Raw genomic sequence first — 72089 nt, forward strand, 5'->3', positions numbered from 1 at the left:
ATGGGAAATACGACTCGTTTGGATGTGGGCAGTGTGTCATGGACCACAGAGACCACTGTCCTTCACTGTCCCGTGACCGCTAAACAAGCTCATGTATGTATGTATGTATGTATGTATGTATGTATGTATGTATGTATGTATGTATGTATGTATGTATGTATGTATGTATGTATGTATGTATGTATGTATGGATGTATGTATGTATGTATGTATGTATGTATGGATGGATGGATGGATGGATGGATGCATGCACGCATGTTTGTGTGTGGGGGCGAGCGTGCGTGCGTTTGTTATGTTCATTCCTCAGAGGAAATATCACCCTTGGAAACTAGCTCGCCACTAAGATTTCGGAACCAAGCCCTAACTCCCCAACTTGCAACACCGGAACGTTGTTTGTGGTCCATACAACTCCCCTGTGCAGAGAAGAAACTATCTTTGGGGCTAATACTCATGTCTGGCACCAGTATTGATAATAAATGGACACCTTATAGCTGCACTCGGGTGCAGAAACAGGGTTGGATATGTATCGTACTGTGTCAGATGAGTGTAGTTCGTAGATCAATGCTCATGCTCTTGATCACCGGATTGTCTTGTCCAGATTGGATCATTTACAGACCACCGCCACATAACTGGGGTATTGCTGGGTACAGCGTAAAGCTTTGCTCCCTCCCTCACTCAAACTAGTTTCATACTGGATATGGGGGGCATGGAAAGGTCAGTGTAAGAACTGCAGAGACAACACGCGCGCTTAATCTATCAAGCATAAAGTGCAGTAACATATTGCAGCCAAACATAACCAAAGTTAAATGGCTATAAATGGATCTTGACCTTTCCCTTACAAATGAGGCATGGGACATGCTAGAAACAAGTATACACCATCGCCACTACGTCCATACCCAATTCAGTCCACACACACCGTCGTCCAAACTTGGTCATGCGCTGCACGAAGAGTGAAAGACTCCACGGTATTGTCATGGGGACATTGATTAGGGTTTTGCACACCACTGACATGATCTTGTCATTTCAAACGTCCCCCTTTTTAAATTACATACCCGTGCCGTATTTGGGGCTGTTTCCTCCATACAGTAATTAGCATCTAGGCCGCCGACTGTTCTGTGGACTGTGTGAATACTTGTCGTCCTGTGAATTCACATCAACCTGTTTTGGTTTCATGGAGTTACTGTTTAATCAGGTGTGGCAGAAATATACAGTGTATGCGCAGTGATAGTTACGTTCGCACCTTCGCAAAGGGGAAGCATGTTGAAGTCAGTTCTTAACATTAACAGGTAAATAATTTTATAAAAATTAGTTTTAAGTAACTGTTTGTCGACTTATCTAGATCTGGGTATAAGTCAGGTACAAATGCACCAGTTAAGTAGGCTTTGTCGTCAATGCAGGCTCGCGGCAACGCCGTTTTGAAAAACATATCATAATAATGTTATCATACTAAGACGCGACGAAATCTTGGAACTGAACGGGGGTCAGTCGGTCAGGCTCGCTGACTTGGTTGACACATGTCATCGGTTCCCTATTGTTCAGATGCATGCTCAAGCTGTTGATCACAGGATTGTCTGGTCCAGACTCGATTATTTACAGACCACCATCATATAGCTGGAATATTGCTGAGTGCGGCGTAAAACTAAAGTCACTCATTCACTAACTTGAAGCTGAACCTGAGTCAATGGCCTGACACATGGGCTTAGTTGGACCTCAGCGTATCAGCGCCCAATCAGCTAGAAATGAAATATACATATATGTTTTTCTTATTTTGTACACAATGATTTACAATTTACCATATTATTTAAGAGGGTAACGAGTGAGTGAGATAGTAAGTGAGTGGGATGTGAACATTATTTCAGTTTTTATGTGGTAGGAAACCCAAAGCTATGTAACTCTCAAATGTTTACCACTTCGTAGTAAAAAATGAGCTCTGGAATATATCTTTTTCAGACACAAGATTATTGTAATCGAGGCAAAAGAACATAGAACCAAATTTTGCAATAGCTGCTGTTCCAAAATGGCATTCCAAGACCAATTTAATCGGCATGTGCAGATACAAACGAAATGGATACTGCCTTGCGGGTCGAGTATAAGGTGATAAATACGGTTTGCCGGTCGGTTCTTGCAGATGAAGAGACGCCACTCAAGCTAATGTCAGGTGACTAAAGCGGATGAGGAAGCACAGTCACAACACACTTAGCAGATTGAGCAAACCGCGGGAAATCAAGACATGCTAGTAAATCAACTGGCAGTGAAACACGACGTTCAATGAGGAAGCACATCAGAACATCTCAAACCAAGCTCCTTACCACCGCCAAAGTTAGAACTCTACACTCTGTGTAATTACGAGTCGCTCTCATAATAGGCTTGAACACGGAAGTGAGACATTCGCGGGAGCTCCACATCCATTGCTCTTCAAAATAGGAGTAATAAAACTTCAGCTTCGCGCCCCTAACATTGTGTTAATGTTATCGCACGTGTTGATATGTCTGACACTGCGTACCAACCATTCCATTAAGTTACATCGCATTCAGCGAGGAGCTCTTTATAACTGTACGGCCTCGACAACTCAGGCGCATGGGGCTATAATGAATGTGCAATAATCTCGCAGCTGCCGAGATCCTGCGTATTTCTACCAACTCTTATCTCGTCCTCTCGTCTTAATCTGAAATTGATGAGTACAGATCCTTGTGGGAATCTCGTGACTGTCAACTTGACATATAAAGGGCCGTATGTCGTCCCTGGGATCCAGATTACAAGGGCCATTGTGGCCACAAACAGACAAGTCCATCGTCACTTGTTCTTGAGAGTGACAGGAACATTTTCTTTGCCTAATCAGTGGTCTGTCGCAAGGCCGACTCCGAATGAGTCCATTTTTAACCACATGAGACCTGTGCAGGAAGACAATGGTGCATGTTTAAGTCGCCTCAATCATGCCCAGAACTACAGCATGTTGTTTGTACTGATTAATATCTGAACGTACTGCGTACAGATAGCGAGTAGTGAGTTCGTTGTTTCAGAGGTTAGTGTACGAGTAGCGAACTACCCAGTGAGCGAAGAGCGAGGTCTTTGTAAATGAGTTGCAAGTTGTATACAGTGTGTAGTGAGTAGTGACTGCATGAGTAGTGAGCGAGAAGCGAGTACGTTGTTAATTAATAGAGACTGCGTAGCGGGAAAGTATACGTAGCGAGTGGGCAGTGACGGAATAGTGCGTACCGGACAGCTAGTGATTGAGTAGCGAGTGCTTTGGGACTGAGAAACGAGTGCACAGTGGCGAGTGACAGGATAGTGCGTTGTGAGCGTCCGGTACGTAGTGATTGAGTAGCGAGTGCGCAGTGATGGAGTAGTGAGTAGCAAAGGAGGTAATAAAATGAGAAGCGAAGTACATAGTGAGTAACGAGAGGCTGGGGAACGAATGCATACTGGGTAAGTAGCAGTGAAGCGTAGAGTAGTGTTTGAGTAGTGTTTTGTGATTGAGTATCAACAGCATAGACTGTCTCCAGCCAAAAGACCGAGTAGCGAATGCGCAATGACATTGGTGACAGGCATGTATGTAGAAAGTGAATAGTGGGGATAGTGAAAATATACTTGCGCTTTGAACGAATACGGTGTTTATTGTACATGTACATCGGATGCACTGTCAGCAAGTACGTAGTGATTAGCAACTACATAGTGCGTATTAACCACGGCTTGCAAAGCAAGTGTATGGTAGTAATTAAAGGTCGAGTGCGTAGTATATAAGTGCAGACTGAGACAACGGGGAGTGGTCATTTAATGCATCACGTGAGCATTCGTTGTTTCTTGCAAGCGAGACAGACCATACACCAGAGACCATATAGATTCTGCTACATGGTCTCTGCTTACACAGAGCGAATGGTAGCATTTAAACTGCATTTACGGACAACAGTCGACAGTTCGTGACCAAGTATTTGTGTGTTAGTACTATGTCATAGCTCATAAGCCTATACGACCTTCATAAAGTCATTTAACAAGCATTAAATGTGAATGATCGCGTTTCTTGAGATTATTACCCTAATAACACCTTGAAAACTGATGCTTGATTGTCTGATACTGATATGAAGCTTGATATAGCCAGATATCCAGTTTCATCAAAAGTGAATGGCGATATAGATTTGGTCTGGTGCAGTCGCCGACAGCAGGCGGGAAGTTATTATATATCAGTGTAGCCTCAGACGCAGAGATTCAAAAGATCAATGAAATAGTTTTATCAACATCAGGTACAGGGAAGAGAAGCAGATGTTGGAGTAATGAACACGCCTGTTCTTCTATTGCGTCTTGAAAATGATATATACGTGCATATATTCGTCTAGGGGGTGGAGCAGCCTTACACAACTAAAGCATTCACGCAATACGCTGATGACAGGGTGCGGTTTCTGAAGGCCCTGTTCATTGTCACTGTTGGATTGATACATGTCCAATGTTTTTTTTTACGTTTTTTAAACTTAAACACCGAATAAATTACCACACGATCACGAATATACAGTATCATTCAAAAGTTAATACTAATCTGTATATTATCCGTGATGAAGGTGATATTACAATTTGTTTTGTGTATATTAATAGTCTCCATGTGGATCGGTAAAGGAAGGGAGGTAACCGAGGTTTGAATTTCCCTGAAAGCCCACTATCTAATGGTACTCTTTTGTTATGAAACATGATATTGTGAGATGGCGTTATAATAATAACCTAGAGTACTGTCTGAAATTGGAAAAAACTAGGTTTTTTCACGTTTATCTCTACAATTTATGTAGTTGATATGCGAAGGTGTGAAATATCTGTTAAAATAGGCTCGACCTAACTACAGTTCCAGTGGTAGGGGGGTAGGAAACGTGAAAAAAGACTTTACGTAGGGGGAATTAGTGAAGAAGTAAGCAGTGCGATATTTTTTTCAGGTCAAAACGACTTATTTGGAAGAGACTATGGCTTTATGCAAATTAGTGTACCCTGGCATTGTATTATTACGGGCACTTGTTAATTGACCATATTTAAATTACACTTAGCTTCATTATAAACGACAGCTGTAGTAAAAAAATGGAGGCTCACTATAAAAAAAGCAGGTACGAGGGATCGTCTCAAAAGCAATTAGGGTTGATTATGACCAGAGAAAAATATAAACAGACAGACCGAGTTTATGCCGTGTCACAGACGATGGCTGGGGTCGGGGGGGGGGGGGGAGGGGGGGTGATCTCAGATGAGATATGATAATCCTTTAGGGGAGTTAAACTGGGGAGATACACAGCACATGATAAAAAATACAAATATTATCCTGTTATGTCGATCTCCGGGTAGTCATGCCACCTGTATATTTTGAGACATTTAATACGAATGTTTTCGATGGGTATCAGGTATCATAACACATCTTGTAATTAACTTCAAGAGAGAAAGACACGTAAGATGTTAATCAATAGATGAGACAAATTCAAGACATGGAAAACACAAAATATTTTTGAGATGCCCCTTGCGCCAGTCGGCAGTGCATGCCTGGTGAGTCGACGTTTCGTCGTCATACCCGGCTGAGCGACCTAACTGCCTTCTACAGTCTGAACTATTGCTTTCGGCAGCCTTTCGTATTTGAGTTTTGCCCGATTTTACGAGTAAACATACTTACGCGGATATCCTGTCACGCATCCTACTGAATGCCAAGCTAAGGAGTTATTTCGACACATCCTATTTGAGGGATACAGGATAACAGAAGGAAAACAGTTGTTGTTTTCTATTTTAGAAATTACTTTAGTCAATATCATTAAACTATTTCCATGTTTTAGTTATCTTCAGCACTCCTTCGTATACTAAAGACCAGATATATTTAAACAATTACAAGTGCTACTGGTTTCCCTGTCTTGTAAACCAGGAAACGGTTTAAAAGTATGACTTGTGTAATAATTTGAATGTATTTTGGGCGTGCGGCATAAACTCGGTCTGTCTGTCTATAGTTTTCTCTGGTCATAACCAACCCTAACTGGTTTTCGTGTACCTTGCTGTCTTCCTAGAGACTACAATATATATTTTTAAACATTCGTCAAATGGGTCTTATATCAGAGATACTACCACATGTATGGCCACTACCCAGCCGTCTTTGGTAGTTATCATGTCATATTCTTGTATGAAGGCACCATATGACGATCATTTCTGTATATGGATCCAGAGGCTGGCGAGTAAGACGGATAAAGCAGCCAATGCTATCATTGTCTGATAAAGACGCTTGTTCCAAGTCACGTCCACGACGTTGAGCTATCTCTCTGCAGGTTGTTACCCACTTAACGCAGACTGGTATTTTGTTCAAGTGATTGCAGTCTGTTTATACCTCTCGATGCAGGATAAAGCTGGCTGTGACGTCATCAAATTGTACTGTTACAGATATTTCATTCTATATTTCATTCAGCGCAGTGTAAGACACACATGGATGTTAGCCTACATTTGATAATGGAAGATCGCTGTGTGTGTGTGTCTGTGTGTGTGTGAGTACCAACCTTGATAATGATGGAAAAATGTAAATTTGAATACAACGTCAAAGAACTCCTCACAGAGCCTCCGATATAGTCATATTCCCAACCCTTATCATCATATGTCCTATTTGCCTCGTTACTGACACCTATACTATCATATACTAGTATCCAATCTATCTCCTTACAGACACCCATATAAGCACATATTGAATATATCTCCTTACAGAAACCCATATTATCATACGTTCAATCTATCTCCTTGCACACACCCATATTACCATACATTCAATCTATTTCGTTACAGACACTCATATTATCACATATCAAATCTATCTCCTTACAGACAGATACATTATCCAATATCCAATCGATCTCGTTACAGATACCCATATTATCATACATTCAACCTGTCTCCTTACAGACACCCATATTATCATACATTCAACCTATCTCCTTACAGACACTTATATTATCATACATTCAACCTATCTCCTTACAGACACCTATATTACCATACATTCAACCTATCTCCTTACAGACACCTATATTATTATGTATCCAATCCAGTCTCGTTACAGACAGATAATGTCAATTTAACTATCTCGTTATAGACCGTCACTCTCAAATTGCCCACCTGGCTAACTCATTTCAAGCATCATTGTGTCATATTGACGATGTTGCGATTATTCATCTCATATGGCCAATCTAACTATATCCTTACACTCTTAATGTCATCAAGCCATTCGATATATTTTATCCCGTTACAGACGCTCAAAATGTCATTCAAGCAATCTATCTTACAGCATTCGAGGCTCCGATAATATGATATAGTCAATCTATCTAGTTACAATTTAATCGTTTTGACAGTTTGTCATACACACCGTATATAATGCTATATACACTCACTTTCTGTCTGTCTCTCTCCGAATGTTCATTGTCATGCATTGTTATACACGTACAGTTGTCAGAACTGGCTGCATAATATCAGTCTCGTTAACACACTCTTCTACTATGCCATGAATTTGAAGGCCTCATTGCAGATATCATAAAGAAAACTGGATCTAGCTCTCTGGCTACCCTCGTAATTGTGCGTAAGAGGCGAGAAGCAGGATCGGGTGGTCAGACGCGTTGACTTGACACGGCGAGTGGTGACGAATGACACTAAACATGGTCACCATCTTTGTTCGCTATAAGGGTACAGGTGTTCAGGATCGATTGCTCGCTAGCGTTCGCGGGCATTCGCGGTTCTAGGACCCGTAAAGATCCGGGGTAGAAAAGGTCTTCAGCAACCCATGCTTGCCATGAAAGGTGACTCAGCTTGTCGTAAGAGGTATAGCTGTTAACAGGATCGGGTGGTCAGGCTCGCTGGCTTGGTGAACTCATGACATCGGTTCGCAGTTGCGCAGATAGATGCTCATGCTGTTGGTCACTGGAGTGTCTGGTCTAGACTCGATTTTTACAAACCACCGCCATATAGCTGGAATATTGCTGAGTGCGGCGTAAAACTAAACTCAATGATTCACCCTGAACACCTTGCTATACACTTGCCACCTTCGAAAGCACGCACGCGCGCACACACAGACACACACACACACACACACACACACAGACACACAGAAAGACACACTTTTCACCTCCAATAGTAAGTCTAAACTATTCTTCTGATTATCTTTCTTTGGTTTCTGTTTCAGCATTTGCTATAACTGAACAATATATGTTTACGACCATAACGAAAAGACGATTTCTCAGCTGCATATTATAAACAGCCAATGCCCTGCTATACATCTGGTTTCTTCGAGACAAGATATATTTGATCTGAGCTTCAAAATACGCAGTTTTTGTTCTGTGGGTGAACCGAAATATCGTTGCATGTAATGTTCATTTTATTTTCAAAGAGTACAAATGTATGTGTTTCCATTTATGTGTGGAATGATATTTTACAGAAAATAAATTAAGATTATTTTCAAAACTGGACTGGTACTGGATTCCTTGTGAACATGCTATTTGGGTGCCAACAGCTTTAACAATGCAAAACACATAAATGCAAGTGTTTAGTTTTCATCGAGTACTCGTTTCACCTGTGCTTGTATTCAACATGTGTTTGTGATATGCATGTTGTTTGTTGATTCGGTGAAGTAGCAACTGTTTTGGATGTATTTCAGGACACCTTGATAACTGATGTTTCTGTTTCGTCTATACTCTTAAACATTTTCAGGAACATAACAGATGCTAAGTCTATTCTGCACTAATGGAAAGTCGATGCGAAAATTCCATTCCGATATGGTGAATCACCATGTCCAAAATCACCATGGAGAAAATATTGTTTTCAAATTCTATGTAAATTGCAAAGTACCCATTTTTCAATAAGCCTTTATTTGGAAAAATACAAATAAAGAGTGGTTTAAAATATATTCGTTTAAAGCCAACGCGTGTGTACCAGAGCGTTGGCTGCTTATTTCCGTAGAATGTCAGCTTCCGTCTTAAGACAAAGTAAGCACCGGAAGACGAGACAGATAATGACAGTCCCTAAAACCGAAATGGACAAAGGAATGCCACCAGCTTCATCGTATGATTACGAAAGCCAGACACACGTTACGGAAGGTCGCGATTGAGTTGACAATATGCCAATCATTGCCAGAGCAACAAGAAGTGGTACGTGGAACCCAGGCTGTCGATATATTTTTGTTAGTTAAATAAATCAGATCATTTCATGGCAGCTCCCGAGGGAGAAACTTCGACCCCGTCGGAGAGATGGCGGCGTGGCGCGACTGCAGCACATCCTTTCCTCCTTTCCCTCCACTACTGGAAGATATAACTGGATTCCGTCCAGTGACACCAATAATGGTGTTTAATGGATACATTAACCCCCAAGAAGAGTGCCCTCTGCATGAGCCTGTAGCTTCTTGCTGTACCATCGATTTTCAATTTAAGGCCCATTTAAGGCCCAAATCTGATTAGAAGTAAGCACGAGGAGGCTGATGCAACCCAAGGAAGCAGTGATGAGATAGGGACTAGCTTTAGGCGCGGAAGGATATTCGATTAAAGTGGTAGTTATTGCGGGCAAAAACAGACAGAAGGACACCATTTTGGAAGTGGTTTTATGGAAAAGATTGTCACTTTGTAATACGACATGCGTGTATGTGTGATTCAGCTGTTTTTGTACCCGCGTGGGGATAAAATTACGTCTTTGGCTACGTGCTCAGTAGCTAAGTTATTACAAACGACATAGTGAATGTATTCCTTCTGTCCTAGACGAGCCGACGCGCCAGTGTTGCAATTTATGTGTCTCAATCTAATTGGAGAGTAAATATCATATACATTATTGTACGTATGCAACAATACAGACCCCTTTATTTATCAAGTTTCAACTCTCAAACCTGACAGACATACCATTCGCCGCATTTGCTTCTGCTAAAGGAGACTATTTTCGTTAACAATCTCGTCATCAGACACACCAACCAGCAAAGTCAATTAGCTGTAGGTCAAAATGCATACCTCCCTGGAAATGACCTATGTGGGAGAACAGAGACAACTAGGCAAGAATGTGCAACGGATGGTAAAGAGCATATGCCAATTAGCAGCAAATCCCGCAAGTTATTGCTCTAAAAGCTTTCTTTTGTCGAAGAGCTGGACGCACATTAAGACCTGTCACCCACAACGTCTAGCAGCAAGAGAACCTCTTGAGGACCTTCATTGAACGTGGTCATCAACGCCATTACAGAGCGACGTTGTCACGCAGGCTGATACGGCATCGCCAGCCTAAAAGGGGCTGTTTGGTTCGACCGGACATCGACCTGGGTCAGTGAACATCAATCATTGGCAGTGACAGCTTCTTTTATGCAGACGACGTCATGTTCAAATTAGTGACGTTGACGGTTTCGATCTTGGTGCACGACTAATAACACATAATCATTATCATCTTCATCGTTATCCTCATCTTCCACCTCATCCTCATTACCATAATCATAATCATAATCATCATCATCAGCAACAGCAAAAACAACAGCAACAACAACATGGCAAATGTCAAGAATGACAGCGTGATAACACCAGTTACAAAGTGAAGAATCTATTCGGAGAGCAACACCACAACGTGACATCGTCACCACCACCATTGTCATGTGACCATCAACAACTGGCAACAGCATCAACGACATGCCGATAGCACTTAACCACCACAACATCAACATCGTCACAGTACAGCCCTCTCATCAACTGACTTCATCACAAGCATTTGGAAGCACGTCCAGAAGCAACGCCCAACGGCATCAATATTGGCAACACCATCTTACAAAACAGAATCATCATCTGTGGCAATTCTGGATGAAACAGCAACATCGCCAGCATCCTGGACAGCAATGACTGATGGCAGCAGCCTCTGATAAGAACAAACCTTTTAATAGTGAGCATATTAAACTTTATTATAATTGATTTGGTAACTGTTCCTACATTTTCTGGATACGTAAACTGCAGCCAGTCGCAGAAAATATCTAAAACTGAATTATTTTCTGGTCTCCATGAAACCAATGGTTTCTTATATCACAATTAACAAATGCACGTGTATTGTGTCACATGAGATAAACTGGAGTTGTCAAACAAGATTGCTGGAAGGAGAAACGAAAATACCAATTAGGTCACCATCCATTAGATACGACCACGTGGACAACGAACAACGTCACCATCAAAATGAAGATGCTTCCAAAAACGTCCATATCATCAACTACAAGAAGGTTCCAAGTCAAGCTGTGGTGGTTCAAGGTGATCCCTTGTCCACACGTATAAACTGAACACATGCCTACTGCTGTGGTCCTCCAACAACGGAAGCCTGATCACTCAACAAAGCGGTTGAAAGTAAATAGACTAAGGCTAAATCTGTCGAGTGAGAAAGCGAAGCCAGTTGCCGCCAGTAATGTGCTAATTATCTCAAACGGACCAGAAAACTGCTGACCGCGTTAACTCCAGCTGTGAGAAAATATTATGGATCTTGAACACTCGTCTGAAACTGGCATTAAGACGTACCAGCTCATATTTGAGTATGGTGACTAGATCGACAAGGGCACTCTCGATCTTTCTGGTCAATTAAGTGAGCTCCACGGGATGAAGTTATAATTCCATAATGGACGGTAGAGTATTGTCACTTGACGATCTGAAGAAAGCATCTAATCCTGTAAGCTAACTCTCAGCTTCAGGCCTCAGGCGTTCCGATCATTTCATTTATGTCAAAACACATGAACATATACAAATAAATTGCAATGAGTGAGATAGATTTTGCGCTGCTTTGATACAGTCACACTAATTTTATGGCGGTATCAACCATTGGTTCGGGTATGTGGGGTATCGTACTCTCGTTTTGTACATGACAAATCGAACCTTTCGTCAACAACATGTAGTTTCTCCACATGCTGAAAGAAACAGTTCAAGTAACATCATTATACATGTATGAGGGTGAGTGAGTGAGTGAGTTTGATTTAACGTTGTTTGGAACAGTATTTCAGTTATATCATCATGAAGTTCGGGGAAACGGATGATTCAGTCCTGTGCAGGAAGTACTCTTCAGTAAGGTGGTAGGGAAGTACTGATTCGGTGAGGTGGGCAGAAGGTACTGATTCAGTCAGTCTGACAGGAGGTGTTGATTCAGTAGGCAGGTAACGAAGTACTGATTCAGTCTGGGGGAAAGGAGATACTGATTCAGTCAGGTAAGCAGGAGGTGTTGATTCAGTCTGGTAGGCAAGAGATGTTGAATCAGTCAGGTAGGCAAGAGGTATTGATTCAGTCAGGTAGGCAGGAGGTGTTTCTTCAGTCAGGTGGGCAGGAGGTGTTGATTCAGTCAGGTGGGCAGGAGGTGGTGTTTCAGTCGGGTAGGCAGGAGGTGTTGATTCAGTCAGGTGGGCAGGAGGTGTTGATTCAGTCAGGTGGGCAGGAGGTGGTGTTTCAGTCGGGTAGGCAGGAGGTGTTGATTCAGTCAGGTGGGCAGGAGGTGATGATTCAGTCAGGTGGGCTGGTGGTGTTGATTCAAGTCAGGTAGACAATACGTACTGATTCAGTCAGGTGGGAAGGAGATACTGATGCCGTCAGGTACGCAGGAGGTGTTGATTCAGCCAGGTAGGCGGGTGGTGTTGATTCAGTCAGGTAGGCAGGAGGTGTTGATTCATTCAGGTGGGAAGGCGGTACTGATACAGTCAAATGTGCATGTGGTACCGATTTTGTCAGGTATGCAGGAGGTACTGATTCATTCAAATGTGCATGTGGTACTGATTTTGTCAGGTAGGCCGGTAGTACTGATTCACTCAGCCAGGTAGGTAGTACTGATTCTGTCGGGTGGGCAGGAGGTACTGTTTCAGTCAGGTGCGCACGTGGTACTGATTCTCTCAGGTGGATAGGAAGTATTTCATGTCATATGATCATATTAAACTTAAATCATCAAAGGAAAGCAACATGAAACTGCGCATGCAGCCAGCTGATCTTGACACAATACAGAGACACAACAATCCTTGGGGAACTGCATGGCATCGAACCCGCAGGCAAACATGTTTGACCGCTGATTATTGTGACACCAGTTCAAGTCACAAAGCACACTATATTCACTAGCAATAACACTGAAAGGATTGGGCAAACTGTAGTGCCACACTCCCGTCTTTCTCGAGGAAAACGTTTAGATGATGAACAAACCTGTTGTACATCCCCAGTCATACACTATCTACATACAAGAGCCTTCTAGACATAGCCTGACCTCCTGATGCCTGAAGCCGACTGTCACAGACTTCCTTACCCTTTCGTCCTACGGCAATACAAAGCCTTTAGTAGCACACGATATGTTCCTTCAGACGAGCTCTGACAACTACCAGTGCCTTCTGTCTGTCTGGAAATTTGATTTACATGTTTAATCAGACCACGTATGGCCTCCTTTCGCGACATTTGTGACAGTGTGCTTCCGTGATCGTGTTAGGAGCTACAGCTTGTGCCTTCCTGTCACGTGACCGGTCTGGGTCACGTGCCACACATGAGTCATATAGCACGCCCAACGGTCAACAATCTACAATTAATTCGGATAATGACAACATAAATAGAACCAAAGTCACCACTTTGATCAAGTCATCTCTTTGATCAAGTTATCACTTTGATCAGAATTAATTTAAACATGGCCATCTTTTAAAACAGAAATATGAAAGTGCGGACGTAGCTCGTATGTTGATTTGTAAGCATTTCTTTTTACAGGCAACTGTATGGCATACCAATAATAGGTAAACAGTACCTGTCAAACTGATGAAGTCGCAGATCTTGCTAGGTTAAAATAGAAGCCACCCACCCACATTGTGTCGTTGTCTCATTCTATCAGCTGACTTTGTGTATACTATCCCCTCTCAATTAAGTCTATCGGCTTAAATCATGTTGCAGTTTACGTGATCGTAATTGCTTTTGGAAACGTCGATAATGGTGTGCTGTGTGACGTCGTTGACGTTACCCACCACAATGGGGGAATGACAATAGGTATTTGTTCCACTACCAACAAAATGGATTATCAGAAGAGAACTTCGCCGTTTCGGAAAACACTTAAGAAATCAATGTAGCTTTCAACATCCTCTACCCCCGACGGCGCCGTCGTAAAACGACGTCAACATCGCAGTATGTCAGCGCAGATTGCTCATCAGTGCGGTCATGGCGATGACAGTGTTGTGGCAGATGGACGGACGCAAATACTGATTGACACTAAGACAGAGCTGGTATTTCACGGCACGGTCATGTAGCATATTCGTCACAACTAATCATGACGAAACGGCCATGAATACAACTGTCAGTCGGTTTGCCAAATCATTACAATAAGAACGCCCCAATCATCGTTTGTTTCGGACTGGTTTTCGCTAAGGATTAGAAGGAGATTAGGAAGTAAAGGTAACTTGAATTAAAGGTGTTGGTGTGGACGTTTACAACTGTAAAACTCCATTTCGTCCAGGCGTTACTTGAATTAGAATCTCGCTCCCAATATACACCATGGAGCCTCGTCATTCCGTAGTAACGTCATTTATAACTAGACTTGTGGGAGTTAGCATCGACTTTGATTAAGAGGACCACCATCTCTCCTGTCGACTTTCAACATTATCGATCAGCCTACATCACCCAAAGGCGGACATTAGCTAAAATTTCACTTGAATGTGCTGCAATCAACACTTAATAATAGACTGAAATATAAACTATTTCTAAAAAGTATCAATTAATATCACACGATCGAGTTATAACTTCGGTTGCTATGGAAACGAAAGTGCCTTTAATGGCTGGGAACTGTTTAAGGTCATTTTAAGGAGATAGTTTTCAGATTAATGTGGAATTCTCTCAGGTTTCCAACATGCTACATTTCATCTAAACTATATCTAAATTTTATCAAATTAAAATCAACATAACTTCCAATCTTCTATGCCATCATTCTCACGATAAAACTCATTGGAAAAGCATTCCACACTCTCCAAGGTATATGCTTCCAGTTTGTTGAATAAACGTCAATGAAAGTTATATGTTGTTTAAACCGCGCTTCAATACACCATTTGACTATGTAATCTGTATGAATCGTTTGAACAAAATTGGTGTTTTGTTAAGCAAAACGAATCAACTGAACGCATAACGACTTCTGATTTACCGGCGACAGATCAGCAGTAAAAGCGGTGTTATGAAATTGGTAGTGGTGGTAGTGTCATGGTGAGACGGTTGTTAAGGTAGTAGCCGTGTAATATGTCATTGTAGAGAGTCAGTTATGAAGTTCATTGCACTGAAAAGTTGTAGCGTCGCACAGAATAACAACTATATCTCTATATATGGTGGGTGTCATGAGTACCAACCCACGAGTCGTCGTAGGAGAGGACGCTGTCACGTCACCGAGCTTCAACACCACGTCCATTTTGGTCGACTTTCAAGACCAATATGGGATTCTGGGATCAACTTCATATCACAAATGTCCTCGGCGTCTTCGAAAACTACCGGTATATACCTGTAATGTTTTACTTTTACAGTAGCACTGCAGTAGTTGTTATTGCTGCAGCAGCAGCAGTGGTTGTAGAATCGCCAGAAAATGTAACCAGTCTCCATTATTCGACTACTAATCAGCCAGCTACTCAAATATTGCCTTTTTGAACTGACGCTATCTTCCTAGTAAGTAATTTCAAAACTTTAACGAATATTGTCTTCACCTACATTGTCGTGCCAACGATCCTGACCACCCGGTCCCGTTAGTCTCCTCTTATGACAAGCATAGTCGCAGTTGTAGTAGTGGTAGTAACACCAGTAGCAGTAGCAGTAGCAGTTGCAGTGACATCAGTAGTAGTATCAATATTAGTAGTAACAGCCGTAGCAGTAAATTACTGCAGCAATAAAATCAGTAATAGTAGAGGTCACATATGTCACAGCAACAGTAGTAGTAGTGGTGGTGGTGGTGTTAGTAGTAGTAGTAGCAGTAGTAGTAGTAGTAATGGTGGTAGTAGTGGTGGTGGTGGTGGCGGTAGTAGTAGTAGTAGCAGCAGCAGCAGCAGCAGCAGCAGCAGTAGTAGTAGTAGTAGTAGTAGTAGTAGTAGTAGTAGTAGTACAATATGCACCAGCGTGCTAACTACGTTGATAAAAGATTAAATAAAAGCTCAGGTGAGAAGCTGTTACTGCGGGAAGCCGCACTCGCGCCACTGCTAATGGATTCACTCGACACTGTCCGGTTAATTTCACTGTGGAATTAAGACGGGCCATGTGCCTCTGGAATGTGAGAGAGCTTCATAATGATATTAGAAGACCAGCAATTGAAAGGTGTCCGCGGGTTTCACCAAGGTGTTAAACACCGTATAGCTACGCCGGTATGAGCTGTTCACGCCACCAACAGAGCCAATTAATACATTTGCTGTATGAGATATCGGCACTAATGCCAGTTGATAGGACCTGGTGTCTCAGTTAAAAAATACGATCCTATGGAATGCAACTTCTTTTTTATATACCGTATTCCCTCTAATAAGCGTCGGGAACATTTGTCTGATAAAAGTAACTTTCCTTGATCCAAAAATAGATTTATGAAGGAATTATTCCTAACTTCGATGCAAATCTCACGACCAGTACACCCAGCAAGCGCAATAATCTGGGCCTTTAGTAAGTGCTAGTTCGGGAAGTCCGTTGAAAAAGTAAGACCCCGGACTCTTATTAGATGAAATACGGTACTTCTTATTACTGGCTAGATTCTTTTACCGTTATCAGATTAAAGCTTCAGAATCTTCTTTACTGCATAGAGCTACAACTTGATAACGGTGTACAATTCTACACCAAAACGAGGCCGTATGCAATAGACAAAAATCTTTTACCGCCAAAGCCATGTGTTTCATTATTGACTCAATCAAACAATAAGATAGGTCTTTCGTTTCCATTTTCTCAATAACATGATAGATATATGCAAGTCAGTTATCCAAAACCTTTGATTGTTTTGAAAAGCTCGTCGCGGAATATATATGACAGGTATTGACGCTGGTGGAACCACAGTGGCCATTACGATTCGTTATCTCAAGCCCATATGTTGAACGTCTCCCTCATCACAGCGTGATGGCCTATCTAAGTGCGCTAAGTTGGAAAAGCAAACGTAATAATAACAATATTACTAATAATATTCTTAACAGATCATAACACAAAACATTCTCTCTCGTGCCAAGCTTTAACAAAAATATCATCCTCATCAACGTCAATATTTACCGCGTCGTTTTCAGTGAAATCGTTTGAACAGGTTTAGAGAATATCTTGTTGTGCCAGCCATACAGCATTCACTGTTGCATACTGGGAAGATATATCTCACCCTCCCACGTGCAGGGATGCCCACGTGCAAAAACCCCCGTGTTTGATGCAATCTTAACGCCAGTGAAACAAGGTCCTATCTTTTGTGAAGTTTTTGTTGATATAATGCTGTAGGCGAGCTAAGACACCATCTAAACAATCTGCGTTCAAAATGACAAATTCAGATGGTAAGGTTCCATCAGTAACGATCGTCATGTAAATATGTCGAATGTGATAATTGTGAATGTTATCAAACTGTTTTTTTTTTTGTGAGTTCAATTTATACCCACGGAGCTGACAGTGATACAAGATGCTGAAAATAGAGCCCGGGGAAGGAGGAACGTATTTCATGATTTTTAGTTAACTAAATTGAATTCTCACTTGTTTCAAAAAACACAACCAGATTTTGACGGAGGTATAATTATTTCCAGTAATTGAGATTAACTGCGATAAAAAACATTTCATTCACTAGGCCCCACCTTGGTAAAAACTTCCATACCCACTTTGACGGGCAGTTGATGTGATGATAAAGGATGAAGAGTGACGGCCCGCTAGTCTGTTTTTAGCAATACCTGTCACCCATAGACAGCTCATTTGGGGGACCTGAGCGTTTGGCACACTGAGTTCGAACTCAATTACAAGGCACCAGAGAACTTGTTTTAAGAACTCGAATTCTAGTAATTAATTCGAGTGAACTCGGATTATATTAGCTAAATTGAGTGAAACGTATTCAAATGATCATTTCTGTCATTGTCCTTGTATTTCAAGAATGTAGGCATGGTTAGCTCATTGGTAAATGGCAAACACACAAGGTAAAATTCAGTTCATTCCAAATGCTAGGGTAAGCATTTACATAATGTATCTAGATCCAGATAGACCATTATCTCATTTTCTGAAAATGTACGAAATGTGCATTTGTGAATTTTATCATGAAGATAGAATATACCAAAACTCTTGAAGATTGCTGAAATATAGAACATACCGTCATACAAAACGGGACCCACACCCACATATAAACCCTCCACCCCCACTACACACACACACACACACACACACACACACACACACACACACACAATAATAAGATAATAATGAAAAATGATAAGTAAAAACAGTTTACGGGTCGGAAATACTCTGACAGTTGATTATCAATTAAAGTAGGGATTACGAGTTTTAATAGGACCCCAGAAACCTTTGCGCCGCTGGAAGCGAATCAGTGGCCAAACTCGGTGACACTGAAAGTGTAATCTGACATTAAGGAATCTCGTTATGGGAACCCTCTCAAGTCATAAAATAACACAGCAACACTTTATACACCATTGTTTATACAACAGCGGGTGCGATCATGTCCCACAATGTCAAGCGTAAAAAGTAAATATTGAACAGCCATCCCAGACCAGCAAGAACATGACCACAGTCATTCTACCGTTGAACCTAAACGAGACAATGCTCCAGGTAAACTCCGAATAGAAAATGGAGAGGGATTTCATATCGCAATCCTCCGATAAAAGCGCATTGATCGTTATTGATTAACCTCAAACCTGATTTTACCCAAACTATTCATCACACGAACAAATTTAATATTAACACAGCCGAGAAAAAGCGATTATGTGTCGTTTGATGGACCACTTAAATACAATCATGGCAATTTTTCGCTCCCGTAATTATAAGGTGCTTTGTCAAAGCTTTTATGACATGCTCGCGTTATGACTATCAAAGAAACGAGGTTACGGGTGAGCTTTAGCCGACCGGTAGTTACAGGTTGCATCAGAACGATGTCGTCCATGGAGGGTTCTCGTGGGAGCAGTTTCTTACGACAGCGCTGATGTTGGTGCCGTCGTTACTGCGACTGTGTCCTAAAAGCCGTGTCCGCACGAAAACATACTCTGTACTGTAAGATTAAATCTTCCTCGAAAGGACGATCATAACACCTGCAACTGGCACTGTAAACAATAGAATTCCGTTGATGAAAAACTTAACGGTCAGATTTCAATGACAAAGTTTATTGAAGGACTGTGATGGTTACAAAAACTGAAAAGGTCATTTATTCGTCTGAACGGTTTACTGCCGAGAGAAATGATACCCTTTGGGTGATTTTTTTCTCCTTAGACTAACATGATGAAAAACGTACGTTGCTACTGCTGCGGGCTCTTCATTCATACAATATTCATCACTATTTAATCTTTTAAGCAAAACGGAATTTGCTTCGGTAGACTGTTCTCTGGCCTAAAACGTTTTGATATTCGCAGATCTACAGGCTCAACAAGGACAGCCTGTTTGAAGGAATCGTTAGTCATGGGGTATAGCCGAGAGGTTAAAGCGTTTATTCGTAGCGCAAGCGTCCCTATTCCGTCAATGCCTACAATTTGGCGTCCTTTAATACTGCCGATACATTGCAAACTGGCGTATGGCATGCTCTGTCATTCAATAATGTGTTCTCAAATTTCATCAACGACCATTATCTGCAATGTCATGCTAAATATATATTAAGAGTTTTATGAATAATTCTACAGCCAAATGTGTCTGGAAGCAAATCGCAAGTCAAAACATTGATTACACAACAGTCTCGTTTCCTGATGACTGGGATCCGTCCTGTTGCGCAAATTAGTACACTAACCAGCCCAGAATGTCTAGACAAACTGATTCAACTAGCTATATGGATATGAATCAGTACTATGTGATATATCTAGTCTCTAGTATATTGCAACACTACGCTAGTTTTAATTCGTCTGCATAGAGGTCGTGCAGCGTGCTCTATTACACTAGGTGCTCTGACAAACAGAAATGTGGAGATCGTGGAAATCTCAAAACGAGGCTCGGCCTCTAGATAACGTTGGCGGTCTGGTACGGAAATGATATGATATTAATCACATTGTACGTGACTGAAATACACGTAATAAGCGCAAAGAACATATAACAGGTATAACCAGTTATTCAGTTGGATTGTGAATCATTGTACGACCTCTTATAACAGGGGCAGTCTGGGACGTCTTATTCAGCGACATGCTGCCTAAACCTAGTCATAAAATATGATTTCTTTAAATTTCACAATTAAAATTCATTTGTAAATGCCACTTTCTTGTGAAACAAAGAACTGACATTCGGTGGAGTCTTAGGTATTTGTAGTGTCTCTCTTCACTGTCACACGAGAAAATTCGGATCAGCTTAAAACTAGGTCATCGTCTGAATTGTTTAATGAGACTCACTTTCCGGTTTGGACTGGACTATCAACTCTCTCATTTGGCATCTATGTGTCATGAATACAGAAATGTTTTTAGCTTCCTTAACAATACCTGACCCATCCCCAAAATAAAAAAGATGTACCTACAATAACCTAACTTTCGGCATGGTTCATATCCATCCATTAGTGTAGTGTTTAATATTTATCAGAAAACACCTTTCGATTCAGCTTGCATGGCAGTCCCCGCTGTTGTCATCTTTTGATTCCACTGAGAGTGACGTCATGCAACTGAGCGCTCGTTGAAATAGTTTTACCTACATTTACAAATATCGAGTTGCATTGACAATTACCGAAATACGAGCTACTTCATAATTTTAAATTAACATTATTTGATAATAGGTTCTCGATGAGTGATATTTCACCACTTGAAACCTCCGTGACATTCAGTCGATTTTGAATGAAATCCTGACATCGATTATTCAATTGCACCGAAGCTGTGAAACGTAAAATGTTTATATCCTCACTGCAAACTTAGGATTTACGCCATGAATCCTGTAAATTCACATATTACGAACAGTTATACCTCGTCTTCAACCGTGCCTTAGCTTCTGACGCCCGTACATGAACTTCAAAGAGATAATACGGCGAGCGTGTTAGCCGAGTTAGTCAAATCACAGGGGACAGATCACACACATCCACCAGCTAAATATGTTAAAAGGGAAGGAATTACACCAAATTTCTCCCCAATGCCGTGTGTGTTTTATGCTGCAACAGACAGATCTCACCTGAAAACCCGGGTAGGAATGTTTACCGACACTTTGGCAGAATGATGTTCCCAAACCTGCCAACAATGTAGATGTATTCTAATAACCATTCCTTCCTTAACACAGCTTCATATTGTTTTGCAACAAGACAGACGCTTGCTAGATAGAGCCCAACCGTTGACATACAGCCATGGTTCTGCTTTTCCTCAAAGATCCAGTTGTCTTCACTTTCAGCTTGGCGACCCCGTGAGTGAATACCTGTTTATACAACACATTCCCCCCTTACCAGAAATACCACAATTCAGCTGTATTGAGGAAGGTTTTTTTTATTCTATTCTTGTTCTAACCCCAATAAATACAGAACACCTACAGGGATAGTCCTTTTGATATAGCGTGGGAGCCTCCAAGAGGCACACCTCGAGGTGTGTCTAGAGATCCGACTGAAAGTGGTGAAGGTGATGGCCCGACTGCTTACAGTCTGTTCCGTAATCGCAATTTGCTACTCTGTAAACATGGCTGCATTGTTGAACAAGAACATGAAAACACACATCGCTCCTTTCAGGAGCCTTCGGCAGTGGGCCAAGGGAAAGGGAACAATCAATTAAGTCTAGAAGAAGTAGAAACGGGTGGTAAAACAGATATTCTAGCAATTTTAATTCCAGTATCGATTGCTACAATTTCAAACTTGTTTGCCCTAGTGGACCGCCTTTCAAGGAGCACATTGATGAAGGGCAGTCTATTGTAAGGGGATACAATCAATCAAAGGGTGTTGAGGGTCATGCGCTCAAACCGGCGCTAATTTGTGGAACCAGCCAGCTCAACGGGGACGTAAACGCATTTGGCAACATCGTGTACGGTGTGAGCGACACGATAGTTCAATTGGTATGTTTCGACCACACTCAAATCTTGTTCCGACATGTCTGGCCATATTTTACCGTTCTGATTTGCTATAGAAGTTCCAACGACGAAGCCGGTTTGGGTAACGACTCATTTTAAATATCTGCTATCTTAGCAACGACGTGAAAGAAGTAATTTGGCTTGACAGATGAGCCTCGCATGTACTGGGTGACGGCAATTAGAGTTGCAAAATCGCAGATCTCAACCCGAACCGTGTTATCACAGAGGATCTTTGGAGCGCGCGCTCCGGAAGACAGCGAATAACAATTGACGTTTAATGAGATGGTACGACATAAGAAAGACACCATAGGATATAGAAGTGCATACTATTTACAAATACGTAAACATTAACCGTAAAATGAATTCTTCCAAGTTGTTGATTTAGCGTTTCTGTGTCATCCTTCGGTCAACCGGTCGGCATTATTCATCAAGTTATTAACGTCAACTTTTGTCGCAAACTGTTTTGAGTTTGTAAGTGTTAATCTGGGATAAACGAACACAATTTGCGAACATTCATATGTTGTATTATATTCATGCCATCAACGTCACGATAAAAGAGTATTGATCTCAAAACATGTTCTACAAGTCGTTTATAGCTAAATAGGGATGAACATTATGTAAATAAACAAGTAAACGACACCTAAATGGGCTAACCATTTCAATAATATTAACACTATCCTACTGCTTCTGATCTTACTACTTGAGGTAACCTAATGGTTAAAAGCGTTTGCTCGTCACGGGCTCGATTCCCCACAGGGGTACAATGAATAAAGCCCATGTCTGGTGCCCCCCGCTGTGATATTCCTGGAATATTGTTTAAAGCGGCGTACAGCTAAACATACTCACTACTACTACTACTACTACTACAACTACTGCTGCTACTGCTGCTACTGCTGCTGCTACTGCTGCTGCTACTACTACTACTACTACTACTACTACTGCTGCTGCTGCTGCTACTGCTGCTGCTACTACTACTGCTACTGCTGGATCGCACACGTAAGAGGTGACTTATGAACGGGATTCGGTGTCATGTCATTGTGTTGCGTAGACAGCATAGACTGGTGCTCATGTCGTTGTCAAATACTTTGTTTGGTCCAGACTAGATTTTTCACAGACTGCCACTATTACAGTTCTGGAATAGTTCCGTGTGTAGTGTTAAACAACGAATACATCTCTACTAAAGCAATTGCCGACTCTCGTTTAGACACCACTAGTCCAGTTTACTTACTTACCGACATGCCTTAAAAACTAATTAACAAATAAAAATGTCAGTAATAATAAGTATGGCTGTGGCATGCACTGCCATGGTGATATGGTCAATAACACGCAAGTAACATGTTTCATCCAAATTGAACGTCAATAGCCTTTCTGACCTCATCTTGTCCTTGAAAGTTGTAAGATGTTTCCTGGTCTTGTTTCTTGTTTCTAGGCTAATGTGCGAAACGAATCGAACCATGGTCTTCGCAGTCGGCTCTCAAGTGGATCGAGTAAATACTTATAGCAGATGATCTTTCTTCAAACAGTCAAATAAAGCGCAGTATTGTAGCAGACAGTTGCCAAACAAACGGAAACAGCTTAGTAACTCCTGGCAGTGCAGATGCTTCACTGTGACGAGCTCTGACGGTTTCTTCCCATTAAACTTCCTGTCTTTCCAATCCAACCATACCAATCAAAGTTCAGAAACCTTGACTACAAGGCAGCCGAAAAGTAATTATTCCTTGTAATGATGAAATGCTAGGTTTGTGAATACGACAATGACTGGAACCGCGGTCCCTCGCTGGGTAATCCCCTAAAACCTTTAGCGTTAAAACCTATCGCCCGAAGAATTCCTTTGCAAGATTTATGACCAATTTAACAAAGAATATGTTGACAGCAGTAACGTAAATCTTTCCCCTCAGTGTTGTCTTAAGGAAGAGGAACAGCAATGGCGCTGACACAACGTGTCTGGGCGAGAGAAGAAGACGACAGCGGGTTATAGTAACGTCAACAGCCACACTGTTGGCGACGTCGTATTTCTATGAGTTAATGAAGGAGCATTAGTACCGTCTGCACGAAATGGGGAATATTCCGGATGATCGCAGTAGACGCGTCGCCTGTCAAAAAACCGCTTTCCGGAACGCGAGGAGTGGAGACACTGAATATATAACATGACGGAGATCGTGGTCTAGATAAGCGTTGAAAGCCCAGAAGATACAGGGGGGACTAGTGGCATTAGACAACATGGCGAGGGTTGCCGATTGTCTTCAATCTCTTGTACTGCAATCGTCATCATCCTGTAATGAGGTGTAATGGGGTTTAACGTTGTGGTCAATCTTATTGTACTTATTGACCATGGTCAGACAGTCGCCTACCTTGAAATATATCTGGCAGTAAGAAACAACCCAATTCTTATTGAAAAGGAGCGCTATTTTGATGGAAGTAAACGGAGAATGTAGTCCCAGGGAGTGAGTGAGTTCAGATTTACGCCATTTTAGCAATATTCCAGCTATATCACGGCGGGGCACACCAGAAATGAGCTTCACACACTGCATCCAAGTGGGGAATCGAACCTGACGAGTGAATGCTTTAGGCACATGGCGACCACACCGACCCAGTATTGCAATGAGGTGAGGGAAATGTTAAAAAATACAATTGATTGTTTAATGACAGAAGTATAAGAATACTGATAATTTAGAAAACAGGTGCTGTCTCTGAAAGCTCAGCTTAACATACATAACAATAATAACAAGTTGTGGTTTTAAAAGGCTCCACTTATCAAGTTTTGCCTGTTATGATAACATCTGTATATGAAGCAAGCTTAAGCAAAGGTGGAAAGCTATTTAGTAGTGAACACAGGAATGTAAGAGCAATCACGAACGGTGCAATGTATTGCTGTTTCAGATATCATGCAGGTATTGTGAATGTGTGTACGGCTCGATTAAGTTAACAGAAAAGGTCTCTTTCTATCTGTTTGACAACGACACAAGAAGCTGCGTCACGTCCAACTCACGAAATGAAGAAGTTGTTATCCTTAAAATTCGCATTTTGTATTGTACGTCCAGACTTCTAAGATGCCACTCAAAGAAGGCAAGTCAGCGCCTCTTACAACAAGCTCTCTGGTACGGTTTTAAAGTATTTCATGTTTTCACCAAAGGGCGACGGAGCTACAGTCAGTATTCTTCCAAACCATATGACTCATTACACAAGAACATGATGCAGCTGTATTACATTCCGCTTGCCAAGCCAAACCTGCCATGAATTTTGGGTGTCAATTCATTTTCTGTGTAATTAGAAATTTAATAATCATGAGGAGATGAAACCATGAAAGATGATTTGTGTTCCCCAAACCTTGCACAAATATTTACAGACATCATATCGCGTTTCTTGCTGATAATGCTTTACAAGGAGTACGTGTATTGGTTTTTCGATCCCGAGGACATACAAACCAAACACTTTCCATCCACTTGACATTTAAAGTACAGTCAGACATATACGAAGATACGGGTTGGAATTCGCCTTCAGGAATTCACGCCTGTAGGAAAACGACAGTGGTATTGGGTGATCACAGTCGCGGTCAATGCTCATGATGTCGGTCACCTACACTTATCTTAGACCATCTATGTGGAAGAATGTTGAGTTGAGCGTTGAACCAATAATCCAAGAAAAAGACGAAAACAATGTAACCTTAACTATATCCAGTTTTACGTAGGTTTAGAACACCAGATGTACTAATAACGGACAGACAGCATGGTTAAGGTGAACAAATGCGGTTTATGCAGACAAGAATATGTTTGAGACTTCCTAACCCCAAAAGAAACCGGTACACGTTGTGCCCGTGTAGTCTACATAACGACATCACGTGTTGCCCTGGCTGCGCGTGTATTCAGTGGTATGTTCTTGAGCCCAAGGGACGGCGATCGAAGTGGGGCCAACAGAGGCCTGTCCCAGGATTAGCCAGTAAATTAAGTGTCTCGCAGAAACTGATAGATGTGAAAAGGGCTTTCCACCTCTAATCCCGAGCAATGGTATCTCGTTACGTTGAGTCTGTTCTGAACGAAGTCATTTCCCGGATCGCTCTGGTCAATACGGCCAGAGCTGTGGTCACCGTCGCAGCACAGGTCGCCCATGATGGAGGAGATGCATGGGGATCATGATGGTGACGAGAGACATGAATGTAAACTTCGTTGTGAAACACGGCGGGGTCAGGCCACCCAGGATTTGGTCCTGTCTGAGCTGAATTATTAACATGTGATTCTCCTCGTGGAGTTAATACCTCAATGAGCTACATGCCAGCAGTAATTTATAAGATTACGTAATTGTCAATTACGGGTTTCCCGTGAAGGTTCAGCTTAGAATATTGATCTTCATGCATGTTGTAAGAGGTGACTAACGTTTGGTCAGGCTGGCTGACTTGGTTGACACACGCCATCGGTTCCCAATTGTGCAGATCGATGCTCATGCTGTGGGTCACTGGATTGTCTGGTCCAGACTCGATGCTTTACAGACCGCCGTCTTAGGGCTGAAATGTTACTGGATGCGGCGTAAAATTAAACTCACTCTGCGGAGTCGTGCTGCCATGTGTGTGATAGACCTGCACAGATCTATCAACGGCTGGATGTTGGCAGACTGATTCATTGCCTCTGTCACAGCTGCGCACACCCCATCATCTACTTCATCAGCTGCGAATACCACTTAACACTCATGAATGTTATCTGTCATTCCATACAACGCAATGCAGAGTGTCAATGTAATTCGAAACTGAAACTGTTTGTTATTGGTCGATTATGAATACATACCCAACTGTTGCTATTGTCATCACTGTTGATGCTGCTGCAGGAATTGCTGCCACTGCTGCAGTGCCACAGATAGTGCAAACGCTATTGCAACTGCTAGTGTAACCGCTATTTCATACGCTGAATCATTAGGACCTGTAACTTGGCTTTAGAATTGTAATTGTTGCTGCCACTATTAACATACCACAACTGCAAATAAGCTGCAAGTGCAAATGTAGATGGGCTACGGGTTCTCAGTTGCATTAAGGCAACAGCCACCCAAACCGAAACTAAGTGTACTTGTTGTAATGAATATTGTAATCAAGGATAATCCTGCCGGCATGTTTGTAGTTTCCGCTATCGCAAACGATGATAATGTGACCACAACTGCAACTAATATGACTGTTATTGCAACCGATGTTCTGTTACAGTGGAAGCCGATATGTTGTCGTTGCTGTTGTTGTTTTCGATTCTGCCTCCACTAATGCGTTTGATGCCGTCTCTACTATTGCAACTGATGGCACTGACTTCACTATTGCTAAAAATACCGTCTCAACTGTTGCAACTAATGGCACTGACTTCACTACTGCGAAAGATGCCGTCTCAGCTATTGCAGTTAATGGCACTGACTTCACTATTGCTAAAGATGCCGTCTCAGCTATTGCAGTTAATGGCACTGACTTCACTATTGCTAAAGATGCCGTCTCAACTATTACAACTAATGATACCACCCCCAACACTGCTATAGATGCTGTCTCTACTGTTACAACTTTCCCCACATGGGTACAATATGTGAAGCCCATTTCTAGTGTCCCCCGGCCGTGGCAGTGCTGGAATATATTGCTAAAGGCGGCGTTAAACTAAACTGACTCATCTCTGTTACAACTGATAATGCTGATTCCACCATTTCAGCAAATGGCACTGTCCTCCACTATTGCTAACGATAGTGTCCCTGCTATGCATACTGCTGACACCGTCTCACCCCTGCTGCTGTCACATCCAACATCTGTGTCTCTTTCACTTATGCTAATGCACTCAAATAACACACAGTCGCTTCTGATAGAAATAACAATAATGTCCCCGAAAACTCGTTATATAATACATTATTCATTACATTTACCGATCATTAGTGAAGGCTGAATTGGCTGTACATTCAAGGAAAGGCAAACAATGCGCATTGGGACTACTTTTACTGTTAGCGTTTGATCCTGCTTGGAACAAATCATCATTCAATACTAGCATCAGTTAAAAACCAAGGGGAAAACCGAGTACTAGCAGCCTATCGATCTATTTCGCATGTGTATATATCACTGCACGTGTCCATACAAATGGCGAGGTACAGCGTGTTGTTTCATTCTTCACTTCAGTGGCACCCTTCTTCATGTCAATACAACTTCAAAGGTTTCGCATTCGTTCAGAGAAGACGCAACGACAAAAGTTATTCAAAGAACACTTAAATTACGCATAGATCTCGTTAAATCAGACAATATGACGGAACCTCTTCCACAGGCATGGTATGGTGTTCATACATCACACTACACCAAAGGAAAACGATCTTCAATATTCAGGCCATAAAAGCTGCGGCGCTTCACAACGCTCCGCCAATTCTGACAAACAGTCTTTTTATGCCGTTTCTCAGAGTTAAGCCTATTAACATTGATCTCCAACGCTGCTGTCGCCGGCATCTGTAGCGGCATGCTGCACTATCTTGCAGTGATAGAGAGGAACATGAAATAAAAAAAACCCCGAATAATTCCCTCATCGCTCTCACAGGTAATAAAAGTTGCTGGAAATAAACATAAATTGCCGAATGTGTTTTTTTTTGTGACTGTCGTTAAAATCAATTCCAAACATTGCTATGAACACTAACCCAAAAGAAATATGCCATATAGAAAAAAAACGTGCCAGCATTGATTGATGGTATTGGGTTATGTAAATTGTGGTTCCACCAGTGCAACCAAAGTCAGCAATTTGGGATACACCATAACTGCCGATGTTACAATTTCTAACGTGACATTGCATGAGGAACGAGGATGGGCCGAATGTTTCCCACTTTTCATGTCATGATCGTTTTTATGTCTGCCTTTCTGAATGTCTGGAGCAATTATATATAAGTTACAGTCATCATGGGCATCCCAATGCGTGAAGAAATGTTTTCAGGAACAATTGACTTTCCTTTGCATGTGTTTGTCAAAGGTTGGGAAGGATATGCTAATCTGTCGCGATAGTTACCTTTACCATCATTTTTAATAATGAATTTATAAATATATGTCCATGGTAACGTCGTGCAAAGGAAGCGTGTGGCAGATATTTCTCATGAACTTACAAACTTCGATTATGTATACTGTTAAGGAATACAGGATCATGTCGCGTTGAGCATAATTAAAGGATGTTCACATTTCTTTCCCATGAGAGGACTCGAACCCTGTTCTCCGATATAATGAGCGGTGTTTTTGCTGTTTCCAAAGTTTCATCTTCACATCCCTTATCTTATGCTACTGTTCCCTGATTAACGGTTGTTGCTGTTACTAACAATACCATAACGCATAATGAGCGTCCACACAAACATACAAAGGTGAAATCGGCCATGATAACGCAACGAGTTTAAAAACGTCACTTCTGTTAGCGTTTTGGAAGTTTCGTCCGCGATTTTACATGAACTAACGGTGTTGTGGTCTAGATGGGTTATAGCCTACATAGGTACTGCAGCTCGATAGCATCATCATCAAAACCGTCTGAGCACAAGCATGTCATTTCTCGCTCATACACGTCAAAATGCGTCACCCCTAAAAATTTTAGTTGCACTAGCAAGCTCCTGTACGTATGAAAGTAAAACCTAAGCTCTGAATACTTCTAAAGACGTGTCATTTTCCGTGGACATTTTCCATGGACATTTTCCTGGACATATGCAAGGATGGAACTAGGGGTCAAGGCATGGCGAAGATGGTATCATGTCGTTTCAGACATGCTGTTTGTACCAAGGAAAAACATCCTCTGAAGAGGTGTTGGAAAGTCTCTGTGAATTCATTGCAAGTTGACGTTTCATGTTATCACTTTCTTTTTTTGGTCATTGTGAGTGGGAAGTGACTGGTTCTGGGCCGCATACGAAATCCCCCTATTTCATTTTCATGTCAAATCGACTTAATCCGACAAAGGAGTGGGTTGGATTGCTATTCGTTTTCCCACAAGCTGCATGTATAGGTTCCTCTGAAAGCGTCTTATTGAATGGCCGACTCTGGGTATACCTCGTGAATAACTTCAACTTTAACATTAAAATAACTGTTGAATTCTTGGTTTATAACGAATATTGACATGCTTCACAAGGGTATCATCCTATACTTAAATTTGTGTAAAAGAACCCCAACCCCAAACATCAACATTATCCTCCACACTTATCAATCCCCGACTTTCCAAATTGAACGACAAAATTTAAAGTCTGACGATTAACAGGAACGAATGAGGTGAGCTTTGTTGTCAGATGTGACTCTTCCAGTAAGGTGGCCAACATCATTGATGTCTTGCTTAGTACTATTCAACTACTCTAAAGGAATAGGAGAAGACAGGCGCCGCAAACACCTTTGTGGTTTTGACCTTGTTATTATTATGATTATTATAAGCAGTATTCAATAAGACACTTCAAAGAAAATATCGTCCATCAACCACGAAGCAGACCGACTGAGACAGCCCATGATGAAATACAGCAACGACTACCATTATAACAGTATAGCAGTCGGAAACACGGAGATATATTGAGATAAGTATTGCCTCTTTTGCATGGCTAGTCTATCAAACAGAAGCATGGACTCATGGGGCTCACGCCTTGGTCTGTCGACAATATCTTGAGTAAGGAGTCTCCCAACTGCCCGGCACTGGATATTAGAGGCGCCCTCCCAATAGGCAGATTAGCAGTAAACGTGTCGAAGCACGTCCATCTCAGAAAGCTAAGTGATCAAGTTCAGGCGGTTTTTTCTCTTCTTAAGCGTGTAGTACGTAATTAGCATCAACGTTGCTTCTTCCCGAGGTGAGGAGATAGTTCTCGACAAATGAGGCTGAAGAGGAAAGCCAGACACTCGTCTTATCAGCGCAGTAAACGCTGGGTCATTGAAACAATCGGGCTCGAGTTACGTGCCTGATATATCATTACAGGTACAAATTGGAAAATGCAGTAATTATATAGCTGGAGAATAGGATATGATTGCTGCTGGAGTGTACGTTTGGAGGTGTTCATAAAAAAAGTATAACTGATGGGTTTTTCACTTAAATAATGGAGACATTCTCGCTAGGGGAAAATGTACCGGTTTCAAAGCTGAAGTAAAACAGTCTCGTTTGAGACTGAGGTTCAGAAAATTTGAGATGAAACTGATCAAGTTTACTAGTTTAAGGTTGCATTTCAGGAAGAATGGGTAAACATTTACAATTAAAGTCCAAAAAAAGTGAAAAGGTTCTGAATAACTTTATACTGACTTACTTTATACTATACTGGCACAGTGGGATATCGTAAATCCATAGCAAGTATACCCGAACAGGAACTCCAAATGGTACGAGTGAATGCATGTACCATAAGGCTACCCCTGAATAAGGAGGGAGGTCGGCTTTCGGTGAATGAATGGCAAAAGGACGAATGCAATCCATGACTATGGATACAATGGTGACAAACATTGAAATTTTTTTATGAAACATAAACATAAATCATCTCAAACATATTTCTTTAAAAACGAAACGAAACATGACACTATGTGCCTCCATCGAGAAGACCTACCAGAGGAGGGTATGCCAAATGTAAGTGCCATCATCTAATGGATATCAAGCAAACAGGGATATCACATGAAATGGTAGTATTGTTGATTTCTGGATAAATACATTAGAGGTTGTGTTTTAATTTTTCATTTTTGCTCTTATTGACAAGTCAAAACAAGGCATTTTAACAATGAAGGTAATTTTGGCTTCGGGCACAGCGATAATTTTATCTGTTCAATAACGATACCTGTTCAGCTAGCCTGTGTCTCCCCACTGATCAACCCAAATGATCTAACCATACAGGAGACAGATGAAGCTGATTCGTATGTTTATATTTTTCCATGCATAAAGATTCACGGCCTTAAGGTTGTATGTTGTCGTTTTGAAGTACATTCGCGAAGGGTCCACGAAGACTTTTGTTATTCGATCAAGTTACAACAGTAAGGCTCCAGTGAAGCTTTCACTAGGTTCATGTAGACATGTGGAAGAAGTTTGTCATTCTATGCATCAGTGACAAAACTTTGATGCAATGTCCTCCTTGACTGTGCTGTTTCCTTACCATGATTGGGTTATTTGTCAATAAAACATTATCTTGCCTGTGAATGTATGGGGATGGATTTGTCACCTTTTCGAAAACAGCGGGTGTTAATACAGTAAATGAAAATGATTCCGAAACACGTGATATACTCCGAATCATACATACGACTCATCTTTAAGGGTTATATTTCCAGACAACAAACTAATTGACCACCCACCAACGAGTTACTGTTTCCTGAATGGCCATCGTAAGCAGGTACGCAAATTGTAAACTGAAGCATATTTACCATACGTTCACCTGTTGTACGTTAATAGATCTATAAACACGACAATTACCAAGTCAAAGCTTACAATATCTAAGACATACACAAATGTACACATTCCACGATCACTTTCAGGACCAACATGACTGTATTCAGGAAAATGAAGACACATGACCCGATAGTCGATGGACAGACCGAATTTTATATCCCTTCATTGGTTATATTAACACAAACAAAAGCACATCGGGTACCCATTCTTTTTCCAATACGTAAACAAATAATGGCAGAAGTTTCAAAGCATGTATCTATTAACGTTATATGAAACGTCTCTTAAAATAGAGCCTAAACGGCGTTTTGTGAACATTCTTTTAGACATTGATATTTCGAAACAGCCTACTTTGGTGACTTGGCTCCTTAAACACCGTGTAGATAGGATCAAATTTCCTTCGCTAGGATAACAATGTGAAAAGCCATAAAAACTACACAGATTCAATCACATGTGAATTACCGATACCTCCAACGTTTTTTTGTCCGTTGATATTTCAAATTTTAAGTTCTAATATTTTCTGACAATAATAATATATATTTCCCAGAATCATATTAACATTTCAAGCATTACTTGTTCCATGGATAAGTAATTCATACGTGCATATCTAACTGGTGTCATCGAGAATATAATGGTAAAAGATATCATGTAAGAAGGTCAAGATATATTTGAATAATAGCACAAAGTGTATTACATGACGTTAATCTTCAAAATTACATCTGGCAATTACCAGCTACGTTGTAAGAAGAATCGCTTTGTCCAAACAAGACGCGATCCTATCATTTCGGGTATGAGTCCCAAATGTGTTTTGGGGCCGAAACCGTAGACTTTCGGTATGACTGCGCTCAATGCCTACAGCCATTTTCCTTTGCCTGTAGTTTATCCTTATGTTAGGGACGTTGTATTGTATATGGCTGGGGTGGGTGGTGGTGTCCGATGATGATTTTAAGGGATTCACTCATTGCTTCCTGGGGAGGGAGGTTGGGGAGGGTGTTGTCCTCAATTTTGTACACAAGGTTTTCACTGACTTTGTAGGTGGCATGCAGGTGATTGTGATGTGCGGGTAGGTGGGTGGAGGTGTTGGCACTTACTTTGTGCGTTATCTGTGTCGGGGTTGCCACTCACATTGCACATGCTTCTCCATATAACTTTAGAACGGCCCCTTAGCAAGTTAGTGATAACACTGTCCAAACCTGCATTAAAATGTGGCATGTGCCAGAGAATAATAAGACTCAATTAAAGGCAGTATAGGAGAGAAAATCAAAAGTATGAATCAGTGAAAGCTATAGACACCAGGCGTTCGGGCGTGTTTAAGCATTTCCTACCTCTCCGGTAGCAAATAGGTCATTTACTCTCTTACATACAATTGGCACAATAATTAAGATCCTAATGCTTGAAGCGTTTAATGAGGTCTTTTATTAGAAGGTTAATATGTGCAATGAAGCAATGAAGGCCAATATGTGTTCCTCCTTGAAGCATTTCTTAAAGAAACGGATCGTTGAATGGTCACCTACACTGAAACCCCTTTGATCAGGACAACCTGTTCCTTTGTCCAGTGTCTGGATAATTTTGCTAAAACGGCGTAAAACCACATGCACTCACTTCTCATCAGTAAACCGACACTGGCTTTGCGTTTTGTGATTATTCCCAGCTAACAAGAATTTATAGAACATATTGGATTTTCATCTTTTGCTTATTCATGAGTACCAGTGACTACAGACGTTGAGTATTCTTGAGAATTAGTCAACAAGAAATCAGTAGGTCAAAGGTTAATCGTCAGTCTACGGTAGCACAGCGTTAACACATCATTGAATGACGATAGTGAAAGCTGTTTCAATGTTTAACATAAACAATCAATGTGTCACAAAGAAATTCAAATTGAAAAATCCTTTTGAAACCAATTTCTCTTTGTGAGAATCATAGACTATGGTGAGTTTTGGCATTGATGGGTGTCAAAGTCCGCCATTACACATTCTGACAAAAGGCGAATGTATCATTCCAACGTCCTTTTGCATTGCTCAGAATACGGGGAATGAACCAGCTGATGTGAACCTAAGAATATACTGAGAAACGTTATGTTACTTCTAATGAAGGTTTCTACTTTCTGTGGAAGACTATTGTTTTTAACTGTAAGTGATTCACACTAACACGAACATACACCTGCAGAGAAAGACATGATGTGTGTTGTGAAATGCGATCGATATAAAACTATCACTTCCCATAGCTAAAATGATTTATTTTCGACATTTTGATTTAAGTCTTTATTTTCGGTTTCTTTCCAGCGGTTTCCAGTTGCACAATATATACGCGATAGATCATGGACTCTTGAATATTGCCCTCTGATGAATATCCTAGCAGCGTTACTATGAAACGTGTGATGATGAGTTCCAGTTACCAACTGTGATAGGATTGTTCAAAATGCCACATTTCATACCTTAATAATGTATTTCGAAATTGAAAATGTTCAAATCCATTTAGAATAAGGTGTTTGTGAATTGAAGCTTAATAATTTCCTCTTCCAGATAGATTGCAATATGCCTTCGCGATTTTCTTTTAATCGTATTTACTCTCAACAAAATGCTTTTGGGATAATCGTTTCCTGAGACTCTTCTGGAACGTGTTGCTGAGTAACCCCATCGATTTGGTTTAAAGATGCCTGCACGGGTCTGCAATACATGAAGTGTCAATAGCACGGCACTAACTTTATTTCCCTGTTTTTGCAACTGATGAGACCATCAATCGCCAGAAGCACCCTGTTTCCTACCAACAGTTAAAGCAGAGCCAGACCCACAGTGTCCAACACGTTTCCATCATCTATCCCTTATGGTCACAAACGGATTCGGACGGCGCTTTGCAATGTGGTCGAAGGCGACACTTTAACGCTAGGTTACGCTGGCGTTACTTCGAGGGCTTGTTTCATACTAATCTAATTTCATTTAGATATTCTTCATGTGTATGGTTCAATGTTCAATATTTCCTTTTATGAATTAACATTTATGGTTTGGTGATCACAGACTTCATTAAAAGCGACATTGGGGTAGAAGTCTTGTTAATTAAATATGACATTTTTTTTATTTGTTCTGCTTGTTTTTCGTTTTTACGAAACCATAACTTTGATACGGCCCCGAAGGTTTCGAGAGGGAATAGGTCTCTTGGCAGAGAAGGCAAAAACCTGTTTAAGTCGATAGTCATTATTTAAGCTGCTGAACTTGCACAAAGAGCACAGTCTGTTCTCGTTAGAAATAAGGAATTTTCTCCCTCATCTGATGCGAGAACATTTCAACAACAATTAATTACGCATCACCTACAGTTACTCTCTCGGTAACATGGAAAACCTCACGTCATCGAAATCAATAAATTAACATAACTGGCGTTTGTTTAAAATATGTTGCTACAGCCGCTACGAGCTTGTTATTGTTTTATTTACATGTTGTTAAGCGTCTAGATCTCACGTAGAGGTAACACTCTAACAGTAATTTAAACGTGTGTTGAAAGTAAACTGGATGTGAGGAAACAACATGTTGCCTGTGTGATGATGTCAGCGTATGCAACCGTGAGTTTGGTTTTACGACATCTATGGCAAGATTTCAGCAAGATCAAGGAGGAGGGACTCCGGAAATTGACTTCACACATTACACCCTTTTAGGGAATCAAACCCAAGCATGTGTTTCATCACTAGGCCACCCTACCATCTTTCAAAGTCACGCTGAACTCTTGGTACCCTGCCTGTTGGCGGGATAGCCTAGTGGTTAAACCTTCCGCTCGTCACGCGAAAGTTCGGGTTCGATTCCCCAAGTGGGTGCATTGCGTGAAACCGATTCTTGATGTTCCCCGCTAGTATATTGCTGAAGTACTGATAAAAACGGCGTAAAACCATAATCACTTAGGATGTATACTCGCTTCGATCTCATGAAGACCAGCGTTTGATTCGTTACTAAACGTGGCGACATTCTCACTCACTCCGATTAATATATTAACTAGTATTTATTCTCTCCGATTACACAACAGCCGTGATGGAACAACTGATCGCTTGTTAGTTAGCACTGTTTTGAAATTGTTGCGCAAGTTGATGCTCTGATCTCCTTCCCACGAGGTGTTAACATGCGGAAGGATCATATCACCCCCGTGGCGGCAGAGCACAGATACAAAGTGGGGGAGCGTTCGACCCGGAACAAACAGTAGCATGCGTGGATAACCTCTGCCCGAGCTGCCATCAACGTACACCTTTTACACACCGGAGATCACACTCAGACAATCGTGTTTGTCAGTCAGACATCACGAGGAGTCATCAAAACCGATGAGGCGATTATTACATCGACATACGTGCCATGCACTGGTTTTGTTATCGTGAACAGCCCGTCTTATCAGAATCCACCCAATTTCACCACCGACCGACTCCAAGGCGAATCATCACCAATAAATGTGTTTCGCTCGACAGCTGCTGATGAAAAAACCTGGACTTATTTCCTAGATTGCTTGATAAATTTGTCCCCCCTGACAGGATGGGCGCAGCCCAGGCTTGCAACATATAACAGTAGATTAATTTCCCCCTTGGGGGTGATGTACGGGCTATATCTCCACACAGTAACATTAAATAAGACTTGGTGGTTCTTTTTTGGCCTATCGGCCTTGTTCCAGCATCGAGTGAGAAGAATGAATCGTTGTCATCAAACACTACGTGAGTCAAAATAACACCACACACAGTCGATGGTGGATTTTCTTACAAAGATTCCTCTTAGTTCGCACACATATCACAGCATGTCTGCAGCATGCCGTACAGCATAGTCATGACTCGAAAATATCTTCGAAAATCGATAACTGTCCACATTCATATATACAATGACCCTGTCTACAAACTATTAATGAATACACACGTGTGTAAGTCTCACCATCACATATGTCTGACTTCCTACTTGCTTAGCATAGCTGCACCCTTACATGTGTGGCAATCCTATGCGTACATGTATTTTCGTTATATCGAGGCAGGTTTCAGTCAAATTAACAGTGAGTGGACGTATGGGACTGAATAAGGCTATGAACATTATTTTAAAAAAATAAATGTATTGATAACATGATCTTACCTTTCGTTCATGGATGCCGTTCAGCACTGGTACTCCATTAAACAAGGGTGCCTGAAGGAAAAACGAGAACAGTTAAACCAACACCTAACGCCATGGAGGATGTTCCCAGTTAGGCACATCCACACGTCGGTTCTGTGATATCTGTACACAAGCACCCTATGTGCTTTCTAAACTGGGTCTAACTGTTATCTGCGACGTTGCACACCATCTGAATGCGTTGTTTGTAGACGATGACTTGAGTGCATAATTTCTTCAAACGCTATTATTACAATATGCTGCCAAAGTGAAACTATATTGATTCGACATTCCTTCGCCTTTGCACGGGGAATCTCATTTGTTGCCCAAAGCGTACAAAATCAAATAACGATTTTCTCAACTTCTACTTTAATATGAGCACAGGTGCAGTAGACGCGAATATTGAACAGGTGGTGTCATATTTGAATGATTTAAGGCATGTGTAAATAAACACTGGAGGTGATTTTCATATTTTCAGGGATATGAAGTCACAACGTGGCATCGTATATTTATGTCCTTCTTATAATGAGTTAGTGAGTAGTTTTACGCCGCACTCAGCTATATTCAAGCCATATTGTGGCGTTTTGTAAATAAGAAAATCTGGACCAGACAATCCAGTGATCAACAGCATCGATCTACGCAATTGGGAACCGATGACACGTGACAGTGAAAACCAAGTCATTGAGCCTGACCCGCGACCCCGTTAGTCTATTCTTACATCATGTAATGTGACGGACATGACATGAATGCAGGATATGAGTGCCCGATGTCATTACTTTGCAAGATACATTTATAATGTCACAACTTTGGAACCAGTGAAGATTCGGGGTAGAACCTATGCTTGCCATAAAAGGCGGCAATACTTGTTATAAGAGGGGACAAAAAGGATCCGGAGGTCAGGCCCGCTGACTTGGTTGACACATGACATTGGCTCCAAGTTGCGCAGATCGATGCTCATGCTGCTGATCACTGGATTGTCTGGTTCAGTGTATGTGAGCGAGGGTGGGGGGTGGGGGGTGGGTGGGGGTGGGGGGAGCTGGCTGAGCATTTTCCTGACTGACTACAGGAACTACCTGTAACGTTGAGTGAAAACGACTTGATGCGGGAGTCACATGTTGATCACTTGTGGGAAATCCATGAGTAAGAGTATGATACGAAGGTACCGGAGCGAAGTGGCATTCGAACCAACAAAGGTATGTTTTGGCTATCTAAGGGACCCAACTCTGTACAGCAACTTGGTTCAATATTACGCAACTTTAGGCCTACTGGCGACGCAGGTTTACGTACCCTTAAACATACTTTTATCATTTCAGTTTTACATACTCTTATCAGCTGAAACGGAAAGGTAGCCTAGTGGTCAAAACATTCATTCGTTACGCTGAAAGATCGGGTTCGATTCTCCTCATAGATATAATATGTGAAGGGCAGATCTGGTGTCCCCTGCTGTCATTTAACAACAACTGTACAACCATACTCACTCCGCCAGTTCTCTGGTAAAGGTAATCCCAAAGTTTACATTTACTGTCTTCCAACCAGAGAAACGTACCGAACATGACAAGGTGGTTCACTGGTATGTGCCAGGAAGATGTTTACGTATTTATAACTATAAAAAGGAAAATGCAAATTATTCAAAACCTGGACAGGCTGCAACCTGCACGTCGATCAACGTTGAGGCAAAGCTTTACTATTAGAACAACCTTTGATAGTACACGTCAACCATTGCATGGAGTATCAGTGAACGAGATGATGAACCTTTTCAAGAAAGCTTCGAGACTGTCAAGAAGAGGTTTTTGAATTAGACTTAGAACGTGTCACATGGAATGAAATGGTATTTATTGAACCAAAGTTGAGGGATATCCAAGACACATGTGTGTGTTTAATCGGAGGTCAACAGGTCATCACCGGTCTCCGATCTAACATTCTGACCATTCATTAAGAGTGGAATTCTTGAAACAGCATATGTCTTGTCGATATCATATGGCGTCAGTTACATTGAAAGGAAATAGTTCATGTTTACTTTTCAGCATCGATATCGACTGTTAGTTTCAGTAATTATTGATCTTTACTATAGTGCGGTGGAGAATGCAATGATTGGTTTTATTTCACTGCATAAAGGGAGGATAGTGAGGAAGCCTATTGGTTAAAGCGTTCGCTGGGTTTGATTCCCCACATGGGTACAATGTGTAAGGACCATTTCAGGCGTCCCCTGCCGTGATATAGGTGGAAGACTACAAAAGGTGACGGTAAACTATACTCACTCTTTCACTGTATATGAAGGCAATGCGATCAACAAATGATCGCATAGATGGACTCACGTATTGCAAAATATACCCCGTAATTGTATTGAGGTCATGTGAAACACTCACTCTCTAGGATACATAATGACCGCACGTCAAACAACAGCAGAGTCAAACGCAATGTCAACACAAGTGTCTTCTAACGTAAATTCAAACAACATCGGGTCAACACAACAGCCTTCTAGCGTAATGTCAAACAACATCGGGTCAACACAAGTGACTACTGACGTAATAGGAAACAACCTTGGGTCAGCACAAACACTTACTGACGTAATGTTAAACAACCACGAGTCAACACAAGTCTATACTGACGTTATGTCAAGCAAAGCCTAGACAACACAAGTATCTACTGACGTAATGTTAACAACCTCGAGTCAGCGTTAGACTCTACGGACGGAATGTCAAAACAAACCCGATACAAAGCAAGTGTCTACTGACGTAATGTCGAACAACCTCGAGTCAACACAAGTCTATACTGACGTTATGTCAAGCAAAGCCTAGATAACACAAATATCTACTGACTAACAACCTCGAGTCAGCGTTAGACTCTACGGACGGAATGTCAAACAGCCCCGGGTCAACACAAATGCTTACTGACGTAATGTCAAACAACACCGAGTCTCCGGTACGTCAAAAAAACTCGGGTTAACACAAGAGTCTTCTGACGTAATGACAACACACCAACATCAACATGGACTTATACAGTTGGGATACGATGGCATGTGCCAACAAGGTCAGCGACCTTGACCACCTGATTCCGTTAGTCGCCTCTTACAACAAACAGGGTTTACAGAAGATCACTTCTAACCCGGATCTTAACGGGTCTGTTCGTTAAAGGTAGGCACTGATGTCAGAAATATTCTCACATTGTTCCCTGTTATTTTGTTCCAATCGTTTACCCTCGATACGTTCAACTGTGTTTAAAATAGTGCGCGTATCCAGAAATATAAAATATTCTTATTCAAACCTGTCTTGTATATTTTGAACCAGTGCGGTGTTCCATAAATATATGTTACACATAGCTTATTCTGGAAAGATATTAATGGATTCTGCTTTTTACAGAGATTGTTCACGATTATTGAAACAGTTTTTTCTGTTGTATTTACACAATATCTATTTGAAACCATGCGGTGGAAATATGTTGTGGAGATTGTTGCATGAGATTGAACCAGCTGATGGTGAGCAACGGACGCAGGCGCAGAGAAAACCAGCGTGGCGTCCTGTGACAGATGTACGTGCTTCGGTGGGACAGGTCCGATTGTGTCATTCATCACACTAAAAATCAATAACATTCAGTCGCATCCCTATCATGGCGTGTAAGCGGGGATCGATACATTCAAGAGATCTCACCCTTGTTTGTATTTGTGGACAGTTACTACCAGTAATGTCAGTGACATATGATAATAAGTAGGCAAGTCGGTAGTTTTACGCCGCACTCTGCAATATTCCAGCTATATTGCAGCGATCTGTAAATAATCGAGTCTGGACCAGACAATCCAGTGATCAACAACATGAACATCTATCTTTGCAACTGGGAACCGATGACATGTGTCAATCAAGTCAGCGAGCCTGACCACTCGATCCCGTTAGTCGCCTCATACAACAAGCACAGTCGCCTTTTATGGCAAGCATGGGTTGCTGAAGGCCTATTCTACCCCGGGACGTTCACGGGTCTCGACATCAGACGAAATTGGTTAAGTAAGTAGTAAGATAAGGTATATGATATACAAAGGTCATAACAGAAAATGTCTATACTGGGTTAATTATACACTCGTATGTGTGTGTGCGTGAGTGTGTATGTATATGAGTGAGTTTAGTTGTATGTATGTATGTATGTATGTATGTATGTATGTATGTATGTATGTATGTATGTATGTATGTATGTATGTATGTATGTGCGCGTGCGTGCATGGGTCTGTGCGTCTGTGCGTGCGGTGTGTGTGTGTGTGTTTGTACGTGCATGCATGTATGTATGTCCGTGTTGGTGTACCTATCCGAGCGTGTCTGTGGTACACACAATATCCATTTCGAAAAAGGATGTCATTCCACAAACTCTCGCCATAGAGCTCGGTTATTACTGATAAGACGGCACCCACTTAAAATGAACAATTCAGGTGACTGACTCACACGTAATCTCACACATAATGTCTGTTGCCGTAATGTGAACTCATCGCTGTAACAGCGTCTTCAAAGTGCCCACCTGATCAACAATCAGTTATCTTTGTAGGCATTTATATTCGACGATTCTACGCACAAGGAACGTTTCAATAAAAAATGGCGTCATTAGTTAGAACCCGCGCAATGACGAAAACAGCGTTCGGAACACAAATATGTCATTCTTAGCCGAATAAGCCCAGACTCAGAATGATTGAACTTTTTCGAAGCCTTTGATGTCTCAGTATCGACCTATATTGCTGATGTCCTTTAGTGGCACTGATGTAGTTTGATGGTTTTGAGGATAAAGTAAAACATTTATTGTTACAGAAGACTTCGGGTCATCGATATGGCGTACGCAGACGTTCTCATCGGTAGTCGAGCAAAAAGAACGGTTTCCTGACAACCGTGATCCGGACGTACGTAGCTTCACTGTTAACAGTTGTCTGCTATTAGTATCATGTGTCACGAGACATGCCCTTGACGTCATTTGTCACTTGAGACCGAAATATCCTCGATTATAGAGTGAGTCTTAAAAGAATATACACATTATGAGCTGGATAATCGAGCGTCGTGCTCGATACTATTCCAATGAGAACACGCCACTTTCGCACCGGTCAGGGATGAGATACAAAACATAAAATCATGTAAACTGTATTTAAATTGATATTCAAATATTCTTAGATACTCAGAGATGAATCAGTTTCTGTTGCTCCGTAATTACAAGTCGTAGGAAAGCATTACAGCCAGTTAGTTATAATGAAATACGGTAATTAAAAAAATGACATAATACGTTATGGAAAATGTATGGTTTCAAAAGGTTTTGATAGCGTATTTTGAAGGATATCTCATCTCTTTCCCCGAACCAAAAGCTATTTATTTCATGAAAACTAGGATGAATACCAAAGATGTTTACTCACCAAGATAAACACACACTAGGACACACGAAACGACAAAATTACCATTCATATTTGCGCCTGTGCTTTTTCAAGCATTATTAAATGATCAGAATCATGTGATCTGTAAGTGATGTTTGTTTATTTGTTGGTGAATTTCCGGCTAATGCCGTGGCCTTAACAAAACGTCATCCACGTTTGCAGGTATTTTCGAGAATACCCTCACACAAGGAATGTCGGTGGCCTCGTCTTCATCATCGGTAATAATGAGTGAGTGAGATTGGTTTTACCTTTTATCAATATACCAGCAATGGCTGGGGACATCAGAAATTGTGTTTCATACATTGTGCCCCCATTAGAGGAATCGAACACGGGTCTTTCATGTGACGAGCAAAAGTTTAACCACTAAGCTCCCCTCATCGATAATAAGGCCTGACCTATGTTTAACTGGAGACAATCACTATGAAAACACTGTGCACATTATAGTTAGTTCATCACACGTGTAAAGAACTAATATTGATAGCGTCTGTGATAGTTCTCAAGGATGGTAACATGAGAAGACAGGGACATCATGGCGAGCTTATCTGGGGTGATATTCCCATCAATGTCATCTGAATATTGGAAATATTTTGAATGTATATCACTATAACATTAGAGACAAATACAAACTGAATTTCAGTTTTATTGAAAAAAAAAAAACTCTACATGTCATGAAAATGGCGTGGTTTGGTGACCCTGTTCCTTAAAGTGTTTTGTCTAACTGACTATCCACCAATCCTGACTGTATAAATAAACGCCTCTGACCTCCGTAGACATTGTCGTTATTTAATGAATAGGTCGTTATGAAAATTTAAAACGTAAGAAAGCCCTCAACCCCTGCTTGGTTACATCTGCCGACCCGCAAACATCCGGGTTCGAACTGATTTTCAGCAGCCCATGCTTGTCGAAAGAGGCGACTAACGGGATCAAGGTGGTCATGCACACTGACTTCGTTGATACATGTCATTGTATCGCAACTGCCTAGATCGATGCTCATGCTCTTGATCACTAGATTGTCTGGTCTAGATTCGATCATTTACCGACCAGCGATATAGCTGGAATATCGCTGCGGGTTAAACAACAAACCAACCAGAAATAATGTCTTTCCACACAAGTGAGTAAATGTAATTTACAATTTCCTTGTCGAAGAAAGCAACGGTTTACCAATTTGTCCTCAAACGCCACTGTGAAAATCTTGGCATGTTCAGAACGATTGACGATAGAGAAAATACCAAAGTCACATCACCATTAAATACTTTTATCCACAACAAAGGTTGTTACGTTGTAGTGCAAATGATGCTGTTCAATGAAATGCTCAAACTATGTTCAATGAAATGATAGTTTGAGCACTTGTTAATTGTGTGAAAGAAACGCTGATAATATGAACTTGTAGGTGCCCTGCCCAAGCAAACTAAAGGCAGTGAGTATAGTTTTCGCCGCATTGGCAATGTTCCAGCAATATCCACCTTGGTGATTTTGGTCAAATGCATTTTGGTCAAATGCCATAAGAACAACCACCCACCCCGATGCGAGGCAACAAAGTGTAATGTAATGTTAACGACTAGGAACGCCGATGAGCTGAGGCATAAACACACTCAAACTGGTGCTCTTGCGATCCTGTGGGAACTGGGAACACAAAACAGTGTTTGGTCCATACCTTTCGGCAACTGAACACGGCCATATCTGAAAGCAAGAAACGCGCATACCACATGGCTCCCAATCCACCTGACGCGTTTATGAAGATCATAAGCCGGCGCGGTGCAATAGACCTCTCGGCGGTTCGTTCTAAGCCCATTAAGAGACACATTGAATCACTCGGTCAGATATAGAACACAGGTAGGGTTTCAGTGGCTGCCAGAGACTACGCTTCGTCTCATCATCATCCACGACAACGGCGTTACTGTCGTAGTAGTCTCTGTGTCTACTTAACGTGTTTGTCTACGTCAGCCACCGCAGACGCCGTCCATTAGCTACTTATCACGGACGCTGCTTCCAAAACAAGAGAATGTGGGAGTAAATTTGTGATGGCCATGGCCCGGGGGCCAGGTCGGAGTCAGACAGCCGTACTTGGGATGCCTCGGCTGGATGTGGCGCAGTGGGTAGTCACGGGAGACGCTGGCAGCGTTATATGTCCAGATTAGTCTGCATAAAGTAAAACAACCTGACGATGGTGAAACATTTAATCAAATTATTGTCCATTTAAAGAGAGAAAGGTGGGTAACTGGATGAATAAACGGTTTTAGTTTTAGGGCACGTATGGTCATGTTAGGATAGCTAGTTTTAAACGTTTCCTCATCCGGCTGAATACAGGGAAACTGTGAGGAACCAATATTGCTGTCCTTCTGTGTTCTGTTTCTTGAAAATTGTTAAAAGCGGCGTAAAACGTTAATCGCACTAACTATTACCATATATCCGCTTAAACAGCTTATCACGCAGATGGCTCGGGTTCCATTCAGCTGGATACTTAAACGTACCCGCTGTCGCTGCCACTGGTGCTCTGTAGCTAAAGTTATGAGACAATAACACACAGTATCTTTGTTGTGGCCCATGTTCGTTGCACAGTGACGTGCATTCTCGTTGCTATGGTGACAGGACATTTGAAAAATTATTTTGGGCTTAACGGAGGCAATGACGCGTTTCGGAAAATTTTCGCTATGAGTGACAGCAACTATGCCTCCATTGAAACGATTATGTGTGTAGACATGTTAATCACACCGTCATAATTGGAATATCGAACCAGTAATAGTTAACTGCCATGTCTATTGTGAAATAAAGGGTTATATTTTACCCAGCATTGTGACACACGCATGTGCAGTTGTGGGTGACATGTGTTCAGTCATGACCCAGCTGAGTGTAAATGTTGTGGTGTTAAACCAGTTATTGACAACATGAAGACGTTTCAGCAACAACACAGCACATTTGCATGTTTGTCTTTATGATGATTATTCTGTTAACACAACAGTTTTGTAGGTTATATACCATTCAAAAATGTAGAGGATAATTATTCTATTTTGCGAACATACCACTAGCCAATGCCGATACATATGAGAAAAATCCAATCATATTCATACAGATGAAATACATCCAATGAATGGAATAAATTGACACATTTATCCTTAATTTCTCTTCATCATCTGTTTCCTCTTTGGCTTCATCATTTGCATTTTATCAGTCTTGTAAATCCAATGTCGTCTACTTTTTGAATGATATATTATACGAGTGCTACAAGAGTCTTAACGTTAACACACCTTTGACCCCTAATACCTTGACGATATGACTGAAATACGGTACCTGTTAAAAGAGGCGCTGAACATCAACCCCAGGGTTCCTTGTATCCTCGTATAAGTGTGATATCTACTTGGGACAATTTCATCCCGAGAGAGAGTTGGTAAAATACCGATCATGAGGGCATCATGGGGGAATCGTTGCTTCCACATTACCCACAAAGACGGAAGGTTTTCGCTTTCATTGACGGAGGGAATTGCAAATAACGCGGTCCAATCACCGCCATGCCACATAACAGCAATTCATCATTCTCTGAAACTAACGGCATCATATCGCCTGATTAATGCGTACTCATCAGGCTGATATCGATGGTTTTGGCGCTGGATACATGTTCTGACATAGCACCTCAGATCTGAGGTACTTGAAATATGATAACTTCAATAACGACATTTTTGTCAAACGTATTCGCCGAATGATCGGAACACTCGTGTCACAGGTTCTTGTGTGAACGTTTATATATGTGTTGTTCAACGCTGCACTTACCGTCTTTGAGAAGGTTTAAGTTAAACAATCTAGTCTTGGCCAGGTGGTTGACATCATGAGCATTTATCTGCGTATACGATGACATAAATCCACAGAGTCAGCCTGTTTAACTAACCGATCCCGTCAGTCGCGTCTTGCGACAGGAATGAGTTTATGAAAACCAATCATACGACGGATCGTCATGTGTTACATAACCCAGGTTCTATCGACTAGAGTTGGCGAATTTTCTGATAGGTCATAGATGGCGTCATCATTTTCAATGTCAAAAGCCATTTCTGTGAATCCTATCCTAACCATGACGTCTAAAGGCGACTTCTGCGAGTGCTTTGTGATCTTATTAGGGGTTGATTAATGGGAACACGGTCACGTGTCAAATATGTCGTTCCCACCCATGATAGCGTATGCATGTCAGAACTCACTTAACACGCACGTCTCCAGTGTTTATGACAAAATGAGTCCACGCGACAAAACTGAGACGATTTTTAAAATTCATTATATTCAAGAATTTTGTGCACTTATATAGTGACGTACAAGCGCCCATCACCCTCTCCTCTTTTGCTGAGTGCGGCGTTAAACATCTGATCAGCCAAGCAACCTCCTCTGTGTATGTGGAGTGAGTGACCTTTGTTTTACGCCGCTTTTAGCAATATTCCAGCAAAAGGCCTATAAGAGACACCAGAAATGTGCTTCATACACTGATCTTTGGCGTAACAAGCCAATTGCAACCACTCTGTGTGGGGAAAGGCAGAAGGGAGCTGGGGTGATTTTCGTACAAGTTACCGAAACCATGTTTTGCCTCCCTAGTGCCGAGCGCAAGGCTCTGCAACAAAAAGTACAATGTCATTCATTAAAATCTTGAATAACGGGATCGAACCACCGACCTCCTGCAAGCATTCTATCCACTTGACCACACTGATGTAATGAAGGCGATATAACAGGGCGTTATATGTGAACATGCAGTGAATCACAGCGCGAAAATTATGAAGGCCTATATACAAATTCGGGATTGATTTTCCTCGACTGCATCTATTCCTGTCTGAAGGCATCTCATGCTTCATTACCCTTGTCAATCTCGTCCGGCAACCGACCCACAAAAGCTCTTCCACGTGATTAAACAACTTCAACTACAGTAATTACTCATTTCAGCGCATTAAACCTGCTGTACGCGCGTTTAACGTATTCGTCATTCATCCCGGACAACGAAAACATGACAGTGACGGACAACAGCGTCAGATCCGCCATAGATGACCTCATTGAAGGCCAAGGTTATCAATATGTCGGACAAATGTTATTATAAGCACAACTCATTATGGATGTTGGAAGGAAGATTTTTCAAACACTGCAGTTGAATGTTCAACATTCAACAGAGAATACTGTGAGTTTATAAGTTTCGTTTAACGCTGATTAAGACTCGATGATGGAGCAGAGACTGTTGGGATGGCTGGTGAAATGGCGAGGAAACCTGACACGCAAACCCAAGACAATCTGACCCCACACGTACATTCATACTTCATTCACAGTTGGGACACTTCAGGCCATGTGACAGTTTAAATCTGTGATAAACACAAAAGATTTCTCCTCACAAAGATCTAACAGTACTACCCATCAAGGTGTTTACTAATCGCCAGTTTGTACCTCTCTGATGAACGCAATCAGTGTATCTTTCCGAACTGAGAAGTATACCGCTGGTGACCCGTGAAGGTCCGGGGTAAAATAAGCCTTCAGCAACCATGCTTGCCTTTATGGCGCAAAGACCATGCTTGGAAGAGGCGACTAAAAGGGATCGGGTGACTTGGTTGACACATGTCATCAGTTCCCCATTGTGTAGATCGATGTTCATGCTGTTGATCACTGGACTGTCTGGTCCAGGCTCGATTATTTACAGACCACCACCATATAGCTGGAATATTGCTGAGTGCAGCGTAAAACTAAACTCACTAACTAACTCTAATTCCGGGCGTTGGGCAGTCAAGCGGTTAAAGGGTTTGCTTCTCATGCCGACGACAAGTTTCGTTTCTCCGTATTGTGACATTGTGACCTCAATTTCAGGTGTCTGAGGCATATTGCTTAAAACGGCATACAATTATATTGACTCAGAAGTGTTGGAGAGTTGCCTCACGTGGCTTGAAAAAAACGCTGTTCATCAAATTATCTTCATTACTGACCCCTAAACAAACATGGCGTGGAAACTCGTCAAGACAATTCGTGTTTGCGCATACCTAAGAGCAATAATGATAATTGTGAGCAGAAAAAGGCCAAATCAATGCATATAGCAAAGTTACCTCAAATTAACAGAAGCACGAGGAAGAGGTCGGGGTTCGAATATTAAGGGTGAGGGGTCAACGTCGGGCGATGTGAAATGTGACGATATATGACTGAACGAAACAATGAAACAACTGATGGGCGTCTTTGTCATGATTAAAGATATGTAAATATCACTAGATAATCTCAGTTCACTCACGAGAGGGTCAAGTGGTCTAGAATTCGTTTTTTTCCTGAAATCTACTGAGTCTTCTTGTCGTGAGTTGAATCCCACCGATTCCAACGAAAAGGGAGTGAGTGAGTTTAGTTGTACGCCGTACTCAGGAGTATTCCAGCTATATGGCGCCCTGACGAAAAGAACTCCGACGGAGTGATGCCGCTCAGTCACGTTTCGATTTTCCAAAATGTGACTTATACAGCCATTCCTTCTGCCCCCCGTCGGGATATTGCCACAATATTGCAACGATGATTAAAAACGTTTAACACACTCCCCGTAGAACTTGCCAGATGAAAAATGATCCCTAAAAAAGGACCACAGGATGAAAAAACCACGCATAATGTAATCACTATAAAGAATACAGAGACCCTAGCAAACACTCATGACTTGGTTGAGATTCCCCAGTCTGCCCATTTACATCACGTCATGTCCCTCTACATTAATTCTTGTGCTGTGGGAAGAGAAACACTATTCAATCGATAATCTTAATACAATTTCATCTCTTTTTTGTTACTGGAAAGCGGCTAGGAGATGGCAATAGGGTAAGGCGAGTTTGTACACATAATGATGTTTTTCAGACAAATTGAACATGCCACTCACGTGGCTAGTTATCGTGCATAAATGAGACAATTACAAACGTTTTGTTCCATTGTGAATGTGTGACTCAGTGGGCAGATGGGTGAGTGAGGGAGCGGGTTGGTCGGTGGGTGAATGGATGGACGAGTAAGTTGTGTGAGTGAGTGAGCGTGTAGACTGAAATATTGGATGAATGAGAGTGAGTGAACGTGTAGCTTAACGTGATAGGTGAATGAACAAGTGAGTGAGTGAGCGTGGAGGTGGGTCGGTGGGTGGGATGGCCGAGTGAGTGAGTGAGTGAGTGAGTGACCGGGTAGATTAGTGGCTTGGAGGATGGGTGGGTGAGTGATTGAGTGGTTTGGGATGGGGTCAGTGAGTTCACATCCGTATCACGCCCATGTCCCACACTCCTGACACACTTGCCAATTTACCAAATGTTCTGTCTAGGGTCCAAAGCCATAATCATTTGTTACAAAATTTCATACAGCTCTTTTAAAACATTTCCTTTTCCATCGGAAATGATCCAGTCAGACTTACGGCATTCGGAACACAAATACGGAATACTGTAATATCACTCATAAATCACCTCGAACTTTAAACTGAAGTTACCATTTTTAGAACACACTATGGAAATGAGAAGAGTTTCCACTCGTTCGTGTTTTCTAGTTCATAAATTCTAACAAAATACATTTCCAGTCTTAAAAGTAGCGTTCCGAGAATTGGGGGAACAAAAAATCGAAATGCATTTGGATGGTGATTAGAAACGCTGATGCCAACTGTATAAAGAAATATACACTACACTACACTACACTACACTACACTACACTACACTACACTACACTACACTACACTACACTACACTACACTACACTACACTACACTACACTACACTACACTACACTACACTACACTACATTCAATCTCTCTCTACACGCACTCACTCTCAATATCTGTCTACTTCCACAATCTTCCCCGTGTCACTCTGTCGATCTCCCGTCTACAACCGACTGACCACCACGTGACAGATCACCACAAGTACTTCTAAGTCAGATCTCTGTGGCGCCTCCTTGACTTCATTGATCTCGCTCGGTATCTCAGGACCTGTTTACCCCACTACAAGTTAAAAGTTTATTGACATCAATCAAGAAGAGTCTATCCCCCACCGATGGCTGATATGCATTTTGGAAATGGATGGATTGTACCCAGGCCTTGAACTTTGGTTTCTATCAAACGGTAGGCAAAGCCTATATTGATCATTAATATAGTAATGGGATCGTGGAAACAGAACACACCATTAGCGGACCGCTAATCCGCTTTGCTCACTGGAGACTCGACAAAGTGAATTTGGTTCGTTCGTGGTGGTTACAAAAAATACGGATATCTTTTGAAACCTCCTCTTGAAATAAGATTGGAATTAGAAAAGCGGGCGCTGAAAATGTCAAATCATTGGAGGGAATCTGGATGATAGGCAAACCAGTATGAAGCAACGGCTGACTACGGGTTAATGCATACGCTGGGTGAAAAGGGTGAGATTAAACCTACAGTCAACAATCAGTGCGCCCTTCGGGGACATAAATCGAGGACGACAGACGGGAAAAAAGGAATATTTGGTCGAATTAACAGCCACAATGCTGCTGATGTTCAGATTGATGACTCTCTGATGCAGGTCGTATGTTGTTCTGGTTGGACGTCAATTTAAGGGATCCCTGTCGAGATATTAATACCATGCACCAGTCTCACCCAACAACAGTCGAAAAATCAATAAAACTTCCCCCTGTTCTCTTGAAGTACAAAGTCGATGCTGAAGAACCAACCTGATTGGGCTAACTTAATATGCACAGGCAAGGCTTATATTCTGCCTCAACTAGATAAGATGCTCAATTGGCTTGTTCAGGTTGAGACAAAGACCGACTTGTATTGAACGACTTAGATTTACTGATTTCAATATGGTTTAGCAAGTCAAGACCTCTGAAGTCAGTTGGGCTCCCTATACAGATTATCGGTGGAGCAGGGTGTGTTTGTGACAGTCCGTCACGTTGACCGATTTGGATCCTGAGGAGGCATAGGCTTGAGGAGGAGGTGAAGGAGCTGGAGAAGAAGAGGCTTTAAACCATCTAACGGGCCATGCATGATATGTGTCGAGCTCGGGCACGAATCGTTAATAAATCTCGTGGAAAATACCCATATTTGATTGCATATTCATTGAATTAACATGAAAAGTGTAACAGATGAATAACAATTAATTGAAACGGATTTCACTCCGGATTTCACTCCAGTGAAGATACACACTGTAGAAGAACCGCCATGAAGAAGCACGTGGTGCCTTAAGTAGGTGGGCAACTGATTCGTAGATTGGTACTCAATCAACGAGAAAAGAGCGTAATATTTCCAAACATTCCACCTAATTCATTTGATGCATAATTGGAACATTCATTGATAAAACATGAAAAACGGATTTATTTGCTCTAATTATTTCTCGCCGGAATAAGAAAATAGCATCCAATACCACTTTTTCTATTTCAGTTAAGCCTCTTCAATATTGTCCTCTGTATCTGACAAGGACGTGTATTGGCCTTTTTGTCCAGGAAAATGGAGACAGGTAGAAGGAGGGGGAGAGAGGGAGGAGGGAGGGGTTACATAACTCGCGAGTCTAACAATCTATACCGACAGAAGATTATGTTACTGAACATCACAAACTGAATTAGACCATAGAGACAATCATATTTGTGGTTTCCAACTGACAAGAATTCGTCTAATTTGCCTTCGTTTAAATCGGTGAAAGAACAGCATGTACAATCGTGATTACGTTATTATCATCAATAGTTAATCCGATAAGGACGGGGAAATCCTTGAGGCATTGTACGAACAACGCGTATGCTTTGAGTGATGGAATTGATGGCACAACAACTGCAAAGTCGCCTTATCAGAACGATGCTCTACAGGTGCCATAGTGTTATGCCTACAAGGGGAGATGGCACAACCACCGCAAAGTCATCTTAACAGAATGATGCTCAGCGTATCCTATGATGCTATGCCTACAAGGGGAGATTACTCCCTTTGAATGTAATTGTTGGCTTGCGGGCATGCTTTTCTTGTTGCCTGACGTCACGCTAACATCAACATCAAGGCATGAAAGTAGGGTAGCACGTCGTGGATTCACGTCGCTAGGAAAGTAAAGTCTAAGCTGAAAACCGGAGAGAAACCAGAGAAACCGGAGGAACCAGAGAGGCTGGCATACACTTTGTTTTAATGGACGCAAACCCACCACTTCCGGTCTAAAACATACGCGAACTCAAGAAATTCTTATCCATCTTTCTAGTATTCCCCTCTGTCTATGATCGAAGAAGCCCTTGCACCGAGTTAGTTTTCTTTACATGACAGGTTCGAATCCACGGGAACAAAGATTTGAAGGAGCCGACATTTGATAGATCTATGACATGTTGTCAGACCATTAGCAGTGCAACATTGTCCAATATATAGGGACAGACAAACGAAACCATTCGTAATACTTTTCTGTCGATCTGGATATGATTTCAGTTTCATCTAACAGCTGAGGAGGTGGTGTAGCCTAGTGGTTAATTCGTTCGCTTGTCACGCCGAAGACCCAGGTTCGATTCCCCAAATGGATGCAGTTTGAGTACAAATACAATGTGTGAAGCCCATTTCTCTTGTCCATTTGTCATTCTGTTGCTGGAATATTGCTAAAAGCGGCGTAAAACTAAACTCGCTAGCTCATTTAACTACTAAACAACCGATAAAACAAACAAACAAACACATAGACACACACACACACACACACACACACACACACACACACACACACTCATAAACTACCAACACGTATTGAAACGTGATACAGGATCCGGAAATGGTAAGCCAGGCATTAAACCCGACTGTGTCAAGATTACCTGACGCACTAGTAGACTGTAAGCATCTTCTAAAATATCAATATAGCATCACTGGGTGTGTCACATAGCCCGAAACAACTAAGTATATTAGTCATCATAATAAGAGATGTGAAGCAGAACAAGCCATGCTAATGTACCGAGTATCTCTGCACCAAGGAAGAAACGAACGATAAAAGTATTCAGGACTAAATTTGCTTTGGGAGCGAATGGGCACGCAACGGTATCGACCAATTGCTATTTACCTCGAGGGCGAAATCGTGAAAAAATAAATTACGATTGGCGAAAGAGGAGGAAGCGGAGTGACGAACGAAACTCGGCTCCTCGTTGCTCTGCCATAATTCTGACAATTATTCCGAACCGGGGACAAATCGCGAGAACTTGCCATGCTCATCAGGGATGCGCAACAGGCTTTCCAGTCACAGGGAAAATAATGAGTGTTCCGAGTTTCTGTAGTCCCTGTTAATGAGGCTTGGTAAAATATGCGGAGGTCACACACACGATATTGTGCAAGTAGACAAGTGTCGGTTCGGAAGAATACAATTGCGAGAAGGATGGACTTTCTAACTATAAAATTCTGATGAAATATGTGGTTAAAAGCAATACAGACATAAAGGCTTAGTGGTTTAATGGGCATATATTTGTGTTAGCTGCAAATATCGTAAACACCTGGTGCTGACGGTAGGACAGCACACCATAAAACTTTTCAGAGCACCTTGTGTTGAAGGTACAGGTCCCCGTATAACCTGTTTCCAGAACACCTGATTCCAAAGGTAGAACAGGACCATCACAACGTCTGTTGATGTCACTGATTTTTAGGCATCAATGTATTTAGCTTATACATTTCTCGCGTTTTAAATCAGCTGTAATCTGTTTACGTGACTAATCTGTTGATATATGACACTGGCATTTTGAATTCACATCGTTGAACGTAATGGAAATATAGTGTGTCCATTATGAATTATTATATAAATATATAAGATTTGATTTATGACATGATGAATATGATTTAACCTGATTCAATCACTGCCTCACAAAGATGGATGCGATAGGATATTATGCTTAATATTATGCTCAGGAAATCTTGAGAGGTATTCTCGAAGAGTTAAGCTCCGTTTATACTCTGGTTTGCATATAAGAATATTATTATATACCTGATGCTATTATCACAGGGCATAACAACTCGCTGCGTGAATATGCGTTCTTGGGAAACTCCAGAAATGTAATAAAAGCATGAAACCAACTTTGCCATGTTTTAGGTTTGTTAGAGTTAGATAATCATTCAAGAGTTTAACGTCTGCATCACGTCCTCAACATGAAGCCGCACGCCGTTACCGAAACCCACTCACTCACTCTTACACTCTTACTTAATGTGCAAATGTCAAAAAGGAAATGGCGATTGATGGGACATGGGTGATCTTAAAGGGTAAAGTATCATTCAATACAAAGAAGGCCTATGGGCATCCTCATCTGTAAGAAAACCTCAGTACCAAAAGGTCGCGTGGAATCGACATAGAATGGCGGCGCCCAAACTCTGCTGATGAAGACTGAAGCACACTTTCAGTCGCTTACTTGTGCGTTTGATTCAGTAAACCATCACCGGGGAGCACGCGAAGCTGAAAAATCGTTTCATATTCACGGTTTTCAAGCTACGTGACGCGGGAACGTCTTTGCTTATTCCCGATATCTATTTTTAATGAATACTACTCGTTCTCTACAACTCTCACTTTTTTAATTGACGACGAAGTCGTTTCTTTCCGATTTCCTCTTTTTTAATTACATTTCCTCATGATGAAACACACGGGCCTTTCAAGGCATGCCTGACGCTGATATGAGAATTGCAAACACCTACAGGACTGTGTTTACATCAAAGAAAATAAACAGAAAGAGAATATTTGATTCAATCGTTCACGTCTTGCATGGCCCCGATATTTTCATATCAAACAATCTCAGCATCCTCCAAACAAGTCATTCTGAGAAGCTGACATCCTAGGTCACCGTGACCTTGGATTTGTAATACCTCATAACAAACGTTTGAAACAAGAGCAGGTTGTACGAGCTTCTTGTTTTAATTCTTGATCTACATAGAGCGATTAACTTGATAGGAATAAATCGGGCCCATAGTGATAACCAACTTTCATGAGATCAAGATTTCAAGCAGAAATATGTACGTTCAAAACGATTGTTTATAAGGACATTTATTGATACTGGTCCACAAATGACGATGTTTTAATGCCTTCGTGTCACATGCTCATCTACGAAAGGGTAAGCGTACTTCACGAGTATCGACCAGCCTTATTTGCCATCGGTAATGCTTAAAAACCATCACTATGACAGAACACTTGCCAGTGGGAGTTATTCCCCTTTACATTTACATATGGACAGAGTTGTCAGGGGAACCGGGACCTTATTCAAGTTTCAAGGACCGGAGCAGTCAGGTTCCATTTTCCTAATTAACGGAAGCAATATCTTTTCCGTTCAATTGATGTTTTGCGATTGGTGCAATTTGTCACTCTCTCATAGAGTGACTGGAAAGATGAAGCAGTGGATCGAGGGCCGATGCTGCAACCAACGTAGGTGAAGAACTCGTAGACTCCATCTTTCAACCAAAGTTATAATGGGGAGGCAAATGAAGTTGGCTATTTCTAAAGGCTTTGGTCGATGGTTTTGCGCTACTACATCTGAAACATTACTAAAAGCAAAATTCTGATCTCAAACTCGCCAGTACATTGTTACGAATGAATCAACGTTACTGGGTGAGTGCTCGTTTTTTCCTGTTATACTGTTTGCTATTCCAGGTATGTCAATGCCTGAAGTAAGTGAATTCGGCGACCTAATTTCAAAGTGGAACAGCGTATTCCGTTTTAGCTTTAACCGCTAGCCTCTACGCCACGCCTCGCGTCCAGCGCTTAACAACATAATATTATCTTCATATATGCGTACCCGAATGGCACTGGCCTTTCATAGTTTTAACACAACATTTATCCCAGACGCTGATGCCTTCCTCTATCAAGACCAATCAAGCTTACTTTGTATCGGTAACAAACTCATAGGAGACAAAAGCTCGGTTTTACTGGAACCTTTGACGCATTTGAATCCTTTTATGTAAGAACCGGTGGGTGTCTGTAGAAATATAGGCGACAAACCTTGAATATTCATAAGAAATTTCTAATTACAGGAGAGTTAGTTGCATCATCCCGAATGAAACATGAACATGTGCTTTAATCGTGATAGCGTTGTTGTAATCATAGATATAAGACTTTTATCGCCGTTTAAGAGCAGATGCCGGAAATGAGTCCAATGTCGTATTGTTCTAATGATCAAATGATCTCATTACAAACGTCGTAGACCATCGTATGTGTCTGATAACGTCTGTGTGTGGGCGGAACGCTTCGTGGTGATCTCCACACCGGACATGCACACGGACATGGCAACACAAGTAATATAAGAGGCGAAGTGGTCAATTAAGTTTGAGATATGATACCAAAATTCTAACGTTCATTGATTTCTGGGCTAAACTGGGGCGATAGGATTTCCCTATGTAAACGCGGTGTCCAAGAACTCCAATTGGCCGACTATTTTACGAGATGAGAAGAAATATGAGGCTACTGTACATTGTCTGGAGAGGCAAATTTGGCTGGATAGAGCATCCAAGTGGAAAGATACAGCAAGAAATCGAAATCGAAGCCTTGTTCTGTCTCTTCCTTCTTCTACCAGACTTGTATGGTATCGTATAGCGTTCGCCCTGAACGAGCACAGTTGCGTCATAGCTGTTCTATTGGGGGCTACCATAAGCTTTGCTCTGCATAACATCAAGACATCTTGAATGTATTTCGTCTAAAGGAATATAAACTTTTGATGTGAAAGTCATTTAACTGAACACTACGTACCCAATGGAAGATTGCCACAGGATGTTCAATATTCAATTGCAGAAAGTCCTGCCATGGAAGCAACGACGGTTGTAAGTGTTGTTTAGTTATGGTGGACTCAGGATGAATGTAGGGCATGAATGATGCTGATTTGTGACAGATTGCACATAGTGTTTTGTGTGGCCGTGACAGCTGTTTCACAGTCTGGTCATAGAGTTACCTGCCCTTGCAACGTTCTTTAAGAAGCGAATGGTTCAAGCAATTGTCGAAATGGTGACTGAATCGATATATAATTATTACTGTAAGACCTGAATTGGAAATCAAGAGACCCAAACAGTAGATTTATTCACTGAAGTTAATCTTAGGCACGGATTTAAGTTTCAAACTCTATTCAGAGCCGTTAAATTTACAGGTAACCTGGACCTACTTCGAAATGAAAGACCCGTCTCCGAAGCCTAATGCAACCTTTAAATGTTAAGATTATTGAATATACCCATTGTTCGCGCGTCTCGTGTCCCATCCTCGTTAATGACGATTGCGAAAACACCCAACGAAAAATCATTTATTATTTATCATTTATTATTTTTAGCCTCGTTGGTGGAAATATTAGTTTACCGCCCAGGCAAAATAAAAATTCATATTCATAGCAGTCTCCTTTCATTCGGTTTAGTGCATTTCCCTGCTATACAAAACCACGTTATTTCCTTGCAGGGATTGAACCCTGTCTCTGGTCATTTCCTGGTAAATGGCAATCTTCTTGTCGCAGTATCTCGACTACCGCCAGGAAATTGTGATATATTGTGGCTGAGATTCACTTAGATCTTATGAATACTGTTATGTTTTGTTCCAATCTAATAAGACCGATACAGTTTGGGGTGAGGACGAATTTCATCCCAAATTGGTTTTTGATTGACAGTGGACAAAGCTGGCTTTTGTATGTAGATTATTGGCGGTGAATTTGACCAATCAAATCATAAAGAAATAAATGAATACGATGCGGGAGAGTCCAGACTGCACGTGTCTCGTCGGTAGTGCTTCTCATTTGGAATGAAGATCAAAATCTGATATGGAAACCGCTGGATATTCAATCGATCAGTACAGCTCTTTAGCCAGAAATGATATATTTCGTAAGTTGGTGGTACTTCGGTTCCATCGTCTAAATGTCATATTGGTCATAACGGTGATGGACTCAATATTTACGCGACGTCTAAAAAATAATAACCATTTCATTGCTTCATCTTGTAATAAGTGTCTTTTTAGATTGATTCTATTCTAAAATGGTTTCGAAACAAAATCTTAATGTCTCGAGTGCATTCTCATCAGATGCACGTCGAAAGATTCCTGGCTAAATATTTGTTTTAGGTAATGTCGATTAAAATCAGTTGCTAATTTCGTTCATTCTGTGGTTTAGGGCGAAAGTGTTTAGGGCGAAAGTGTTTAGGGCGAAAGTAAAAATTGGACCAAAAGCACGAGTGTACACTGATAGCACAAATGTGCACTGACTACTGAGAGACAAATCGTTATGTAATACATGCACATACTGCACATCTGTCTGAATCACAAACTGCACATACATTCCACAAACATCTACACAAAGCAATTAATAACGCACCCTTATGTGCATCAGTGTACAGAAAGTGAACTTGTTACAACATACTTACTGTACGCCTCTACATAGAACATATGATAACATGCCTGCAATATGTATTCATGCAAACAGCATGTGTATTTCATCAATATGGACACATTCAGAAAATGTACACTTGCACACATACACTAATCAGGTGTATTAAACTTCAGTATGCTTTATACGCTGTTGCACATTTCAAAATGTACACATTGCTCGTTTATACACAGTGACTATATTGTGTCAATATATGGCCAGGCATAGTTTGTATACAGATGTGTATACTATCCGCCCCACCCAGGATGCTGGTGGTTAAGAACATCATGTTTCAGCAGTCATACGGAACGTATATTTCTGTTTGTATTTAAATAACAAGCAACTGCAAGACAAAAAGGCAAGCTTTGTTCCAGTGTATTTATCAAGCACGGTGCAAGGTGACTACAGAAACAGTTTATATCCAACACACGTCAAGGTGTAAACACAAGCTATATTCATCACTTTTCAATGCGTATTCGCGTGTCAATATTCAGCACACGTGCAGGTTAATACACGTGTTCCCAGTTCAGGCATTTGAATGTGTATATCCGTGTTCATATACAGCAAATCAGAACACATGTGTTTATTCACGGGACTACAGTGTGTATAGACGCATATAGACTGTGGTTCATATGTAAATACATTTCACTATGTGTAAAAGTGTTCATCACTCTTCATGGTGTATACACATGCTAACATCCAGCACACTTCACGGTGCATAGACAAATTAACACCAAGCATGCTTCAAGGTGTATACACATATTAACATCCCGCTCACCTGTCGGTGTATACACATGTCAACATCCAGCACACGTCACGGTGTATACACATGCTAACATCCAGCACACGTCACGGTGTATACACATATCACAATACAGCATACTTCACAGAATAAACACATGTTAAGATCCAGGATACGTCCCTGTGTATACACATATCAACATACAGCATACTTCACAGTATATACACATATCAACATACAACATACTTCACACTATATGCACGTCACAATACAGCATACTTCACAGTGTATTCACATATCAACATACAGCATACTTCACACTACATTCACATATCAACATACAGCATACTTCACAGTATATACACATGTTAACATCCAGCATACGTCACAGTATATACACATGTTAACATCCAGCATACGTCACTGTGGATACACACGTGGACGTAACTTACCGTTGCTCACCACACCACAAGGTGTTGGGAATCAGTCGGGGAGGCTGTTGTAAGTGGTATAGATTACTGTTTGAATTTCCCTTAACGCTTGCACTGCCAACACCACCAGATGGACGGCAAGGGAGGCAGTTCAGCCGTTATGAATGCTATTGATCAATCCACATGTATGGTTTTATATGCATTATGTATGACGTTAAATGATTTAATGTCAGCACGTTGGTCATGGTTAGCATATATGTGATATATTCACATTGGAATCATGGTTTCTCGTTCACATGTAAATAAACAGAAGCAACAAAACCCTATCCAAATTCATAGAGTCGACCGTACAGTTGTGACTATATGATGAGCAGATATTTGTTTCAACAGCATTTCTGCTGTATAATGTTGTTTGCAAACAAACCGGTCACATTCCAGTGATTGTGACCATGAGATGCGATGACAGAGCATCTGTTTATGAATCATCACCAAATAGTCTTGACACCAGGTGTTCGTAAAAAGGTGAGCGTGTCAGGCCTGGTCATGTGGTCAAGTTCGTCAAAATGAATCTGACTTGCATCTATAAAAGTCTTGTACTAGGTTCTCTTTGGGACTAAAGCCATACCACTGCTTGAATTATCAGAAGATTCAAATCTCTGCTAAAGCAGAGCATGACTGAGAAAATGTCTGAAGAATGAATCAATGTACAGCCATCGGATAGTGTTTGGGAAGGTGACGTTGCCTGCCTCACTGTGACACAAACACAAGCAAAACCATGTCAACCGTTTACGTTTAACACAGGAAACAATGCGTCTATACAGGGAATTAAGTCACATACCAGATTACTGATTGATGCTTCACATTTACTCAATCCTTCTTATTTCTTCCATAAAATCTTTTGATGAGATTAGCCTGATCAAACAGCTTTGGAGCAAACATTTGTAAGACACTCTTTGACATGACACCTTTGTAGAAAAAATATGTTCGATTATACCTCAAAAGCTGTGAAACGAAGACACCAAAGAATATTGCTAGACGTTAAAGTGAAGATAAAGCCATCTCCCTTGTGTCAGAGTCTGGTGGATAAGGTTTGATCGCGTGTTAAAGCAGGGTACAAACATCTTGATACAAAACAAAGGAAGCGGTATCAGTGCTGTCTTTTGTGTTCTAGTTCAGGTAGGTGATCGGTGGAAGGAAACTGACAGTTTCATCACTATAGATCAATGATACTATATCGGATCATCAATTCACCTGAAGCTAATGTTAACTTCGAAGACACGTATCGCCTAAAAATGGCACGTGAGTGATCCTTTTGCTTGCTTGAGCTGACGTATGCCAAAACTTCCACTGGGATGTGATGAAACGTACAATTTTTGCTGGAGTAATTGGCAGCTTTTGGTGCAAGTTTCAGGGGACAAGAGTACGTCATCCAGAATTACGTGATAAAAGCTACTATTTTGCAAGACGATACCTCATGGCATGTTTAAAACAGAGCTGGGAAATCCATTGAGAAAAGTAATTGCTTCACAAGAACATGATAATTACATACTGTAAAGTCGAGGACTATTATATAATTCAATATGTGTAATGGACAGTGTGTCTTTTTCTCAAGCGTTGCTCTTTGTCAAATCCAATCTAACGAATGCGTTTCAGTGATAATCATGAAAACATATTCCAAATTCTAACCCGGTTCACTCTACCCGGTTAGCCCGGTTCACTATGTGCACTATTTGTAATTCATTGGTACTAATACTAAGATACGTAATGTCACTGGTACTAATACTAAGATACGTAGTGTCACTGGTACGTTGACACGTGCATTTGCACCGAACCAGGTGGGGAGGACTGACTGGTTTACAAGATGTACAGGTGCAAAAATGACAAGCAGATTGTCAGCGTTATTTCAAGTAAAACTGAAAAAACATTTTAACTCACGGAAGCCATTCCACTGAAAAACATTTTGACCACAAAAGACGTGCGTTATGTGAAATAAGCAGACCTTGCGTCACAAATATTGGACATGCAATACTTTTGTAAACAAACATAAATCAACGTGCTCGTTGCGACGTCTGAATCACGCCCATTAAACCGTTTGACAGTCTCTATGGATTATATATGAAGCTTTACATAACATGCCTTTTCACACCTAACGTCTTCCAAGCACGTTTAAACTTTTTGTAACAAGTGAATTTGTATTCTCTTGATACGTTGTTATACAATCTATAAAGAAACCGGATCTCGATCGATACTAATTTTACCGATAAAACAACTGAATAATTTAATCTCAAAGTCTTTGTATTACAGGTTGCATGACGAAGTCCGCCGTTCTTCATTAATACTATATGACTAGCACTGAGGCCATCGGAAAATGAAAATTAAAGGTCTGGTTAGGTTTCTTGTTGGCAAATTTAAGTGCATTCTTTATAATGTGCCCAGAAGGAGATTGTTCAGATGGCACTACGTTGATGATGATGAAGCTGAAGTGCGATAGTTTATCACAGCTTGTTCCTTAAGAGTCTTCACCTAGTAAAGGGTTAAACTCCAACCCTCAAGATGTTCGTACAATGCCAAATCGACCGTGCTTATTTATATCATCACCTACAAGTATTTACTCGTAGATCGATATCGAACAGCTATTAAGTACATGGAATTGATATATTTACCAGAATGCAGGTGGACACACACAATTAGCTGGGGATGCACACAGAATTAATAAGGCGTGGCAGGTAAGTATCCTTTTAATCAAATGGTTTGGTATCAAGAGTTGCCTATACCGTTATCAAGATGTCTGCCATCTCCCAAGTGTTCCGTTGCAAATTCCTTAATCTTCATCATATACCTACCTTCTCTAAGACGCCAACTGGACTCGCGGATATCGGCTTGGACATATCTACCTTCATCAAGACGTCAACAAAGACTCAGGGACATTGGTCTGGATATACCTGCCTTCATCAAGACGTCAACAAATACTCTGGGACATCGGTCTGGATACACCTGTCTTCATCAAGACGTCAACAAAGACTCTGGGACATCGGTCTAGATACACCTACCTTCACCAAGACGTCAACAAATACTCTGGGACATCGGTCTGGATACACCTGTCTTCATCAAGACGTCAACAATGACTCTGGGACATCGGTCTAGATACACCTACCTTCACCAAGACGTCAACAAAGACTCTGGGACATTGGTCTGGATATACCTGCCTTCATCAAGACGTCAACAAAGACTCTGGGACATCGGTCTAGATACACCTACCTTCACCAAGACGTCAACAAATACTCTGGGACATCGGTCTGGATACACCTGTCTTCATCAAGACGTCAACAAAGACTCTGGGACATCGGTCTGGATACACCTACCTTCACCAAGACGTCAACAAAGACTCTGGGACATCGGTCTGAATATACCTACCTTCACTAAGGCGCCAACAGGACTCACGGATATCAGTTTGCATATACCTGCCTTCAAGAAGACGTTAACCAAGACTCAAGAACATTCGCTCAGCATATACCTAACACACACGGAGATATCGGCCAAGATTCACGTGGCTCGGGCGACTTATATATAGTCAGCTGGAATCACATAATATCACACATTAGTACATTACTGTACCTTGCCATGACATTGCCTGGCAGTGCGATACGTAATGTAAAACCTTCTCTCCCAACATTGCGTGTTATTATACACGCACGCTACAATGATATCGGTTGGTTGCTGTTAGGGCTCCTAAAGGCTAGTAGGCGTATCGTGAACCACACCGGATTTCAGCAGACCTCCTCTCTTTGGGAAGTATATCACACACGTTTCCTCAACTAGATTAATCTGAAAGAACTCCTTCAGAGTGAATAAAACGCAATTATCTCCCCCAATGGTTTTATACGGTAAACGAGGATAGTGTGTTATGGCAACGTGCATTCAGTTTTCACAAAACCGCAACGGTGGTACACGATAAATGGTTTTCAAAGGTGTTATAGCAACGCGTTATTAGTATTCCCAACACTGTAACGGTTTTATACGGTAAAGGAGGTCCAAAACTTTTACAGCAAAACGTAATTTTCATAATACACAGATTTATAACGGTAATAGACGGTACTGCTGACGAGAGGTAATTTGCCTTATTCACAGTTTCAATACGGTTATATACGGTGTAATAAGAGATGAAAACCCTCTGATGCAGCAGCATCCCTATGTGGATGATGTCGTAACATGACCTTTGTTTTTGTATCAAGCATCATGTCCACCCAAACGGAGATTGGATAAAAACAGAAGAAACCATAAACTGATTTTCTTTCACAGATTTTTTCCGAATTAGGTACGTCGCCATATAAATGCAGTGATATGAGAGCAAAAAGCTGATGTTAAACCTAATTTCACGTCATCTCATAAGGACCGATAACCCCGGAGGACGACGAAAACCAAACAGCAAAAAGCCTGGAGGTGTCAACATGTTTCACCGTTTTCGCCTGCTACTTCAGTATATAGTATAATACCCCTTTGCTGTGACGATTAGCCATTAGCCTGAAAGTATACTTGAAAAAATATTTCATAAATTCAGTATTACGAAGATCCCCAAGCAAATCTTAAAACACAAGTTTCTTTAAAACACGTTATAATAGTTTACCACGGTGAAGAAATGTGGTCTCGGGCTATCCATCGACCAAATCTAGTTTATCTGTGAATAGCAAACCCACGTATACAGTTCGGAAAGGAAAATCGAAGATAAAAAAGTAATTTTTGGCCGCAAGCATTATCATTGACAGTTACAGTGCCGTGTAGAGCACATGTGCCTGTGTAAATTGCGTCTCGTGTCAAAATGGCGGATAGCTGAACCAAAGCTGGATGGCAGTTGCCACACAGAAGAATCCGAAGGCAGGAACATTACGAGGTGGAGCGACGGTATTGAAGATGGGAACGAGATTGAGATCGATATGGAGGAAAGTTGTCCAAGACATGTGATTCCCCCTCTTCACTTCCAGCCACGGGAAGAGGAACCCCCTGCCAGAAATGTAGAACGACTAAAAGTGCACATGTCAACATCGGTTACACCAGCACAGACGCTACGTGGACTGATTATCCCATGGAAATCAAAACAGAGTGAAATCTATTCCTGTACAATTTCAGGGGCAAAATACAGAATATAGTAAAGCACATTTCACATAAAAAAGAAGTGGGTTTGTATATTCCGATGCATTTCGCCTTTATCACGGAAATATCGTTATTCGTTCTTATGCATTCATTCCCCTGGTGCCACATACAGTGTTGCATAGTTGGTCTTACCTTGGTGAACATGAAACATAATATTCTAATGTAAAGGCTTAGGATGTCCAAAGAGATACAAAAAGGTAAATTTCTCTACATTCTTTTATACTCATTCCGGAGTATAATGCATTCCTGTATGATCTTGGTAAAAGGTATGAGTTGTAGTGCTTTGTCTATCTGCTTTGTCTTTAGTTCAGTATTTAGAGCAAATTACACATGACACAAAATGATCTTTATATAACAGCTCTGTTCTGCAATGGCGCCATAACGATGACGCAGAATACCTTGAAATGAGACCTTCAACAAGACATGACACAAGGTTACCTGGATGCGGAACACAAGATTTGACATACTTTCAGCAAGATGGATAGAAAAAGTACACCGTGTGATAGGATCAAGGCGAAATAGCGCTTAGTTATCCTATAGTGAGACCCTCAGAACGGACATCACAGACATAGTGGGGCATTCAAAAAGCACAGATTCATAGGGTATTAAGCATTATCTTCATGATATTATGCTATGCACTAACGACAACAAAAGACCGTCGAGATGGCATTGCATAGAACTAATCTATAATGAGACTTTCAACACGGTGTAGCACACTGGTATTCTATTATAAACTCCGCACCACGATATAACACAGACGTATACTGCAATAAGATAAGACACAATGCAATCGTGTGATGAGACTTCACAGTGCAATCCTATAGCTAAACCTTCAACAACCATCCAGTAATGAGACTTTCAACAGGATATGAGAGCAATGCTATCGTATCGTGATTCCTTCACAGTGCTATCCTATAGTTAAGCCTTCAACACGACATGACACAGAGCTATCCTGCAGTGAGACTTTCAACAAGACATGACACAATGCTATCCGATAGTGAAACCTTAAACACAATATCACAGACCTATTCTTTTGTGAGATCTCAACAGGATATGACACAGATGCACCGGAGTTTGTTTAAGGGTTATTTACATGCTATAATATTGCTTTATCTGTAGTCACGTAATCCTTATTGAGCGGATAGCTGCAGAGTGGGTGGACGCTCAAGGACGATATCATGACATGCTGTGCCCTTTTAGTTTAACAGTAACATGCTGTCGTAGCTAAATGTCACGTTGCCAGGACAATGCTGCTGATTAAGATATCTGACATTTTTTCTTTATCTAACTGCAGTTTCTTTTTCTCGTAGGTGTTAGTTTTCACAACTGTCTGCAGCTTTCTCTCTGAGGTTTTTTATCTCCCTCTTGCGAATGCCATCATGTGACGTCATACTCTATTGTCTTCTTCCGGTCGAGTAGGTGGACTCATCCGAGGCGGAGCAGAGGATTGAACTGTGTACATACACCGTTACACAAGCACTGTCCGTCAAATGTAGGGCATCCGGATCGAAAGATAAATAACTCAAATTATTGTACTTGAAAGCCTAGAAATAGATGTCTTCATGTGCATTTGTTTGTTGAACTACTTCAGTGCATATCTGTTCTATTCCAAAAACGCTTCCCTCAGAACTTAGCTGCAGCTTCCAAAACAAGTCTTATAACCAGCATTCGGTTTTCAGGCCGAAATGGATTTGAAAGACGTCAAAAACATCAGCGTATATATCATCAGGCACAATTACCGCACATTCAGCGTGAGGTCCATAGATTTCTCGGTTCTTAAGGAATACCTTCTATAAAAAATGGCAACTGTGTTGTGTTTCCCTGTTTGGCCTTATTATGATAAGGAAACGGATAAAAAGTTATATACGATTATTTCAACACAAGAAACTAAGATGGATGCCGACTCTACGGCCGCTAAAAGAATCACTGAAATCAGATCAAAGGTTCACATTTATCAGGCCACGGAGGATGCAATGTTTTTTCAGACGTATATGTTAATGCCGAGATTTATGCGAAGGGCTCCCCAACAAGATCTGTTACAGTAAATACATTTGTCCTAATAAATGTGTCTTCATTCTTGCCTCCCTAATAGACAATGAAACATGTTCGGTATTCACCTTTCTTGTTCCTCTCGTAGATCATGGTATAATCCGATAAGGTTTGTTGGTCATGAGGAGTTTGCTAAGGAATGCAAGCCTTTTTGCACAAATTATCAAACCTGTGGTCATTGTTTCTGTAAATTTCACAGGAAGTTCAGGTTAGTCATTTTAAAATCTCATAGTTCAATTGTCGGGTTAAGTAATACTATTCATTATTCTTGTCACTCTCGTGGACGTGCGATTTGGTTTAGTATGAATCGATTTTCAACCCTCCTTCATCTTTGACTTGATTCGGTATCCACTGTTCTTGCACATGCCATAGGCAGTTGACGTTCATCAGTTTTCATAATTTCATATATCTGGTCCAGTACTTCTTGTTCTCGTAAATGAATGACTTGGTTCAGCTTCGGTTTAGGTCACAACACTCCTCCGTTACCGACCTTGTTCAATATCCATTGTTCTTGGAAATCTCATAAATAGCTGACAATATTCATTGGTTTGTTGGTCTCACTTTAAACATGTGGCTCATAATGCATTGTAATGAAAATCTCATAAATAGTTCTCGGTCAGATTTCATGATACTTAATGTCACATAAGTGGTTCAGTATTCACAGTTCTTGTCAATTTCGTGCATAACCAACATGCATATTGGTTTATTAATCTCAACCTCACTATATCAATAGTTCATCATTCGCCATTCCTGTAAAAAAAGGGACCGTTGACCTAATTCGTGCATCCGAGTGCTTGAGGCGTTGACTCCTCACGATTAGGTTCGATTCTCCGCATGGTTACAATATGTGATGCGGATCCTGGTATCTCTCTCAGTGACATTACTGGAATATTGATTGAAGTGGCGTAAAGCTAATCTCACTCAATCACTCACTCGTTGACCAACATCAGTATGTACTCGTTTATTAATCTCTTAGAATTGTTCAGTGGTTAGACGTATTTTCAAGAATCAGAATGCTTCCATTCGAACAAATTATTATTACAGAAAATGGAAGAAATAAGATGGATTACGCGAGCAAACTACTAAAAAGTATGAAAAACGTTGCTGCAGAGCAAAACGTCGGTAGACACATAATTAGAATAGCGTCAGACTTCCGGCCTATTACAACCTTGACCTTTCCGAGTGAAGATGTCTAGGTATATTTATAATATCATCTTCTTTCCCTAGAGAGATTGTGCTCTGAAATTGCGTCACAACCCTTAGTGAAAAAAATGTCTGTGGAAGAAGATAGACCAAGCACCTCATTGATCCCAGGCCTAGACTTGTCTGTATTGACGTGAAATACCAAAGATGAGTTGATTTCACATGCATACTCGTATATGTCAACAAGTATCTGTCTTCAAATTGATATTGCGAAAGCGTCAGCTCTTACCTTACGAGAATAACTGCAGTCTTAAAGTGAGTGCTGCGAGTGCTTTCATTCGTTTTTCATCTAAACCTAGGAGATGATTAGATTTTGTGAGAACTGTGCTCTTCTAACAGTGTTTTTCCAAAGTTCAGCACAAAGACGAAGATTACAATGTGTGATGGTTATGGCTAGAAAACATCTTACAGGTTATTGAAATTTGCTTTGAAGTTTAAAACACAATTTCACTCGCTGAAAGGGAATGTTTATGTGAAGTTTATATATTTCATTAGCAAGCAGTGATGGATATTTTGCTTTGTTTGTATTTCTAATTCAAAGTATTGAAAACTAGTTTCTGACCAATGGTTCCTTCCTTTGAAAATATTTCATTAATTTAACCTAGACCCGTATCTGTTGACTCTCTAAAGATCCGCGTTAGAATTGGTCTTTAGTAGCCCAACTCATGCTGTTGATCACTTGATTATCTGCTCGACTCGATTCTTTACAGACGCCAATGCTGGGTTATTGGTATGCTGGCTTCAGAGACAAAATATTTAGAGTTTCTCTGACCCATTCTTCTCGTGAATACTGATCAATAATATTCGCGACTTATGACACTTATGATACTGAAAACTATAACTGATACGTTTTAACAAACATTACATATCTCTTTATTCTATCGACCTGAGAGATCCCGGGTTCCAAATGATCGTCAGTAGCCATGCTTGTCGAAAGAGGAGACTCAGAGGATCTGGTGGTCAGACACGTTGCGTTGGTTGACACATGTCATCTGTGTTAAACGATGATCATGGTGTTGATCACTGGATCGCCTGGTTCAGTAGTCTCATCCAACAAACTATCCAATTTCGTCGATCATGCAGAACCTGGATTCCAATATATTATATTTACGAACATATTTCAGGAACAGTTTTTTTCTGTAAAATATGTTTATTTCAGAAACTGGATGTTTGTCTAGTAGTTCCTGTAATACTTGTTCTTTGAGAACACGTTACATATGCGGCCATGATATGTGCACACTGTGCACACATATTGTATACAAAGCCCTTATATCAGGAGGACTCCTTTTGTATCATCACGACGATTGCATACAGCGTCTCAACTATAATCAGAAGAGTGTCTCTCTGATTATAACATTTATAATGAATACTTTATTGGACGTTGAGATGACCCCCATCGAGTTCACGCGAGAACTCGGAGACTGTGTGCATGGCATTGGAGAGGGCATTTAAAATTCATGCCATGACTCTGATGATCTTCACAGACTCCTAAGTCGAAGTAATTAGCTCCCGATATCATAAAGGTTTCATTTATATATTAGAATGTGATTTGGGCCGCGCCACAATGGTGCCCCATGAGAACCCTAACTTCACGAACACGACACGACACCCTCTGCAAGGATGGGCTCTAATGCCCTGCTACTGTATTTATGATGCAGCTTAAACCTGGAAAGAAGTCACACTAAAAGTCAGATGAAGTCGCCGCTTGACTCCCAAGGCAAATGTATGGGTCAGGGGGGCGTATAACGGTGTTGACAGCTTTAGCTTTAGACTGACAGTGTCGACAGAATGCTTATGAATGGGTTTGAACGGGGTTGGTTGGTTTTCACTTCAAGACCCAGAGTGACTTTGGACTGTTGGTGGACTTGTGTTGGAAGTTGGTGACCTTGGGTGGGATGACGTTGAAAGTATGAATGTTGGGTTGGTTCGCAGCTGGCGGTCTTTCGTGGATGGTGTTGAACGGAAGATCTTTAGTTGGTTGGTAGATGAGGATTTTGGCTGGGATGGCGTGTGGATTGGGTTGTTTGTTTGAGTGGGATGGTGTTGAAAGGGGTGCTTTTGAGTTGGTTGGGTGTTTTGTGACCATGGCTGGGATGCCAGTAAATGGAACAGTTCATGGTCTTTCGTATAATGTTTCATAATTTTGAGAGGAATGGTGTGTGATGGGTTTATATTCAATGATCGTGTGTTGAACGGATCCTGTTGTTTGATGTTTAGTAATCTTGAGCTGAATGTATATTTTGTTTAATGTGTCTGACGGTTTGATTATATCCAGATCTGTCCAATAACACTTCTTAGATACACACTAACTGCGTAATTAGTATCTACATTAATAACGAACTCGTCATAACCGCAGTTAGTAACACACATTTCGACAAAATATCAGCAATCGAAAGGGACCAGAGACCAAGTTTTTTACGCGTCAGCTTGCTATGTTTGTTACAAGGAATGCAAAAGAGTGTCAGGATACTGGCTATATCGGAAGTACCCAAATTATTGATCACAAGGCAGGGTAGAGAGGTTGCTAGTAAAAACAATTTTTTTTCATGCATTGTTTACCAGACGAAACTGCCCGGAATGTCTATTTTAAAATCTGTCTGTTTTTAGAAATATAGAATATAGACAAATTTCTATTATAGGCTCTCTGGCAGACGATCGCTCTGACGGCAATAAGAAAACTGCACATAGTGTACATGCCAAAATGTCAACTGCCTTCAAGTAGAAATGGAAAATTGCTTGGTTCTTTAGTTAATTCCTCTAAAGGCTGCATCAACAATCTTCTCCTCACCTAGGTGGTCTTCTTCAAATCACTTCTTTAGATCCAGAGTAATTTTCCTATGCGAATGCACAATGCCTCCAGTTTTACTGCCATACGAGTTATTTTAGTACGATAAATCCCCGATGGCGTGGTTCAATCGTGAAACATACACAACGCACGATGAATGTATAGTTATTGAACACCGACATGAGAGAACCCCATGATGAAATAGCCGACGGCGTTAAAACCAATGAATAAACAACGACGTCGTACGTAATGCCTCTGATGCCGTACGACAGCTGACGAGTGTCTTGCGTATATCAGATTCAGTACAAACATCTTTACGATGGTATGTGCTTGTTTGCTTACATGTTTTACGAGTACATAACTGGAACCTGGAAACGCTTAACAAACCGCTGATCACTCAGTTATCGCTATATTCAGAACCGTACAATGCACTTTGTACAAAGGCATTTGTCTTAAATATGAATAGAGTTTCATTTTTAGGGGTTTTTATTCTCTCTATTTTTAGTTTGTTTTGATGTTTTAATTTTGCGGGTTGGCACAAAGCATTTGCGGGTTGGCATTAGACAT

General features: G+C 41.2%; 1 protein-coding gene across 1 annotated transcript; it reads right to left on the bottom strand.

Annotated features, from left to right (window-relative positions):
* Positions 1 to 9175: 9175 nt before the first annotated feature.
* Positions 9176 to 38566, bottom strand: LOC137266292 (uncharacterized). Its single transcript, XM_067801778.1, has 6 exons — positions 38429 to 38566; positions 37504 to 37554; positions 32774 to 32825; positions 12125 to 12465; positions 10760 to 10845; positions 9176 to 9269 (listed from the first exon to the last, which is right to left on the bottom strand). The coding sequence occupies exons 1-6, from the start codon at positions 38564 to 38566 to the stop codon at positions 9176 to 9178; spliced, it is 762 nt and encodes a 253-aa protein (XP_067657879.1).
* Positions 38567 to 72089: the final 33523 nt, after the last annotated feature.

The sequence above is a fragment of the Haliotis asinina genome, chromosome 15, assembly GCF_037392515.1.
Source record: "Haliotis asinina isolate JCU_RB_2024 chromosome 15, JCU_Hal_asi_v2, whole genome shotgun sequence".
Classification (NCBI taxonomy): Eukaryota; Metazoa; Mollusca; class Gastropoda; order Lepetellida; family Haliotidae; genus Haliotis; species Haliotis asinina.

What these genes read in the sequence shown, in the direction of transcription:
- LOC137266292 (XM_067801778.1), bottom strand. Translation starts at nt 38,566, where the DNA reads ATGCTCAGCCAGCTCCCCCCACCCCCACCCACCCCCCACCCCCCACCC. An exon ending in TAAGGAGCCAAGTCACCAAA is followed by an intron (nt 12,466 to 32,773) that starts GTAGGCTGTTTC and finishes CAACACCACCAG; the next exon opens with CCCACCTGACTGAATCATCA. An exon ending in CTTTCCCCCAGACTGAATCA is followed by an intron (nt 10,846 to 12,124) that starts GTACTTCGTTAC and finishes TGTTCTTATCAG; the next exon opens with AGGCTGCTGCCATCAGTCAT.